This window comes from Triticum aestivum, chromosome 7B (genome assembly GCF_018294505.1).
Source record: "Triticum aestivum cultivar Chinese Spring chromosome 7B, IWGSC CS RefSeq v2.1, whole genome shotgun sequence".
Lineage (NCBI taxonomy): Eukaryota > Viridiplantae > Streptophyta > Magnoliopsida > Poales > Poaceae > Triticum > Triticum aestivum.
The window spans coordinates 374,496,774-374,568,862 of NC_057813.1; the positions used below are offsets into that span (position 1 = coordinate 374,496,774).

The following is a 72,089-nucleotide window of genomic DNA, read 5'->3' on the forward strand; positions in this document are numbered from 1 at the left end:
ACCTATGATCAGGTGTCTTCACTTGACTCCTAAGTCAATATACTCTAACATAGGTGACTTTGTCGCCGACCAATTCTAGATGAAGTTCTCTAGTGTCTTTCCTTGTTCTCGCATTTGTCTCATGCATATTTGTTCTCTTTTCAAAAAAATCTTCATCTAGATTTCTTCTCTTTTATTTCTATTCTGCATTTCTCTGCGTCAAATTCTTTGCAAATTCTTCAGTTAATTCCTTGCAAATACTTGTAAGATCTTATTCGCGTAGAGAGCTGAGGTGACTAGTGACATTTTCTCTGTGATGAACTCGGACAAACCGAGTTGCCTCTTTCGGTCGAACTGAAACTTTTCGGTGCCACCGAAGGAATCAACTCGATGTAGCCGATTTCAATGCTGAGAAAACACTTTGTCACTTGCATCCTGCACTTTTGTTCTAGCTCCACTCGATGATTCTTATCCTCTACAATATGCTGCTTCGCTCTATGACTCAAGGACCAACCCTATTTGCATCACATCCAGAAGAATCCTTCTTGGACATTGATGACAAAGGGGGAGAGAGAGATCACATCAAAGCTTAATCACTTCTATAGGGGGAGAGAGATATTTTTTTCAAAGAAAGCCCCAGATGCTTGGTATTCAAAGAGGAGAGAATTTACATGTCTTTAGAGGGGAAAGACATATTCATGTTGTTTCTATGTTTACGTTGCTCTGATTTTCTATTCCCTATCTTCTCCCAATATCCCATATAAGATTCAGGGGGAGCAAGACATCTAAGGGAAGGAAATATTAGATTTTATTGCATATCTTTACCTTTGGGGACATGTCTACACTCGAATAGAGTACCTAGTACTCACTCTACATGTTATCCCAAATCTTGGTACTCTTGTGGTTTACTGCCCTTGCTCTGTTTCGTAGATGTTTCTGTGTTGTCTAACCTTGTTTACTCAGGTTCATCTCTTCCAAAGCTAGCTCAATACCACAAGGTAAGTATATGCATCACATTCATGTACATGAGGATCTCTTGTTGATGTACATATTGTTTGCAAAAAGGACTCATGAGCATGAAGGTACTTTCTCATATTCACACCATTTACTCTGATGCATATAGCCAAGATACATGTAACACGTTGCTTGCTCTATCATGATTATGCACTCACATGATCTTATGTTCCATAGTTGCATGATTGCATACATGTAGGGGGAGCCTATGCATGTTACACGTCCTTCCAAAGCTTTACTTGCTTTTCTCTATATCTTTATCTAAAGCTTTGATGTATGTTGTCATCAATTACCAAAAAGGGGGAGATTAAGAGCACAAGTGCTCCCTGGGTGATTTTGGTAATTAATGTCAACATATCTCTTGTTGGGCTAATACTTTTATCTAGTGTATTTCAGATAAGTCCAACAGTGGAGTGGCATGGACAAGAGGATGTGGAACCCCTTCAAGATGCTAAGGACAAAGGATTGGCTCAAGCTCAAAGCTCAGGACTCTACATTTTCTATTTCAGTGATCCAAGATCACATTGAGTCTATAGGAAAGCCAATACTATTAAAAGGGGATGAGGTGTTGTTTAATGGCTTGCTTGCTCAAAGTGCTTAGTGATATGCTCCAAGGCCCTCAACCACTTTCTCATATCTACATATGTCCCAAACCAAAAGTCAAACTCGGCCCCACCAATTTGATCCATCCGGCACCATCGAGTTCATTTGACATAGCCACTGCCAGAAACCCTAGTCACTTTGGTCTAACCGATGGGATCTCGGTCTCACCGAGATGGGCTTGCAAACTCCCTGTTGTCTATTGCAATATTTTCGGTCTCACCAAAAATATGTAATCGGTCACACCGAGTTTGCCTGACTGACTCTCTGTTTTGCTTATTACCAAATCGGTCCCACCGAGTTGTTTAATTGATCAAACCGAGATGAGGTTTTACCCTAACCCTTGCACATCGGTTCCACCGAGTTGATCATATCGGTCCCACGAAATGCCTAATGGTCACATTACGAACTAAATCGGTTCGACTGAGTTTTCTGATTCGGTACCACCGAGTTTGGTGAATTGTGTGTAACGGTTAGATTTTGTGTGGAGGCTATATATACCCCTCCACCCACTCCTCATTAGGAGGAAAGTCGTCAGAACGTGCCTACACTTCCAACATTCATTTTCTGAGAGAGAACCACCTACTCATGTGTTGAGGCCAAGATATTCCAATCCAACCATATGAATCTTGATCTCTAGCCTTCCCCAAGTTGCTTTCCACTCAAATCATCTTTCCACCAAATCCAATCCTATGAGAGAAAGTTGAGTGTTGGGGAGACTATCATTTGAAGCACAAGAGCAAGGAGTTAATCATCAACACACCATCTATTACCTTTTGGAGAGTGGTGTCTCCTAGATTGGTTAGCTGTCACTTAGGAGCCTCCGACAAGATTGTGGAGTTGAACCAAGGAGTTTGTAAGGGCAAGGAGATCGCCTACTTCGTGAGATCTACCCTAGTGAGGCAAGTCCTTCGTGGGCGATGGCCATGGTGGAATAGACAAGGTTGCTTCTTCGTGGACCCTTCGTGGGTAGAGCCCTCCATGGACTCTCGCAACCGTTACCCTTCGTGGGTTGAAGTCTCCATCAACGTGGATGTACGATAGCACCACCTATCGAAACCACGCCAAAAACATCCATGTCTCCAATTGCGTTTGCATACTCCAATCCCATCCCTTTACTTCCTTGCAAGTTGCATGCTTTACTTTCCGCTGCCCATATACTCTCTGCATGCTTGCTTGATATGTATTGTGAATGGTTAAAGTTGTGCTTAAACTCCATCTAAACTTTGAAAACTTAAAAACTGCCAACTTTGTGTGTTGAGGGTCTATTCACCCCCCCCCTCTAGACACCTCTTCTCGATCCTTTCACACACATTTCTGACCACGGACCTGTTTGCCGCATATCACACACATATTGCTTAGTTGAACCATTTCCATTGTGTTGCGCAATAAAGGCTGCAAAGAGGGATCTACAACAGCAAGGTCTATCAAGGTCTTTGTTTTGTAATTTTATACATTTCTTGTTTTTTGAACACATGTTGATTGGCTTGAAGAAGGTCTATCTCGTTACTTTTTGATAATTGTTTATACGCGGCAACTAGTATGCATTTTTTAAAGTTTTTTGTATGAACAGAATCACACACGAACTTACTATAGTAACCGTCTGTGTTATAATTTCTCATCGCACACAGTTCACCCGAGTGGGTTGTTTGCTGCGTATCACACACATCTGGTTTACACGAATCGTTTGTGTTCTTTTGGCTGATCGCAAATGCCGCATATCACACACATCTTGTTAAGATGAACTGTTTCCATTCTCTTGCCTAATCAAAAATAGTTTGTCCGAGTGAACCGTATGCTTTATATCACACACACCTTCATCTGGCTGACCGTTTCTGTTGCATTCCCTAATAGCACACCATTCATGAGAGCGAACTGTATGCCGGATATCACACACACATTGATATGGCTTCCCATTTCTGTTGTTCTTCCTCGTCGCAAACAGTTATGTTGGATCAACCGTATGCCCAGCATCGCACACGCAAGTAAAATCTGAACTGTGTTTGATGTGTCCACCATCGCAAATGGTTTACACATTTTTGATGGGTTTTTTACACCACCATTTGCGATTATTGCATCGCACACAGTTTTCTCGAAGGGTCTCTGATCGTAGTGTCGCCTTAGTAGCATCTTGCAGTAGTGTTGGTTGCAAGCGTACGGTCTTCACAATCTGACAACGCTTCATCGAGAGCTAATCATCATAGGAGAATTAGAGGGAGGAGAATAGAACCACACCGAGCTTCTAATTTTAAGTATTAGAGGAACCAGGTCTAGTTCTAATTAGATTAATTAGGATCAACTAGAACTAGAACTAGATGAACTAGAGGAGGCTCCAAAACTTGTGTCCCAATTGTGGCCAAAACCTCTAGTATATATAGGTTGAAGGGGCAAAGGAGGGGCGCCACAAGGAGGGAAGGAATCCTCTCTCCTTGTCCGTCCAAGAGGAGGGGGATTCCCCCTCCCTCCTATCCATGGAGAGGGAGGCGCCACCCCTATTGTGCCCTTGTGGCCCAATTCTCTTTCCACTACTTGGCCTTTTAAGGCTCATTGATATTAAATTAAATATAAAAGCCTCCTAACAATTACTAGAGGATTTTATTATCAATTTAACATCACTGCAAACATTTTCCACCTATATATTATTTACTGGTAATACCCGGTATTGCCAATAAACTCTAAAACCGTTCTGGTGACCCCGAAACGCTTCCATTCCTCTCGGAACTATTCCGAATATTAATGAAACAATTACACAAATAAATCCTTGATACTCTCGTCCTACGAACACTTAGCAGATCGTGATTACCTTAAGCTTGTGACCCTCTAGGTTTAGTAAATCATAGACATGAACGAAACTCCTTCGTTCAATGACCGATAGCGAACCGTGGACGCCCATATCGAACCTTATGATTACATGAATGACATTCAAGTGAACCTTTGGTCATCATGTGATGTTCCCTTTGCTTCATGATGTTTACAAAACCAAAGATGAGATATGTCGGTATCCTCTTGAGTCATGCACATGCTCACTATATCGGTCTCCTCGTTACCGGTTCTGTTCTTCTTTCTTGTTGACGTGTCCAGGAACCCTGTGACATCGTCACATGTGTCTAATCAAACGATGATGGATGCCTTCACACGGAGAGGGCCCTAAGAATATCTCTCCACCGTCGAAGGAGCAAATTCCACTCTCGAGCTATCTAGTCCCTTGTCGAACTATTCGATGAACCTGTAAGTTGTCGTTATGATCACCTAGTTAGAGATGACATTTGAGAAACCCCAAAGTTCATCATACGGTAAGAATTGACTATGATACTCTCATGGTCTAAGGAAATAAATCACACGTTAACACTCTATTTTATAAAAATTGACTTTTGACAATATTATATCAAAGTATAACAAACAAGTTTGGGTCGATTCATTATGATCGTTCTTCTAACATCATACTCTCAATGATGTTTTGAGACTATCATTACACTTCGTAATATCTCAGGAACCAAAAAGCATGTTCACAAACAACACTTGAGCTAGTCTTAGAGGTGAGACTAGAAATCTTATTTTACCGTTTATCATTCCACACGTGCATATGAGTTTTCCACTGAATCGCATATTCCAGGATCATGGCAGTTATAGCATAGAATATAAACTCTTAATTATGAACATAGAAGACAATGTTATTGCCTCTAGGGCATATTTTCAACAAGGTTATGTACTAGTAGCTATGTGTTTGATCCGTCTCTCCCATGTTCTTGATGGATTCCGATCTTGATTGTATCATGAGCTTGATTAATAAAGTTGGATCCTATGATGTTCATCTCCCTCTATTTTTTATGGTGAATTAAGTCTTGCTCTTTGAAGTTTCTTTATGTTGGATTGAATATTTTGGATTTGAGATCACATGATGCATGTCTAGTAGTTAACTTGCAGGTACCCGTGGTGATAGTGGGGTAATCTAGGCATAAAGGTTGAATGAAACTACCCATGACACTTTGGGGTGGTTCAATAGATTGATAGGAAAGACAACTTTGAGGTGGTTTTTTACCTACGCAATTTCATCATACTTTCTCTGTTATAATAGAAACTTTGTAGTGATTCTTTGCTGCACTTTGCAGGATTATCATGATGTTCAATTATGTTAATAATGTTGAGAGATTGCACTAGTGAAAGTATGAACCCTATACCTTGTTGCTATTTTTATTTATTCGGATTATAGAAATATATATCTACCATCCATATTACACATATATCACCCTCTATTCACAAAACTAGTGCACCTATACAATTGAAAATTGTATTGGGTGTGTTGGGGACACAAGATATTTCTTGTGTTTGATTGCAGGGTTGCTTGAGAGAGAACCATCTTCATCCTACACCTCTGAAAGCACAAGTGCTCCCTAGGTGATTTTGGTAATTAATGTCAACATGTCTTTTGTTGGACAAATGGTTTTATTTAGTATATTTCAGACAAGTTCAACAGTGGAGTGGCAAGGAAAAGTGGATGTGGAACCCCGTCCAAATGAGAAGGACAAAGATTGGCAAAATCTCAAGACTCTTCATTTCTATTTAAGTGATCCAAGATCACATTGAGTCCATAGGAAAGCCAATACTACTAAAAGGGGATGAGGCATTTCTTAATGGTCTACTTGCTCAAAGTGCTTAGTGATATTGCTCCAAAACCCTCAACCACTTTCTCCATCCAAATATGTCCAAACCCTAATTCCAAACTCGGCCCCACTGATACTTTCTACCCGGAGCCACCCAGTTCATTTGACATAGCCACTGCCAGAAACCCTAACGATTTGGTCACACCGATACAGATCTTGGTCCAACAGAGATGGCCTTGCTAGCGCTTTGTGATCTATTGCATTCACTTCGGTCTCACCAAGTTGATGCAATCGGTCTTACCAAGTTGGCTTGACGGATTCTCTGTTGCTTATTGCCTCACTTTAGTCTCACCAAGTTGATGCAATCGGCGCCACCGAGATGAAGTTTGCCCTAAGTCCTAGCAGGTGGTTCTTTCTCAAAAAATGAATGGTGGAAGTATAGGCACGTTCTGATGGATCTCCTCATTGAGGAAGAAGGGGTGGAGGGGTATATATAGACTCCACACAAAATCCAACCGTTACACACTTTTGACTCATCTTGGTGGCATTGATTAGTAAACTCGATGGCACCAATCTGTTCAAAAATATGAATGTTCGGAATCTCAGTGCGACCGACTGGAACAACTCGGTGGGACCAATGTGACTCATGTGTTGAGATCAAGAGATTCCATTCCAACCATTTGAACCTTGATGTCTAGCCTTCCCCGAGTTGCTTTCCACTCAAGTCCCTCTTCCACCATAGCCAAATCTGTGATAGAGAGTTGAGTGTTGGGGAGACTATCATTTGAAGCACAAGAGCAAGGAGTTCATCATCAACACACTGTCTATTACCTTTTGGAGAGTGGTGTCTCCTAGATTGGTTAGGTGTCTCTTGGGAGCCTTCGTCGTGATGTGGATTTGAACCAAGAAGTTTGTAAGGGCAAGGAGATCGCCTACTTCATGAAGATCTACCCGAGTGAGGCAAGTCCTTCGTGGACGATGACCATGGTGGGATAGACAAGGTTGCATCTTCACGGACCCTTCGTGGGTGCAGCCTTCTGTGGACTCGTGTAGCCGTTACCTTTCGTAGGTTGAAGTCTCCATCTACGTGGACATATAATAGCACCACCTATCAGAACCACGCCAAAAATTCTCCGCGTCTCCATTGCGTTTGCACACTCCAATCCCATCCCTTTGCATTATTGAAACTTGCATGCTTTACTCTTTCCGCTGCCTATACTCTTGTCATGATTGCTTGAGATGTATTGGATGCCCTTTAATATGTGCTAAACTCCACCTTAACTTGAAGAAATTTAAAACTGCCATTTTACTTGTTAAGGGTCCAATCACCCCCCCCCCTCTAGACCCATCTAGGTCATCCACTTGAGGGAAATTTGTTGATGCCCTACAAAACTCTGCGCTTGGAGGCCCAACAAGGTCTACAAGAATAAAGTTGCATAGTAGACACCAAGGACGCATGGCTAGCCAATCAATGGCACCAAAACCCTAGCCTGGAGCAACCCGAGGTAAGGGAAGGGGGCATGTGTCCACATCGTAATTGGCAATCCAAGCATGCTAGCTCCGATAAACATGATGTTCAATCTTCATGGAAGAAAGATCGATCAAGCGGCAGATCCAAATCGCCGTTGGACACAATACTTTACGAACCTTGTGCAATCTACTCCACTTCCCTGGATAAACCAGAACCCACAAGCTCAGAAGTTGTTGGATCATAAGGTAGGTAGCGAAAGGAGGAATAGAGTTCCTGGACAACCCTAGCAATTTGATAAGCCAAGGTGCAGCGACCAACCATAATCAAGGGCACCACCTGCCCTCAGCCAGGAACGTCCTCATGATTTATGTGATCCACTCCTCATGGAATCAACAAAAAAGAGCACTTCGAGAGATCTGTCATATCATGTTGACTGTACGACGACATTGGCCAACAGATGGTTGGGCATTCTGATCACCTTTGGTCATCAAGACCAACTGATAGGAGTCCACAACCGAGGAGTCGCGGCTCTCGTCCTCGGCCCTATAATTGATGACTATTGATTGCCCAAAGTTCTAATGGACGGAGGCAGTTGCCTCAACCTCGTCTACGAGGATACTTTGCAAAAAATGCAGTTTGACAGATCCTGTATCCAGCCGAGCAAGACCACCTTTAAAGGTATTGTCCTAGGAAAAGAGCACGGTGCATTTGGTAAGTCACATTGTACGTGGTGTTCGGGACACCCGACAATTACCGGGCCGAGGAGTTAAATCTTCACATAGTCCCATTTCGGAGTGGCTACCACGCGTTGCTCGGGCGATCTGCGTTCACTAAGTTTCACGCCATGCCTCATTAGGCATACATGAAGCTAAAAATATTTGGACCCAACAGCATGATTACATTAAATAGCAACCCAGACTGATTACTCAAAGCCAAGGACAAGACCACAACTTTGGCTCTAGAAGTAGAATTTGAGGCCTTAACTGTCGAGGAATTATCCGAGCAATGAGAAACCGTCGACAAGGATGATGTTGTCCTCAACAAATGATCAAAATCAACGTCATTTAAACCAGCCGATGAAATTGTCAAATTTCGAGTTCACCTCAAGGATCCCTCTAAAACGGCCTCATCGGAACTCACCTGGATGCTCCGCTGGACAAAGCATTGTGTGGTTTTCTTCACGAGAATCGGGACATCTTTGCCTGACACCCTTCTGATATGCCAGGCATCCCAAGAAACCTTGCAGGGCACAGCCCAAATATCATTGAGAGTTTCAAACCAGTTAAGTCGGCACTTCGAAGGTTCTCTGAACCAAAGAGGCAATCAATGGGAAAGGAACTGGCCAAATTACTAGAGGCCGGATTCATCCGAGAAATAAAGTATTCAGACTGGTTAGCAAACCTTGTCATGGTACCTAAGAAGGACAAATCCCGGCGCATGTGCGTCAACAAGGCTTGCCCAAAGGACCCCTTCCCATTGCCATGAATCGACTAGATCATCGACACTACAGCTGGGCATGACCTCTTGTGCTTTCTCGATGCATACTCGGGCTATCATCAAATAAAGATGAAGGAATCCTACCAGGAGGCCACCGCATTTATAACTCCCTATGGTCCGTTCTTCTTTAACACAATGCTCTTCGGGCTCAAGAATGTTGGCTCAACCTACCAGCGGATTATACAAACATGCCTATAGCCATAGATTAGCAAGACAGACGAAGCCTATGTGGACGACGTGGTTGTTAAAACCAGTCAGTCAAGCACACTCATCGATGATCTACGGGAAACGTTCAAAAACCTCCGAGCATACAACATCAAGCTCAATCCGTAAAAATGCGCCTTCCGCGTTCCGCCCGGGAAGTTGCTCAACTTCATTGTCTCCCATCAAGGAATCGAGGCGAACCTGGATAAGATCAAGGCACTAGCGCGACCGAAAACACCCACTGAGCTCAAGGATATCCAGAAGCTGGTAGGATGTGTCACCTCCCTGAGCCGGTTCATTTCACACCTCAGTGAAAAGGCACTCCCCCTTTACCGGTTGCTTAGACAGATCTGGAGCTTCAAGACTGTCGAGGCCAGCGCGGCTCTGGAAGAAAACTAAACACTAGTAGCCACCAATCCGGCCTAGCAGCCCCCTACCCTGGTGAACCAATGTTGTTGTACACCTCAGCAACCAGCCAAGTGGTCAGCGTAGTTCCGGTCGTTAACCGAGACATGGATGGCCAGAAGCTAAAGGTGCAAAGACCGGTTTACTATGTTTCCGAGGTGCTTAGCCCATGTAAAACGAGGTATCCACATTACCAGAAAATAGCATATGCAGTCTTTATGGCTTCTCGGAAACTTAGGCACTACTTTCAGGAGTGCTCAATAATCGTAGCCTCGGAAGTACTGTTGAATGACATCATCAATAATCATGATGCCACCAGCAGGATCGCAAAATGGGTCGTCGAGCTCCTCCCTTTCAAAATCCTGTATCGACCAAGTTGGGCTATTAAATCCCACGTGTTGGTCGATTTCGTTGCCGAATGGACGGAACCCAAGCTCCATAGAGAGCAAGGAGGGAAAACAATTTGGTTGTTGATAAGAAGGGAAAGGAGGGATAATCGTTTTACTCCAATTCCTCAAGGATTTTCTCTTACTGTCAAATTTAGAGGAGATAAGTCCAACACTATCCGCAAAATGGCATAGGATGTTCCATGCATGTTGAACAAACTCCATGAAACTAGGGTGAAACTCCAAAAGATTTTAAAGCGACAGATCTGGGTTTTGGAATTATCATGTTGATAGAGACCGTGATGGGCAATGCTCGGAGATGTAGCGGGAAAGGGTTTTTGGAATGGTATTAAGGAAAGAGGGGGTCCGGTACTCCCCCCTCAAAAAAAAGAGGGGGTTCCGTGGGCCGAAGAAAAAACCCGGTCCAATTGCTCTGAAGGGGCTCTTGTTGCGCTTTGAGTTGAATGTAGGCCCATTTTTTTGCCAGAATCTGGGGATTCTCCCAGAATCCGACCCCTACCCAACTTCTTCCAGAATCTTTGAGCCTCATTTGTTTTACAATCCTATCTAGTTATGGTCTAATTTAATAGGATTGTAAAACAAATGGGGTTCAAAGATTCTGGGAGAAGCTAGGTAGGGGTCGGATTCTGTCAAAAGAACTGGGCCGTAGACCCGGGCCAAGATGGGCATTTAAATTAGGCCCAAGGCACCAACCACATTGTTGAAGATGTTCATTCATGTAAGTTTCCTCAAGCATGTTCATGTTTACTCCGTTCTGTAAAAGCTGAAATCACCCATGCGGACCCCAGCCGGTCAAAGAATTCCGAGCGATGATCGCCATTACAAGTGTTAACAAGATGCCAACTTTGAGCAGAGAAGCGCGAGGTAAGATGAATGTGAAAGGCGAAGGGAGGAGAGTTCATGACAGCACCACCACGAAGCAGGCGCCATGCCAGAGTTACCAATCCAAGGCTGGAAGCAGAAATGGTCAAAACGCTTGTTGGCTTGTGGGCAAAGCTTTGCAAGTACACATGATGTTAAAAGGCTACAGGCGTGACCGTTGTTTCTATGTTCCTTTGAAAATTTACAAAACAAACTTGGCCATTTTCTGACATGATCATGTGAGCGTGCCAAAACAAAGCTCCCCTGTAAGCAACTTCGACCAGCAGTTTCTGAACTACTCCATCCAATCCAAAAAAAAAGTGTTGTGGCTTTAGTTCAGCTTTAGCTCAAATTTTAAACTAAAGCCACGACACTTTTTTTGGATCGGATCGAGTAATATATTAGCTAAAACATTATACGTATATTACTACAAAGGAAAATGGTTCTGTGCTCCTAATAGTTAATTTACTAACTCGTACTACTATTTTCTTTTGTTCGAGCATACGGTATAATAGTATATGAACAAAGTATGTAACAAACATTTCAGCAAAGCAACGAATGGGATTTTCTTTGCGGAGCTTATGCCATTATCTGTCCACTCTATGGTAACTTTTTGTAAACTCATCCTCTATTTTCTTTCTACAAATGACGCTACGATCTACCGAACATCCAGATAAGAGTTGCTTCACCAGCCAATCCCACAAGGAAAAGACTACTGAACAACAAGCATACAACACAAACGAACGAAAGAATGGCTGCATTATTATTTAGGTACTAATAAAGGGCCGGAGACCATCGCCATCCATATCTATCTACCATTCAAGACGGCAAGGCCTTCTTCTTCAATGCCTCTATATCCACTGGCCACTGCATTGCATTCCTCTCTCCTCTTCTTCCTCAAACCGATGATGCCTTGGGGTGCAATGCTGCTCCGACGACGATCGTCGCATTGCAATTGGGGTGGATGAACCAAGTGTTGCTGCAATGCCTGTCGTTCACGTTTCTGAGAACTCCCCGAATATGTTGAGGCATCCGTCCCAGCGTCCTTGGTCCCTTGCTTCCCAGTACCCACCTTTGTAATGATATGTCCCGTCCTCAGCGTCCTGCTCAAACCATCGAGGCTTCCAACCATTGTCTTGAAGTTTAGTTGACTGTGATGAAAATAGATATAGTGAAACTGCATGGCAAGTGATTTATACTAGCCAGTACCAACTTTCTCAGACAGACAGCAAGCAAGGGAGGAAGAGATCATACCATTCTTTGCCGCCGTTCCAACCTCAACTTCTCTGCATTTGCCTTCTCATACTCACCGTTCTCTAAATGCCGCTGGTCTGGTCTTAGCCGTGAATCAGTAGGGGGGAGTTTCTCCTTTACCATGGTCAAAAAATTACGTTATTTAGGTCTTGACAGAATATTATGGATTATGGAGTATTTACGCATATAGATTACAACCACACCAATACCTGAAGCTCTGGGGTCAGCTCATTCAATGTGATCGCAAAAGAAGATAGATTGTAACGAGTTGGGTTGGGAGAAGGTTTGTTCTTTTCCCAAAGTAGGGAGGCACCTTGCAATTGATCGGCGCTCTTGACCTTGGAAGTATCTAAATTGCTATAGTACATACTTTCGTCCCATTTTCCTATTAAAAATGAAGCCTTCTTTCCATCATTGTCCTCCACGAAGCCTTGTACCTTAGGAAATTAAGGTGTATGCAAGGAATGAACAGAGATCCACCAGAAACAGTTACACATTCACAAATTCAAATAGGGGAAAACTGTTTACAATAGCATTCAGGCTAAACAGCATGGCTGTAAACGTAATGTGTAATACCACTACTTTAATATGTAAGCACCCCATTACAAGCCATTGGATCATCATGAGAATGAAATAGTTTCATCGTATCTACACACATTTGGTCAATTAATAATTCTAGCAAAATTGATTCTAGGGTTCAGGGCAGGGGTCTGTAACCTTGCATTGAAAGTTTGGACGAGATATTTACACGACCTATTCCTTAAATAAAGTGATACAGGAACGTGCTTTGCTCATTAAATCCATGAAAACTACGCATTAACTATCCATGTGTCTGCATCCTAGTCCAAGTAAATATGCTACACTAGGCCACTTACGGTATGACTAACACAGATTGGTCAGAAACTCAGGAGGTACTGTGCTCAGAGGAATACAAGGTGCTATTCACATCTCTCACGATAAAATATAAGATGACCTGTAAAAAAAAGGAGGCAAAGAAAAACATACTAGGTGAGGATTGCGGTCAAGCAGCGATGGCTCTTTGAACTTGAGTTTACATGAATACTGCCGATTCCCCTTAATGTGCATAATTCCATGATGGTTGCAGTACAGCTTCCCAAGGATGAGGTTATTAATAGTTGTTGTCACCTGAAAACGCATCACCATGTGACAGGCAGAATTCAGTTTTGAATATAGTTCCAATCCGTGAGTGTCCCGTCTTATCATGCCACCCACCTTACTCCACTTGAAGATCTCACCGTCATCAAATTCCACTGTCAAAACGCCAACAGGATCAACTTGAATTGACTGCCCCCAGAACTTGGATTTTACATTGCTGTCGCCCCAGAATTTCCAGCCCTTGCCTTCAGAGTGGCAGGCAATCAGCATTGGATGATGACTAACCTATCCATGCAAATGATGAACAGCAACATGCTGCAATTAAAAGCCTCACAAGCACAGTTTCAGACTATTAAGATACCAATGTTCAGTTCCCAAGTTAACAAAAGAGGCATGGTGTATTAAACAGAAGAAATTGCATGATTTTGGACACAAATATATCCAACAGCTTTTGACTAAACAGACTAAGTAAAACAGAGTTTTTTGCACGAGTAGAAGAAAGAATACTAACTGACCTTCTCGGCAAAAAAGCGGATCCTTCTATCAGGAAAATCAGCTTCATAAGTCTCTCCTAACAATGGATTGAATGGTTTGCAAGGTCTCGCGACAGATGAAGCATAGCCAGAGATCGCAAAAGCAGCTACTTTCAGGATTCTCATGAGGCTATTCCCCTAAATTTCAAATGCAATAGATACATGAGTAAAATTTGTAATAACACTTCACAACCTCAGCACATGGAAATTTCAAACAGAAGAAAACTACCAGATAAAAAATACAATATGTATAAAGACAAATATCCACTGATCTGTGTTACTAGATAAACTGCCCCATTCATAATAAATTTGTGGCAGAACTCAATCAACGTTAACACTATTCCGTAATCGATGTTAACTCCCATGTGGCCACAAACAAGAAAAACAACTGGTGACTACTGTTACTGCTCCGAAAACACTAATCATAAAACAGTTGAATATCCTAGAAATTCAAGACCATAAACGTATAAGTGATCTTACCACTTTTCCATATTCATAGGCTTGATCCAGAAGGTAGGAATATTCGAAATCTTCAAAGCACTTTTGGAGGGATGAAAGTGGCTCGTTGAAGTAAACTGGAAGGCATACTCGTGTCAAATCCTTGCCAACACTATCTTTAATAATGGACCAAAGGCTGATTCCTTTCTCTTTCTCAGTAGGTTCTGGTAGTTTACTCCGTCGTTTGATTTCAGGTAGCATGTTGTTAGAATCTTGAATTTGGATATCCACAACTTCTTGGCCACCTGGATTATCTATGTTAGTAGCACTGTGTACACCACAATCTGTGGAAGCTGACATTGTTGAAGATCTGCTGTTTGATTCTGTGAAGTAGTCTGCAGCATCAAAGAATGTAGAGCCCTCTTCACAAGTCAATTCACCACCATCTTGCTTCTCAAATTCATCAGATTCTGTCGTGCTGTATTCTGGGCAAAAAACAAATCACTGGATCATTAGAAAAGCTAATGCAAGAGCATGGGATAACTCAGGCATGCTGATTATAGGCCATAGTGTAGTAAACTTGCAACAGCCTCCGGAAAAATAAAACTTGCATCAGTTTCCACTAAAAATAACTTGCAACAGTTTCTTTACTTTCTTTAGGAAATAAGGCAGCACATATAAATAATTCAGACAACTAAATGAGAAAGGTTAAAAAGCATCCAGCAGAGACAGTTGAAAGAAGGGCGCAAGCACCACATAAGTAGATGCATGCAGCTAACACAGTGCAGTAATTTGATCAGTATGTGTAAGAAATCATACCACTAAAATTTCCATGACGGGAACTAGAAAATTCATTTTTTGTCAACGCCCCCTGTATTATATTTCCATCTTTACCTTCCTGCACAAATAGGCGTGTAATACACTATGTAAAATTCCTGCAGGAAAAAAGAGCAGAGTAACCTTTCAAGGAGAGTAACCTTTGCAAAGTTAAGTAAAAGGTTCCATACGAGATTTACTGATAAGCAAAAACATATGACCAATAAGCATATGATGTAGCTCCACTATTTAGGTTCAGGCATTAGCAGTTCCTGCTACCTATCAATTCCATACAAGCATTTTGTCTTAGAATTTTGCATGGCCTCAAAAGAAACATACGCAGCCATTCTTACCTCAAAATGGTGTCTGCTGGATCCGAACAAGCTTAGATGATCGTCATAGCGTAGCTTCAGTTGCTTTCTGTAGCTTGAAAACTCCGAAAGCATAATCTGTTCGCAGTCCTGTATAAGACTCTCGTTTAAACCATCCTGGTGCATCCGATTTCGAAGCCTTGCAGTGGAAACTGAAATATCACTCTGCACAAAAGTTATTCTTCCACTGAGTGACCTGAGCGAATAAACACTCCTCGCCAAGATCAAGGCCTCGATCCAAGCAACACGGTCATCTTTTGAATCTGTCTTCAAATGAAGTGTCTTTGTGGGAGAAAATATGTAGAATCTCCTGTCGTCGGACTTGCTCTCCCGAAATGCGGACACCTAGAGACATGAGAACAAATTAGCACCACTATGTTACTCACAGGGAAACGTTGCACATGGAAATGAAGAGAACCTCCTGATATGAGACGCTACTTGTCAAGGCCAAAAATGGAGCATATAGAAAGCCTGGAATCTATCGAACTAATAGATGAGCGCTTCGATGTTTATTCCGTTAACAACCAAGAGGCAGACAAAGTAGAGGACAAAAAGCAGACACAAGAAAATGATTTGGTATTCCAAGAGAAATCATGTGATTCGGTTCCCTCCCTCTACCTTCAGCTTCAATTAAAGGGTAAAGGAAGGCAAGCAAAGGAGCATCTAACAGTCAACAAGAAAATATTTGGGGATGAGGAGAGGGGGTGAGGGGGATCGAGAAAATAGGAGAACCAAACGACCTATGCAGCTCTTGAAGGTCCACGAGGTCCCCCTAATTCAATCCAAGTTGCACACAGGTCCCCCGTTTTAGTCCCTCTACCTCTCTATGTGACCACTTAATTTTAACTGTACATCCTTGAATTCCTGGGACCCATGTCCAATTGTATTGAAAAGACCCGGTGCTAGCTAGTACTTCTACTACTGCGGGTGCAGCAGCAGCAGCAGCAGCTAGTAAAAGGGGCTCGTGGAAAAGCAACCTCAGGACCAGTACAAGCCAATAATGCAAAATTCAAAATTGCAACAAGAAATTCCCTGAGCATATCCTCTAACCACCTCTTCCCTCCGATTGTTCGACTTGATGATACTATTAAAGATTAACCATGTCACCATTGGACCACTTCTACCATGAAAGTAATAAGACAGAGACTAGCGGCTAAACTTCGTTGTCTTTGCAGCGGTAGCAACTAGCAAATGACATCATTATCAGAAGCTGCAACACACAAACCTTAGAAATTTGACCAAATCTGTGGAAAGTACAAGGCCTCCATGTCCAGAGATGTGCCTGTGGCTGCGTGATAGAGAAAGCTAGCTATGGTCTCTTTTTGGGGGAGATTACACTTGAGGGGGAGAAAAATAGCAATGCCTTTTTGTTCATTTGTGGTGAAGCTAGATAGAGCTAAATTTGGACAAGAATTTGCGGGTGGTACTGGACCACGGAAATGGTGATTGGTTAATATAAAATCCAACCTGTTGATAATAAGCAATTGGTATAAAACTTAAAATGTCCATCCAAATCACGAACAAACCACAAATCGGTTAGAAACCTGCGTCGAAACACAAAGACTTTTCAAGCATTTTGATTGATTCCCTGATCACCTCTATTAAGCACCGACGAGAAAAAAAAACATCGGAAATTTCAAAGAGACAGGACATGAGATGAATAGTTTGGTACGACGATGCACCGCCGGCAAAATGACAAGGAATATCACGTCACTTCGATCCAGCGCTATGACGCGCTCTCCCACCAACCATTTCATCATAAACAAGGCGAAAGCGCGTTCACCGATGCAAGAACTGGGAAGGGATTAACTAATAAACCTCGGGGAATCTGAGCATTTGATCCAGGGACGCAATGCAATGTGCCAAACGAAGCACTGGATCGAGGGGTAAGCACAAGAAAATTCAGAAGAAGAAGAAATCGCACGGAGTAAGAGACGGGGTTGAAACGATCGATCAGAAATGCGGAGGCGAAATCTGGAGAGGAAATGGAAACAGAACTGCCCCCAGCCCCACCATGAGGCGGGTGCACACGGACGCCACAAGGCGACGAGGAGAGGAGAGGAGAGAAGGCAACCACCGACCTTGAGGCAGACGACTCCGACGGGCTTCTCCGGGCGGCGCCCCCCGGCGATCCTCGCGGACGCGCCGCCGATCAGCCTGACCTCCCCGTCGTCAGCGATCCGTCCCGCCGCCTCCCCGCCCCCCGCGTCGGCCCGAATCTTGGAGTAGGAGAGCACCCCGTCGCGGAGCGAGAACCAGCGCTCCCGCCACCCGCGGCCGTAGTTGGTCCACTTGTGCAGCACGCCGGCCACCGCTACCGACCCCGGCCCCGGCGTAGCGGTGGCCGCGGCGGGCTCCGGTGCCGGCGTGGGCGACGCTTCGGGCTGCGGCGGCGCGGAGGAGAGGCAGCAGAGCGCGTGGTGGTGGTGGTGGTGGTGGTGGCTGCTGCTGTGCGTCATCGTCGTCGGCTCGACGACGGCGAGGGGAGAGAGGGGGGGACGGGACGCGACGCGACGCTTAATTTAGGAGCGGTTGGATGCTATTTATGTGTGGGTCACTCTGTCTCGGTGGGTGCTCTGCTCCCTCTTCATCTTGCTCTTCCTTAATTACTTATTGAAATACTTATAAGATCGATTTAGATCACTAATATATAGTGATCTAATCGATCTTATGTTTCTTTATAGAGGAAATACTTATTACTGATGTATCTTTTTCATTAGAACTATATATTCCCTGAAGGGGCTTTTTGATCAAAGAATCCTTCCTAGGTTTTGTCGTTTGATTCATAGGATTCAAATTATAGATCAAAATTCAATAAAATCATTTGTGCTAGATTTCATGAAAAATCTAACATGCCCTACAATCTCTTAAAAAATTGTTTATTTTTTTCCGAAAAAAATTTGTTTATTTCATGTGATGCAATCAAACAAACTTAAATCCCATGGGAGTCATTCTTATATTTTTTAGTCCTTCGTCTTTTACAATTTGGTGACTCAAAAAGGCCTGAACACTAATAATTACATGGATTATAGCCCCCGCTACGAGGTGCCTAAGTAAAACGTGTCACCCTACAGCGTCATACAATGATACAAAACACTTCGAGCTAAGGAATGCCTCTTCATGTTTGTAGTTCTATATTAATTTCAAAAGGAGAAGAACGATCCATAAAGCATGGCCATGTCATGCCCCTTCTCTTCTCTAGTTCTCTTGCACGTAGGATTTTTCAGGACACGCGAAGAGCGAGAGGATATATTTCGTCCCATACAAAAAGAACTCACCAGGATTAAGAGAAGCAAGATGCGGCAATACACCAATAGTAATACATATAGGAAGAAGCAACTTTGCGAAAACAAAAATAGTACCGCCAAGTCACAACCATGCCAAAATGTACTTTCTTCACCTCTCGCTTCTTGTTGTTGGAAGTAAATAAGTTTTTTTTAAGCTTCTTCAACTCACTTATTGTTAAAATTCCAGCCAAATGAATTATCTAATGTCTCACTGCCATAAACAGGAAGTATTACTTAGTTAAGCCTACATGGGGTTATATTCTTATATGAAATAATAACATCTGTCAAGTTGGTTGTCATATGTACACCTAACAAAAAGGGTTAGGAACTGATTTAAGATACGTTTCTTCTTCAAAAGCCATGGGATCAAACCTGCACACTATTATGATTTTTTTTAAATGAGACACACATAGGAGGGAGAGAGAGAGAGAGAGAGTAGGGTGGGAAGCAAGGACATATATCCCGCTTATTGCACTACATGCAAGGGGGCATGCACAGGATGTCATAGGGATCAGGAGTGCTTCACGTGCTATGACTAGATTTAGCGGGCCTCAATGCACACTCGCTTTAGGCTGGTCATAGTTCGAGTAACATAGGTAGTAACATAGATGCCACATAAGCAAAAATATTGATGTGGCAAGTAATTAATGAGGAGAGAGGCACCTAATATGTATTATGTTTTTTAAGCATACCTATTTTAGATTTATCATCAAATAAAGTTTCTAACCATATAATTTTTATGTCACATTATACATGTTTATATTAGTCAAATTGAAGACCCAAAAACCTATGCCCGACTTATAAACCCAACTGTAGAAAGTAGTTAAAATGTACCACTAGGACTATAACATGTATTTAGTTAGTCAAGTCGATGATCAAAAACTACTCGCACGCCCTATACACCCGGACGAAGGAAGTACAGTAGTAACCATGGTGATGAGTGTACCATGCTAGCCTCGGCAAACTCGAGAGCTCACGCGTTTCCACGATGAACACTAATAAGTTGTTTAGAAAGGATAGTACTTAAAGATGCCTAATACGTCAATAAAAACATAAATGTGCCTAGTAGTTATAGAAACATGCATAAATGCAAATCAAATGTTCATGTTCGCTCAAAGCCCGAGCAAACTCGGAGCTTTCCATCTTACACACTTTCGCAGTGAACACTAAAATTGTAAAGCACCATTGTCTAACAGTTCTACAAAATACATAAATGCAGACCAAATGTCCATGTTCTATATATTAACCTTTTTTTGTGGGGTGGGGGGGGGGCAATCTCAATACGAAAAGTTCTTTTTTATGCTTTGGCATCCAATCTTTGCAGTGAAGACTAACCAATCCCTTGTAACTCTGACCTTGAAATGCATAAATTTTCTAAGATGCAGTTTGAAATGAAAGGAGAAGAATTATTATGAAACATCGCCATTTTACAGAAGGTACCATGAATGTCGAAGCAACAAAACGTACCAATCACTTTCCAAACGGTGGTTTGCTTAGAAGAAAAACTTTCCACAGATTTTAATTTGGTCAAGGTGTGGCGCGTGTGCATGTCTGTGTATGCCTTGCTTTGCCGGCATGTGTGACCAACAAGCTAATCAGTCATTGATAGGATGGAACGAAGAGCGTGTCAGTGTGAATATGTGTATCCTGAGAGCATGGTTAATACTATAGTCAGTTGCCGGCTATATATTTTTGCCATATCATATATAGTCAATATTATAGCAAACATGTATAGTAGTTAACTGCAAATAGATATCATTTCATTAATATATGGTATATCTTAAACTCTCATAAAGTTTCTTGAAGCACGTGTTGCAGCTGTCTGTTAATTTACGATTCGTTTCTCTTCTCTCTCCCACAACTCATCGAAAATATACTACTCCAACTCATAAAAAATATACTACTCCCTTCTATAGCCCGCTTATACCACTTTATTATAATATGGATCAAAGAGAGTATTTAAATTCTTATAAAACGTTTATATATCTTATTATACTTGCTCTAATAAGTTAAGGAATAGATACCGGGCACACTCAAAATAGTCAGGTACCTTTACATGGTTGTATTTTCAACACTGAATTACGAAAGCCACATGATGAAAGCTATTGTAATAAGGCCAAGAGGGCAGCAGTAATCTAGGAGCATCATCGACTTCGTCAGGGCGGACGAACATGAAAAGATTTCTTTGTAATTCCAGACAAGACTGAAAAGCGAGTTTCATATAATATTCAGTTCATGATACTACATATCATTCTATAATCCCGTTAGTCAAACACTATTTTAAAGTTTGACAAAATCTGTATAAGAATGTATCAAGATGTACAATACCAGATAGACAATATAAATAACATTGTGAAATGCTCCTAAAATATACCTTTTTACGCCGAGTAAAGAAAAAACTCAGAGAGAGAGAGAGAGGAGGTGATGTGATGAAGTTTTAATAGTAACTGCTCTGGGATCTGGTCACGGTATGAGATGAGTTAATTAATTAGAGGACGGTAGGGAGATTAATTAAGTACTAGCATGGATCCGGTGAAGACGGAATTAAGTAGGCTTGGCCCATGTGTCATGAACAGGACAAGCTCCAACTCCAAAAAGTTCAAAAAAAAAAATTTACAGCATACTGGATCCTCCTAGTATGGAGTTGTTGATCGAGTTGAGAGATACCCATACCCGTTTGTTTGCAGTACATGTAATCTATATCTATATCTATACCTACTATTAAAGGGAGTAGATATTCTTGGTTTAGTTTCGCTTTGTTTCGTTCCGTTTAGGTGATTTTTTTTCTTTTTCGTTTCGTCCTGCCTCGAAGATTTTTATTATCCGAGGTGGTACTATTTTTTGACGCTGCGCAAGCTCGCTCACGTTCGCTTGGCTGGGCCAGTGTATGCGACCGAAGCCCATCCAGGCAAAAAACAAATACGGGCGTCTATCAATTTATGGGCTTTGCCTAAAAAAGAAAATCAATTTATGGGCTGCGAGTGGGCTCCTGAAAATCAAGTAAAAAATGAATGGGCTTCGTAATATCATTTGAAATATAGTTTACACAGTGGAGACTCGAACACAACACCTCTCAATTCAAAAGAACCTGCAGTAACCAATTCGAGGGTTTATATTGAATCACCCCAATATATGTTCTCTGATTGCTTGCAAGAGACTAAAAAGAATTGACCCTTAGATTGTGTGGTTGCCATGCAAAAAAAAAGAGAAATATTCCGGGGCATTAATTGCCGGCGAGGAGTCCCCTTGATTAAAGGGAGGGATCATGATGGGGCTGGATTTGTGTGTCTTTTAAGGATGCGTTTGGTTGAAGGTGTCGTATGAATGGGTTGGGACCGTTCAATTTTTTTGGGATTGAACCATTCAATTCATGTGTTTGGCTGAATATAAGTGGTGAGCTAATTATTTAGGTCGGGACCACCAGTCATGCTCACATAGTCATGCATGCAAAGGGTGTCCATTTGATTCGACCGATTTGGTTGGGTGGAACGGTTCAGCATCTTCATGGCATATTCTCTTTTTTTGGCTCGAACCATTCATGTGCTTTATAACCAAACATGTCTATTTTCTGAACGATCCCAACCCATTCATGACCGCCCTTGCAACCAAACGCACCCTAAAGGATGCGGGATTTGTGGGCTGCTAATGCACCCATAATTAACGGTTAACAGTTGCACAATTAAGGAAGGATTGCTGCAAGCCGACCCGTGTTATTAGGAAGAAAAGGAAAGAATTTAAAAGAAGAAATATGAAGTAGGAATTATTTCAGGCAGTGTGAAGGTCAAGTTAACAATTATTGATTTGTAGCCAAACATTTTGTGATTTTTTAATAAATTATATCCAATATTATGCATACTCATTTGATCTAAGGTTAATTTTGAATAACTTAAATATTCTTTTTTTGTCACGAATGAACCGATGAGCCAGCGGTACAACCGGTAAGTCGCTCATTCGTTTTTAAAACTATGATTAGATGGCCATGACGGGAGAGCACACCATAGTTCGCTGCCGGAAACATACCCAAGTTCATGCTAGAGGTGAAGAAGGAGGACGGTGTCGACAGTGAAGTGTATGCAGTTTGTGTTGACTCAAGTAATTGATGTCCTTCTGACTTAACTTAATTTGCTGAGTAGGAAATGCATCAGCTGATTTGTTAAGACATTTGTGTTGAAGCACATGAAGATGTATGTGACGCACAAGGAACTACAAGCCGGTGTAGGAAGATGTTTGTGAAATTGGCATGGTAGAGTGTGATGATCAAGCTCGCCGTCTTGGGATTGATGGCGTTTGTTGTAATAGGTGGGCAAGTGACCACCATCATGATGACATGGGAGAAATGGCAACCAAGATGACTCGTGAGGTCTGTGCGTGAGTTTGTTTCTCCCGTTGCAACGCACGGATATTTGTGCTAGTCTACATCTACGCTAGGGGACCATATTTTAAACACGGAACTTTCCACAGTTCACGGTAATTTCAGTACTAGTTTTACCTTTTTGAGTTGGTCAGTCGTATGTATACCGATGAGGAGTACTAGTCAGTAGTACGTCCAGCATGCGTTGGAAGCAAGGATTATGTATTTGGATATGATGTTCTCTCCGCCCGCGTGCAGGAACATGTTCCCTGCTACTGTATTTGGATATGATGTACATCACTCGATTACAAGTACTAGAGACTCGAAACTCACGCTTTTTGGGTGAGCACACATAAATACTACTCCCTCTGTTTTATAATGTACTCCCTCCGTTCCTAAATATTTATCTTTTTAAAGATTTAAATAGACTACCACATACAGATGTATATAGATATATTTTACAGTGTACATTCACTCATTTTGCTCCATATGTAGTCACTTGTTGAAAACTCTAGAAAGACAAATATTTAAAAACGGAGGGAGTAAGTTGTTTTTTTGACACTACACTAAAGTCAAAAAACGTCTTACATCATGGGATGGAGAGAGTAGTATGTGCCCGTGTACACTTTGCTTTACTCTTTCCGTTTCTTTTTAACTTTCAGTGATATAATTTTTACATTATACATCCATATACTATTAATCTTGTCAATAGTATAAGGTAGCCTCGAAAACACATTAGGCTTATATATCTGAATGGAAGGAGTATAAATTTTGTCTTAAGTCAAACTTCATCGTGTTTAATTTATCCATCTATGTGGACTTACCCCTTCGCTCTCGTATGCAAGGCACCCAAGCTCTAGGGTTTCTCTTGCCTCCCGTCGGTGTCGCCGCCTGTCTACCTCATCTCATGTGGTCTTACGACCATGGAGGTGGCGGGAGGGCTTCGTTTTTAGACGATTTTTGAATTTTTTTAGGGTTTATGCCCTACTCAGAGAGGCAAGGCGGTGGCAGCTCTTTCAAGATAGAATAAGGTTCTCCCCGTCTAGCCCACGTCCCGGGGGATCTGGTCGCTTCATCCTAGATGGGATTCTTTGCTTGCACGAGATCGTTCATGACCTCAATGTTCGTAAGTCTAAGGCGGTAATTTTAAAACTGGACTTTGAAAAAGCATATGACTCGGTTAGTTAGCCTTTCTTGAGGAAGGTCCTTTTGGCCAAAAGTTTCGATGGGGCTTATGTTCATAGGATCATGCAGTTGGTCTAGGGGGGGCCGCGGTTTCTGTTAATGGTCAGGTCAGTAACTTCTTCGCCAATGGCAGGGGCCTACGGCAAGGTGACCCCGCATCTCCGATCTTGTTTAATTTTGTTCCGGATGCGCTGCCTCGTATTCTCTGCAGAGCTGCTTCTCACGGACACATCTCTCCTGTTATTTCCCACCTCATTCTGAAGGGGTCATGCACCTTCAGCATGCGGATGATACCATCATTATGATAGAATTAAATGATTCTTGCATCGCTCACCATAAGTTCATCCTTCTTTGTTTCGAAGCCTTGTCGGGCCTCAAAATTAACTTCTTTAAGAGTGAGGTCATGGTCACTGGTGTTGACGACACAGAGGCCTTAAGGGTGGCCCACCTTCTCAATTGTAACTTGGGATCCTTCCCTTTCAAATATTTGGGTCTCCCGATTTCCCAGGACATGTTATATGCCAAAGAATTTGCCTGTGCTGTCAGTAAGGTTGGTAACAGGGTACTCCCTTGGAGGGGCAGATATAATACGAGTGCCGGGAAAGTGGCTCTGATTAACACTTGCTTGTCTTCCTTACCAATATTCATCATGGGTTTCTACTTACTTTCTGCTGGTACGCACGCTGGTTTCGATAATCATTAGGGTGCTTTCTTTTAGAATGCGGCAGATAATAGACGCAAGTACAGACTAGTCAGGTGGAACTAATGTGTAGACCCAAAACCCTCGGGGGTTGGGCATCATCAACACTGCTATTATGAATAAATGCCTCTTGATCAAGTGGTGGTGGAAAATTATGACCACGGGAGCTGATACTTTGTGGTTCTCTATCCTTAAAGCGAAGTACTTCCCTCTCTCCAGCCCCATGTTCGACTCTCCTCGTAGAGGCTCGCAGTTTTGGAAAGATATTATCAAGGTTCGACCTTTTTTCAGGCTCACGTTAAGTTTATAGCGGGGAACGGGACCTGCGTCTGCTTTTGGCTCTACTGGTGGTGTGGAGACTCACCTCTCTCCGTGATCTTCCCTATGCTTTTTTCCTACTGCCCTAACCCGAATATCTCCGCCGCGGAGCTCTCGGCTAATAATTGGGACTTAGCCTTCCGGCTCTCACTGTCTCCTGCAGAGTTAGAAGATTGGCAACGGCTTACTGCCTTCTTCCCCTTGCTCTCGGAGACTGCGGACGCGGTGGTCTGGCCTCATACTTCTCCTGGTCGCTTCTCGGTCAAGTCTTTATATTCCAAGATTATTTGTGGCTCCCCACTAACAGATTTACCCCAGTTTGGAGGGCTCGTATTCCCCCTAAAGTGAAGATCTTTCTCTGGCAAGCTTTCTAAGGCCGTCTTCCCACGTCAGACTAAATTCGTAAGCGGAATGGCCCGGGCTCGGAGTTCTGCGCTCTTTATGGCACCCTGGAGGACACGAATCATATATTTTTTCATTGTGTTTTGGCCAAGTTGGTTTGGAGCTGTGTCAGGTCGTGACTACAGGTGTGCTGGGACCCAACTTCTTTCTCCGAGCTTTGGGCCCTTGCTAATTCTTTGGCTGGTGTCACTAAGAGAGTTTTCTAGGTAGGAGTTGGGGCGATCTATTTGACCTTGTGGATTACGAGAAACAAGTTTACTATCGAGCATGTTTTTCCTGCTAAACCTGCTGATTGCTTATTTAAATCTTGTATGTTCCTGCAGCAGTGGATATCATTGACTAAGCCGGACGACCGAGATGCTCTCGACCTTTTGCTATCTAAAATTTGGGCCTCGACGTCTTCTCTATCTAGGCAGGAGCATGCTACGTAGTGGCATTCACGTCCCTTTTGGCTAGTTGTTGGCTAGGTCGTTTATCTTTCTCCGGCCTGTGTCGTGCTGGTGGCCTTGGTGCCATGTATCTCGTACTCTAATATCTGGCTCTGTCCTTGATTGGGGATATGGTCGTGTTTGATGTTTGTGGTTCAGTTGGTTGGTTTGGAACACTGCCTGGTGGCTTTAATTATAAAGTCGGGCTCATGCCTTTTCTCTAAAAAGGATCAATATGGTTGACTAGAGGGGGGGTTGAATAGGCAACTACCAATTTTTAGCTTTCCTTAACAAATTAGGTTAAGCAACAAATAGGTTGTCTAGATATGCAACTAGGTGAGCAACCTATATGATGCTAGCAGTAACAATCACACAAGCAAGCAAGATAAGCAACACAAGTAAAGCTTGCACAAAGGAAAGGTAAAAGATAACCACAAGTGGAGCTGGTGGAGACAAGGATGTGTTACCGAAGTTCCTTCCCTTTGAGGGGAAGTACGTCTCCATTGGAACAGTGTGGAGGCACAATGCTCCTCAAGCTAGGGCCACGGTATTCACCTCACATTCTCACACAATGCGAGATGCCGTGATTCCACTAGTGGTGCACTTGAAGGCGGCAATCGAACCTTTACAAACAAGGTTGGGGAAATCTCCATAACCAAATTGGAGGCTCCTAACACCACCATGAAGCTTCACCACAATGGAATGTGGCTCCGAGGTGACCTCAACCATCTAGGGTGTTCAAACACCCAAGAGTAACAAGATTCAAAAGGGATTAGTGGGGGAATCAAATTTCTCTTGGTGGAAGTGTAGATCGGGACCTTCTCAACCAATCCCTAGAAAATCAACAAGTTTGGTTGGCTAGGGAGAGAGATCGGGCGAAAATAAGCTTTGGAGCAACAATGGAGTTTGGGGAGGAAGAGGAAGGTCTTCTTGGGGAAGAAGGCCCCCTTTATATAGTGGGGACCAAATCCAACTGTTACCTAGTTTCCAGCCCGCGCCGAGCGGTGCTACAACTGATGAGGGCGGTACTGTCGCCCAGGCGGTAGTGCACAAGGTGCAGTGCAAAGGTGCAAGACCTCGAGCCGGTAGTGCCGCCAGAGCGCTACTACCGCTCGCCCCAGCGGTACTACCGCTAGGGTTAAATCACTTGGCGCTAAGATAGCCGAGTAGGACAGGTGGGGGAGAGGCAGTACTGCCAAGCGGTACTATCGCTGGAGCCAGCGGTACTGTCACCCACCACTGCCGCTGTACTACCGTTGAGGAAACAGGGGAAGGCTCGGAGAGCAGAGCCATGAGTGGCAGTGGTAGTGGTGGTAGGTGCGATACTACCACGTACAAGCGGTGCTACCGCTCCTAATGCCGCTGCTACTGCCGCTTGCCAAACTGGGTCAAAGTGGGGTCTGCGGTAGTATGCCAGTGGGACTACCGCTAGACTACCACTAAACCCGACACAAAAAATCATGACCCGAGTCGAGGCGGTAGTACAAGCGGCACTGGGAGCGGTACTACCACTGGCAGATTTCCAAAGCACTCCAAAGCAACGAAGGGTGAAACTCCAAAGAAGCGGAAAGATACGGAGGGTGCAAATGGAGATGTGTACGTGTATATTCCATCCAAACGTTTTCGAAGCAGACCCCCTCTTGATAGTACGGTATTTCCTACGACTCAAGTCCACCAAAAATGAAACAAAGGAAAATAAACTGTCTTCACTTTAAAACTTTGAGGGACAGCAATAGTCTAGTGTCATATGATGGAATATCTTAAATGGTCAATGCACACGGTCAGTCCGCTAAAGTATTGTCATCAATTACCAAACCACTGAGGGAGAAATATGCCCTAACAATCTCGCCCTTTTCTGTTTGATTGATGACAACATGGGATTTGCACAAGAATACGATATGAAGATATGCAAACCCAACATCTACCAAATATAGACGCCCCCTAGATGTGTGCACTAATTAAGTATGCTTTTGGAATGCAAAGCGCACACACTAGGATCAACACTCCCCCTATATTTTATAGACCGGCAACACTTGCACAAGAAGATAAGACACACTCGTGACTCGGAAAGTCCCTAAACTCTCTGCCCCTTTGGCATCTAGACAGCAAAAGGGCAGAGAGCGCTACAACGGTCACAAGAGATAGCAGCGTAGGAGATCCTCATCATCACAACTCCCCGTGCTCGTTGAAGTCCTCATCTGCAACCACTGTAGTAGCCTGATCAACCTCTGAATCTGACCACCTGCAGTGTTGGGAAGTCCAAGTCTCCTTGAGGGAGTCCTGGACTAGGGGGTGTCCGGATAGCCGAACTATCATCATCGTCCAGACTCCAAGACTATGAAGATACAAGATTGAAGACTTTGTCCCGTGTCCGGATGGGACTTTCCTTGGCGTGGAAGGCAAGCTTGGCAATACAGATATGTAGATCTCCTACCATTGTAACTGACTCTGTGTAACCCTAGCCCTCTCCGGTGTCTATATAAACCGGAGGGTTTTAGTCCATAGGACGAACAACAATCATACCATAGGCTAGCTTCTAGGGTTTAGCCTCCTTGATCTCGTGGTAGATCCACTCTTGTACTACCCATATCATCAATATCAATCAAGCAGGAGTAGGGTTTTACCTCCATCGAGAGGGCCCGAACCTGGGTAAAAACATCGTGTCCCTTGTCTCCTGTTACCATCCGCCTAGACGCACAGTTCGGGACCCCCTACCCGAGATTCGCCGGTTTTGACACCGACATTGGTGCTTTCATTGAGAGTTCCTCTGTGTCGTCACCGATAGGCTTGATGGCTCCTTCGATCATCAACAACAATGCGGTCTAGGGTGAGACTTTCCTCCGCGGACAGATCTTCGTATTCGGCGACTTTTCACTGCGGGCCAATTCGCTTGGCCATCTGGAGCAGATTGAAAGCTATGCCCTGGCCATCAGGTCAGATTTGGAAGTCTGAACTTCACGGCTGACATCCGCGGAGACTTGATCTTCGATGGATTCGAGCCACAGCCGAGCGCGCCGCACTGTCACGATGGGCATGACTTAGTTGTGCTGCCGGACAGTGCCTTGGAGGCCACACACGAGTCCGCTCCGATCCTCAATTCAGAGCCGGCTGTGCAGATCGAGGACGGGTGGCTAGACACCGCCTCAGGGGCTGCTACATCTACGGCGATGGAGCCAAATACCGACCTTGTCCCTTGTGAGGCTCATGACTCCGAGGTGCCAGACTCCTCGCCGGACTCCGAACCTCCCGCGGCCCCTCCAATCGAATCCGATTGGGCGCCGATCATGGAGTTCACTGCTGCGAACATCTTTCAACACTCACCTTTTGGCGACATCCTGAATTCGCTAAAGTATATCTCGCTATCAGGAGAGCCCTGGCCGGATTGTGGTCAGGACGGTTGGGATGCGTACGACGAAGAAATTCAAACCCCACCCACCACCCACTTAGTAGCCATTGTCGATGATCTAACCGACATGCTAGACTTCGACTCCGAAGACATCGACGGTATGGACGACGATGCCGGAGACGACCAAGAACCAGCGCCTACTGGGCACTGGAAAGCCACCTCGTCATATGACATATACATGGTGGATATCCCAAAGAATGGGAACAGCGAAGGAACGGCGGAGGAAGACCCCTCCAAGAAACAGCCCAAGCGCCGGCGGTAGCGGCGCCGCTCTAAATCCCGCCACAGCAGGAATGGAGATTCCGGCACCGGAGATAACAATACCCCAGAGAGTGCCGAAGACAACCCCCTCCAGCAAGATTCAGCACAGGAGGACGGAGAAGCCAGCCCTCATGAGAGAGCGGCAGACGATGAGGTAGAGGATGATAATTACATGCCTCCCTCCGGAGACGAGGCAAGCCTCGACAACGACGAATTCGTCGTGCCTGAGGATCCCGTCAAACAAGAGCGTTTTAAACGCAGGCTTATGGCCACGGCAAACAGCCTCAAGAAAAAGCAGAAACAGCTTAAAGCTGATCAAGATCTGCTAGCCGACAGATGGACTGAAGTCCTTGCGGCCGAAGAGCATGAACTCGAACGCCCCTCCAAAAGCTACCCCAAACGCAAGTTGCTCCCCCGATTAGAGGAGGAGGCATATAAACCTGCATCACCAGCGCACAATACGGCTGACCGACCACCTCGTGGCCGCGACAGAGAGGCCTCTAGGCCCTCCACCAGAACCGTACCCCGGCACCGCTCGAAAAGTACGAAGCCACGGGGGAATGCGCCGGACTTGCGAGACATATTGGAGGATAAGGCAAGACAATCAAGATTGATCTACGGATCGCGTGGGCGCCCCATGATGCGCGATGACGACCGTCGCGCCGGATACAGCAACTCCGGCCGGGCCGAACACAGTAGACAAAGCTCGCTTGAGCTACGTCGTGATATAGCCCAATATAGAGGCGCCGCACACCCACTATGCTTCACAGATGAAGTAATGGATCATCAAATCCCCGAAGGATTTAAACCCGTGAATATTGAATCCTATGATGGCACAACAGACCCCGTGGTTTGGATCAAAGACTATCTCCTTCATATCCACATGGCCCGCGGCGATGATCTTCACGCCATCAAATACCCCCCACTCAAGCTTAAAGGACCAGCTCGGCATTGGCTTAACAGCTTGCCAGCAGAATCAATTGGGTGTTGGGAGGACCTGGAAGCCGTATTCCTTGACAACTTCCAGGGCACATATGTGCGACCACCAGACGCCGATGACCTAAGCCACATAATTCAGCAGCCAGACGAATCGGCCAGACAATTCTGGACACGGTTCTTAACAAAGAAAAATCAAATCGTTGACTGTCCGGATGCAGAGGCCCTCGCAGCCTTCAAACATAACATCCGCGACGAGTGGCTTACCCGGCACCTAGGACAGGAAAAGCTGAAATCCATGGCAGCCCTCACATCACTCATGACCCGCTTCTGCGCAGGAGAGGACAGCTGGCTAGCCTGCAGTAACAACCTCAGCAAAAATTCTGGCAGTCCGGATAACAAGGACCGCAATGGCAGGTCGCGTAAAAACGCCGCATTAACGTTGATAACACTGAGGATACGGCAGTCAACGCCGGATTCAAAGGCTCCAAATCCGGTCAGCGGAAAAAGCCATTCAAAAGAACTACTCCGGGTCCGTCCAACTTGGACTGAATACTCGACCGCTCGTGCCAGATACACGGCACCCCCGAAAAGCCAGCTAATCACACCAACAGGGATTGTTGGGTATTCAAGCAGGCAGGCAAGTTAATTGCCGAAAACAATGACAAGGGGCTGCATAGCGATGACGAGGAAGAGACCCGACCGCTGAACAATAGAGGACAGAAAGGTTTCCCCCCACAAGTGCGGACGGTAAACGTGATATACGCAACCCACATACCCAAGAGGGAGCGGAAGCGTGCACTCAGGGACGTATATGCGATGGAGCCAGTCGCCCCGAAGTTCAACCCATGGTCCTCCTGCCCGATCACTTTTGATCGAAGGGACCACCCCACCAGTATCCGCCATGGCGGATTCGCCGCATTGGTTTTAGACCCAATTGTCGATGGATTTCACCTCACCAGAGTCCTGATGGACGGCGGCAGCAGTCTGAACCTGCTTTATCAGGATACAGTGTGCAAGATGGGCATAGACCCCTCAAGGATTAAACCCACAAAGACGACCTTCAAAGGCGTCATACCAGGTGTAGAGGCCAATTGTACAGGCTCAGTCACACTTGAAGTGGTCTTCGGATCCCCGGATAACTTCCGAAGCGAGGAGTTAATCTTCGACATAGTCCCGTTCCGCAGCGGCTATCATGCTCTGCTCGGACGGACCGCGTTTGCAAAGTTCAACACGGTGCTGCATTACGCATACCTCAAGCTCACGATGCCAGGCCCTCGAGGAGTCATCACGGTCAATGGAAACACTGAGCGCTCCCTCCGAACGGAGGAACACACAGCGGATCTTGCGGCAGAAGTACAGAGCAGCCTCTTAAGGCAATTTTCGAGTCCGGCCATTAAACGACCGGACACGGCCAAACGCGCCCGGGGTAACCTACAACAAGACCACCTGGCACGTTTCGAGCACGCGTAGCAATGCGGCCCCAACCCCAGCCCTTGCAAAATTGCAAGACTGGTCCTTCGCGTACATCACTACGCTCTGGAGATACCATGGGCATAGGGGGAGGGGCACGACCACGACAGGCCCAGAGCGTGGTTTAACCACACCAGGGGCTCCCAAGTGTGTCATTCTTTTTTCCTTTTTATTTTTTTTCTACAGGACTCCGTTCACCAGAGGCCCTGTCCGGCAGTAGACCTGCCGAACTCACGATGCAACAGCCAGGGAAGGAGAAAGGCTACGACGAATACTTAGGTGGTCTCCATTATGAGCATTATACCTATTTTATACACCATTCCGCAGCCTACCCCTGGAGGGGGACATGCTAATAGTTTCACCCCTTGCTTATCACACTATTTGTATCGTTCTGCATTCAAGGCAGCACTTTTAGAATAAACAATACATCGCTTTTTGCTTATAATTGCATTTCCTTCTTATACATATGTTCATTTATGACATGTTGCATCCGTATACTTTGGTATGGCTAAATACACTAGGGGCTTAAGTTCCCCACATTATGGTGTGATAAGTCCGAACACTTTCACAAGTGCGGCACCCCGAACTTATAGCATTATATGCACCGGCTCCGAATCATGTCTTGGGTCAATAGTTGGGTTTGCCCGGCTCCCATGTTTTGGTACCTTACGTTCCGTTGTATCGGCTAAGGTAGCACTGGGAAAACCACTGCGATTGCGCCCCAGTTGAGCTGGGCGAGCGCCTCAGTGGAGAAAGCTAAAACTGACCATCATGATAAGGCGAGAGCTGGTCGCTGTTCGAGAGGTTTTTTCGAGTCCCTAAGACTTATGCCGCTTAGAGCGAGGAACCGGCTTTGTCCGGCCCAGACGTGGATAGAGCCCCGAACTCGGTCTTCCGAACACTAGGGGCTTAGCCGAAATTTAAAATTATAGAATTCTATGGCTAAGTGAGAGTGTTCAAGCATTATAAGTCCGGTTGCCTCGTTCGTTGTGTTGAGCGCCTCCCTAGATGGACCCAAAAATGGGAACAAGAGCGCTCAAGTTTATCCCGAACACCCCAGCACTCGTGGCATGGGGGCTGAAGCCGACGACTTGCCATCTCTCAGATTTCATAAACGGACACACAGAAGGTAATATTTTAAATCAACAAGCGTTGCTTAGCGCATATGAACAAAGTTTTCAGCGCACATGATAACAAAATGCGAGTCTACTCAAATATTACATCTTTGGAGCACTCACCCGCAATCATGCGGGCACCCTTCAGGACACTCTTATAATACTTTTCGGGCGTGCAATACTCCTTGCCCGTCGGTGGCGCGTCCATCACAAGCTTCTCAGCGTCCATCCTGCCCCAGTGCACCTTTGCACGGGCAATGGCCCGACGGGCACCTTCAATGTAGGCGGAGTGCTTGACGACTTCAACCCAGGGACACGCATCCACCAGCCGCCGCACCAGGCCGAAGTAGCTCCCAGGCATGGCCTCCTTGGGGCACAGCCGAACTATGAGGCCCTTCATGGCCTGTTCGGCCACCTTGTGGAGCTCGACCAGCTGCTTCAGCTGGTCGCTAAGGGGCACCGGATGTCCGGCCTCAGCATACTGAGACCAGAAGACCTTCTCCGTCGAGCTCCCCTCCTCGGCCCGGTAGAATGCGGCAGCATCGGACACGCTGCGGGGCAGATCTGCGAACGCTCCCGGAGAGCTCCGAATACAGGTAAGTAATAGGTAATTCACATTCACATGCTTGCTTTGCATGAAAAATGCCTTACCCGCCGCTATCTTCTTCAACGCCTCAATTTCCTGGAGGGCCTTGTGGGCTTCGGCCTTAGCGGCTTTGGCACTCTCAAGAGCCGATGCAAGCTCGGACTCTCGAGTCTTTGAGTCGCGCTCCAAACTCTCATGTTTTTCCATGAGAGCCTGGAGCTCTTGCTGCACCTCCGCCACCTGCGCCTCCTGCTTCTCTCGCTCGGCTAGTTCCACGGCCGCATTGCGTTCAGCCGCGGACACCGCCTCCTTCAGGGTCGCCAGCTCGTTCGTGGCCCCTGTAGTACCCACGTTATCTTTGTTGTTTTCTCTTGCAACCAAATCCTTTTCTGTAAGGTACAACTTTAATAAGGTGTTACTCACCTTCCTTGTCCTCGAGCTGCTTCTTGGCAAGGCCGAGCTCGCTCTCGGACTGCTCGAGGCTTTTCTTCAAAGCATTGACCTCCGCAGTCAGTGCGGCAGAGGTCAGCAGCCCAGCCTGCAAACCCATATTGACATATTTTTTAGACTCTTGCGTATATCTTTTTAGATCCTCAGTCCTACTTTTCTTTCCGAACACCGAACCGAGCATCAGGGTCTACTGTCTATGCAGTATTATTACACAGCTTAAAATTCTTACCTCAAAGCCTGTTAGAAGGCTGCTGCAGGCTTCGGTCAGCCCGCTCTTGGCGAGCTGAACCTTCTGAATCACCGCACTCATGATAGTGCGGTGTTCTTCTTCGATGGAAGCGCCGTTGAGCGCCTCCAGCAAGTTATCCAGCGCCTCCGGTTGGACGGACGCCGCCGGCATCACAGTCTTGCCCTTCTTACGAGGGGGCCGCTTGCTGGACTCCGGAACCACTACAGGTTCCGGTGCGGAGTCCGGTGCAAAGTCCGGGAGGTTGCCCTGCGGCACCTCCGGGGCCTCCTCCTCCTGGCGGGTCCCTTCCTGGGATCCCACCTCGACGTCGTCAGCGTCACGAGGGGTGGAGGCGGTCGGAAGAGAATCCATATCCGACGTGCCCAAGGACCCGCTCGACGAAGCGGGAAGATCGTCCTTGGACGGACTACAGGTTGTATGCGGCACTAGAAAGACACCGCGTGGCAAAAAGAAAAATTATAAATCATCCAGGAGTCCGGATACTTACGATCTTGCCAGGGGCTTGGCCCTTGAGGGCCACTCCTCGTCACCGTCGCCGATGCTGGCGGAGCAGTCCGAGGGAAGGGTCCTTCCCTTCTTGGACTCTTCGGCCTCCCTCGTTGGGGAGGCCTTCCTCTTCTTCTCTCCCCCCGCTGGGGGAGAGGCCTCTTTCTTCTCCTCCTCATCCTCGTGGGATGAGTCCGCCTCGGAGCCATCGAACGATGAGTCCGATACCACTTGACGCCGGGAACTCCTTCGGGTTCCCGTGGCCTTCTTCTTGGCCTTCTTCTCTGGCACCACGTAAAGTGCCGGGACCAGCAGCTCCGTTAAACGGGTGTCCGCTGGGTCTTCTGGAAGGGGAGATGGACAGTTAACATGTCCGGACGTCTTCTGCCAGTCCTATTAAAGGTATTGGGAGCTTAGATCCCGCATAGAGTCAAACTATGAAAAGCAAGTGTCCCATAAAGGATAACATAGCTTACCTCGCCAGCCGGATGCTGCGTGCTGAATCCGCAATCTTCGGTAGAGGATGCGGGAGCTTCGGCGCCCTTGAACAGCACCCTCCAGGCAGCTTCGTACGTAGTGTCGAAGAGCCCGCTCAAAGTCCGGTGCTGTGCCGGATCAAACTCCCACAAATTGAAGTCCCGTTGCTGGCAGGGGAGAATCCGGTGGACGAACATGACCTGGATCACGTTTACAAGCTTGAGCTTCTTGTTCACCAGGGTCTAGAGACAGGACTGGAGTCTGGTCAGCTCTTCCGAACTACCCCATAGCAAGCCCTTCTCTTTCCAGGAGGTGAGCTGCATGGGGATGCCAGATCTGAATTCGGGGGCCGCTGCCCATTTAGGGTCACGCGGCTCGGTGATGTAGAACCACCCCGATTGCCACCTTTTAACGGATTCCACGAAGGCACCCTCGAGCCAAGTGACGTTGGGCATTTTGCCCACCATGGCGCCTCCGCACTCCACTTGGCTGCCCTTCACAACCTTTGGCTTGACATTGAAGGTCTTTAGCCACAAGCCGAAGTGGGGCTGGATGCAGAGGAAGGCCTCACACACGACAATGAACGCCGAGATATTGAGGATGAAATTCGGGGCCAGATCGTGGAAATCCAGTCCGTAGTAGAACATGAGCCCCCGGACAAAGGGGTGGAGTGGGAAGCCCAGTCCGCGGAGGAAGTGGGGAAGGAATATGACCCTCTCATGGGGCCTGGGGGTGGGGATGAGCTGCCCCTCGTCGGGGAGCCGATGCGCGATGTCGCTGGACAGATATCCAGCGCTGCGCAGCTTCTCAATTTGCCCCTGCGTAACGGAGGAGGCCATCCACTTGCCTCCCGCTCTGGACATGGCTGGAGAAGGTCGAGGTGAGATGTGCGGACTTGGGCGCTGGAGCTCGAGTGCGCGGAGATGGATAAGCAAAGGAGGAAGAAGGCGTAGGTAAAAGAGGTGGATCCTTATCCCCTTATATATGGGCGGACGAAAACTATGCGTCCCCACCGGCCTGGTAAAACTCGCTTATCTCCCAAGCGCCACAATCAATGGCGCGGTTGGGTTACCCACGTCCGTATTGATGGGAATCCCGGAATAAGGGGAACACAATCTCTGCTTCGACAAGACGTGCCAAGGAAATCGCTTCGCTAAACGCGCTGAGGTGGTATAATGAAAATGTTTCGAGTAAAGGCTTGGTAGTGGTGTGACGTCACGCCACAAAATACGTCAACAGATTGAACTTGTGTAAATATTATTCTCTCTATGGTGGTATGTGGAATTTATTTTACAGAGCCGGACACTATCCTGGTGTTCACAATCTTCTATGAATTATTCGGAGGAGGAACCCGCCTTGCAATGCCGAAGACAATATGCGCGCCGGACTCGTCGTCATTGAAGCTTGGTTCAGGGGCTACTGAGGGAGTCCTGGACTAGGGGGTGTCCAAATAGCCGAACAATCATCATCGGCTGGACTCCAAGACTATGAAGATACAAGATTGAAGACTTCGTCCCGTGTCCGGATGGGACTTTCCTTGGCATGGAAGGCAAGCTTGGCAATACGGATATGTAGATCTCCTACCATTGTAACCGACTCTGTGTAACCCTAGCCCTCTCCGTTGTCTATATAAATCGGAGGGTTTTAGTCCATAGGACGAACAACAATCATACCATAGGCTAGCTTCTAGGGTTTAGCCTCCTTGATCTCGTGGTAGATCCACTCTTGTACTACCCATATCATCAATATCAATCAAGCAGGAGTAGGGTTTTACCTCCATCGAGAGGGCCCGAACCTGGGTAAAAACATCGTGTCCCTTGTCTCCTGTTACCATCTACCTAGACGCACAGTTCTGGACCCCCTACCCGAGATCTGCCGGTTTTGACACCGACACTCCTCTTCAGTGATTCTCTTGGATAACCCACAAGTATAGGGGATCACAACAGTTTTTTAGGGTAGAGTATTCAACCCATATTTATAGATTCGACACAAGGGGAGCCAAAGAATATTTGGAAGTATTAGCAGTTGAGTTGTCAATCCAATGACACCTGGAGATTAAATATCTGCAGCACAGTGATCAGTAGCACAGTAATATGATAGTGATAGTAACGATAGCGGTGGTAACAGTAACAGTAGTAACAATTTGTAGTAGTTTAACAGTAGCAATAGCAATAACTTAGGAAGAACAATATGTGGAAAACTCATAGGCATTGGATCGGTGCACTTGTTGGATGATATTCATCTTATAACAGTCATAACCTAGGGTGATACAGAACTAGCTCCAGTTCATAAATATAACGTAGTCATGTATTCCATAATTAATCATATGTGCTTAGGGAAAAGAACTTGCATGGCATCTTTTGTCCTACCCTCCCGGGGCAGCGGGGTCCATAAGGAAACTAAGGGATATTAAGGCCTCCTTTTAATAGAGAACCGAAACAAAGCATTAACACATAGTGAATACATGAACTCCTCAAACTAGGGTCTGATAACCCTCAAGTGTAGGGAATCGTTTGTATCCTTCTTCGATAAGTAAGAGTGTCGAACCCGACGAGGAGCTACACATACTTATTGTTTGCTTTACCTAGAACAAGTATGAAACTATTTAGCGAGAATAAAACTACAAGTACTTGCGATAATAAAACTACGAATAAAATGTAAGGTAGTCAAAGTAGATAGCTTTTGTCAACAATAAAGTCATTTGTTCCTAGGCAATCAATAACAAGTACCGGTAATCATTCTTGTAATTCTATATGAGGGAGAGGCATGAGCTAACATACTTTCTCTACTTGGATCATATGCACTTATTATTGGAACTCTAGCAAGCATCTGCAACTACTAAAGATCATTAAGGTCATTAAGATCATCAAGTATCAAGTCCTCTTTATCCCATATGCAACAACCCACCTACTCGGGTTTAAGCTTCTATCACTCTCGCAACCCACCATAAGCGAATCATGAATGTATTGCAACACCCTAGAACGGGGACCCCTCACATTTGCCTGAGACGGAGGGCACCGTAGGACAACACCATAAATAAAATACACAATCATACCAACCAAGATCACGATTAACCCATAGGACAAAACGGATCTACTCAAACATCATAGGATAACCATAGATCATTGGGAAATAATATATGGAGTCGAGCACCGTGTTTAAGTAGAGATTACAGCGGGGAGAAGGGGTGTTACACTGCTGCATAGAGGGGGAGAAAGTTGGTGTTGACGGTAGCAAGATTGTTGATGTAGATCGTCGTCACGATCCTAGCCCCGATGACACTCCGGTGCCACCGGGAGAGAGGGGGAGAGAGCCCCCTCATTCTTATTCTTCCTTGGCCTCCCCCTAGATGGGAGGAGAGTTCCCCCTCTGGTCCATGGTCTCCATGGTGGCGGAGGGGCGGGAGCCCCTCCGAGATTGGATCTCCCTCTCCGTCCTCTTCTATTTCGCGTTCCCCAGATCTGGCCCTTCACGGTTTCTTACATTCCCAGAGATCCGTAACTCCGATTGCGCTGAAATTTTTACACGACTTTTTCCCATAAATTGTCTTTCTTGCACCAGAAGAAGGGCCTCAACCACCTTACGGGGAGGGCATAAGACACCAAGGCGCGCCTGGGGCACGGGGAGCGCCCTGGTGGGTTGTGGGCACTATGGGCCCCCGTTTGCATTGATTCCACCTCCCAAAAATCACATAACTTCCAAAATAATTCTCCGTAAATTTTTATCGCGTTTGGACTTCGTTTGATATGGATTTATTCTGTGAATCTTTTGCTACTCACGTTGATCTCCCTAAGGAGAAGTGGTTTAAATATAATCCTCCAACTGAAGTAAAAGTAGTTGTACCTATTACAGTTGAAGAAAAGACTATCACTTATAATTATCCTATTGTTCCTACTACTTATGTTGAGAAACCACCTTTCCCTGTTAGGATAAAGGATCATGCTAAAGCTTCAACTGTGGTTTATAAAAGTAATACTAGAACATATACACCTCCTGAGCAAATTAAAGTTGAACGTAGTATTGCTATGGTTAAAGATATCTTGGCTGACAATATTGATGGGCATGTTATTTACTTCTGTGAGGAAGCTGCTAATATTGCTAAACCCGATGCTAAGATACATAGACCTGTTGTAGGCATGCCTGTTATTTCTGTTAAAATAGGAGATCATTGTTATTATGGCTTATGTGATATGGGTGCTAGTGCTAGTGCAATACCTATTTCCTTATACCAAGAAATTATGCATGATATTGCACCCGCTGAGTTAGAAGATATTGATGTTACAATTATGCTTGCCAATATAGATACTATTTCACCAATTGGGGTTGTTAGAGATGTTGAAGTCTTGTGTGGGAAAGTTAAATACCCTGCTGATTTTCTTGTTCTTGGTTCCCCACAAGATAGCTTTTGTCCCATTATATTTGGTAGACCCTTCTTGAATACTGTTAATGCTAGGATTGATTGCAAAAAGGATGTTATTACAATTGGCTTAGGGGATATGTCTCATGAGTTTAATTTTGCTAAATTTCATAGACAACCCCATGATAAAGAATTGCCTAGTAAGGATGAAATTATTGGTCTTGCTTCTATTGCCGTACCTCCTACTGATCCGTTAGAACAATTTTTTGCTAGACCATGAAAATGATATGTTTATGAATGAAAGAAGGGAAATAGATGAAGTATTCCTTAAACAGGGTCCTATTCTGAAACACAACTTGCCTGTTGAGATCCTAGGGGATCCTCCTCCACCTAAGGGTGATCCCGTGTTCGAGCTTAAACCTTTACCCGATACTCTTAAATATGCTTATCTTGATGAAAAGAAAATATATCCTGTTATTATTAGTGCTAACGTTTCAGAGCAGGAAGAGGAAAGATTATTGAAAACTCTGAAGAAGCACCGTTCTGCTATTGGATATACTCTTGATGATCTTAAGGGCATTAGCCCCACTTTATGCCAACACAAAATTAAATTGGAGAAGACGCCAAACCAATTAGAGACCATCAACGATGGTTAAATCCTAAGATGAAAGAAGTGGTAAGAAAGGAGATACTAAAGCTCCTTGAGGCAGGTATAATTTATCCCGTTGCTGATAGTGAGTGGGTAAGTCCTGTCCATTGTGTCCCTAAGAAGGGAGGTATTACTGTTGTTCCTAATGATAAAGATGAATTGATCCCACAAAGAATTATTACAGGTTATAGGTGTTGGAAATATGCCCTAGAGGCAATAATAAAAGTATTATTATTATATTTCCTTGTTCATGATAATTGTCTTTTATTCATGCTATAATTGTATTATCCGGAAATCATAATACACGTGTGAATACATAGACCACAATACGTCCCTAGTAAGCCTCTAGTTGACTAGCTCGTTGGTCAACAGATAGTCATGGTTTCCTGACTATGGACATTAGATGTCGTTGACAACGGGATCACATCATTAGGAGAATGATGTGATGGACAAGACCCATTCCTAAGCATAGCACAAGATCGTGTAGTTCGTTTTGCTAGAGCTTTTCCAATGTCAAGTATCTCTTCCTTAGATCATGAGATCGTGTAACTCCCGGATACCGTAGGAGTGCTTTGGGTGTACCAAACATCACAACGTAACTGGGTGACTATAAAGGTGCACTACAGGTATCTCCGAAAGTATCTATTGGGTTGACACGGATCGAGACTGGAATTTGTCACTCCGTATGACGGAGAGGTATCACTGGGCCCACTCGGTAGTGCATCATCATAATGAGCTCAAAGTGACCAAGTGTCTGGTCATGGGATCATGCATTACGGTACGAGTAAAGTGACTTGCTGGTAACGAGACTGAACGAGGTATTGGGATAGCGACGATCGAGTCTCGGGCAAGTAACATACCGTCTGACAAAGGGAATAGTATACGGGGTTGCTTGAACCCTCGACATCGTGGTTCATCCGATGAGATCATCGAGGAGTATGTGGGAGACAACATGGGTATCCAGATCCCACTGTTGGTTATTGACTGGAGAGCCGTCTCGGTCATGTCTGCATGTCTCCCGAACCCGTAGGGTCTACACACTTAAGGTTCGGTGACGCTAGGGTTGTATGAATATGAGTATGCAGCAAACCAAATGTTGTTCGGAGTCCCGGATGAGATCCCACACGTCACGAGGAGTCCCAGAATGGTCCGTAGGTAAAGAAAACTATATAGGAAGTGCTGTTTCGGCCATCGGGAAAGTTTCGGGGTCACCCGGTATTGTACCGGGACCACCGGAAGGGTCCCGGGGGTCCACCGGGTGGGGCCACCAATCCTGGAGGGCCCCGTGGGCTGAAGTGGGAGGGGAACCAGCCCCTAGTGGGCTGGTGCACCCCCCCTTGCCCCCCCTGCGCCTAGGGTTGGAAACCCTAGGTGGGGGGGGGGAGGCGCACCACTTGCCTTGGGGGGCACTCCACCCCCCTTGGCCGCCGCCCCCCTTGGGAGATTGATCTCCCAGGGCCGGCGCCCCCCCTGGGGGCCTATATAAAGGAGGGCAGGGGGGAGGGCAGCCGGACCCAAGTCTTGGCGCCTCCCTCCCCCTGCTACACCTCGTCCTCCTCCCGTAGCAGCTTGGCGAAGCCCTGCCGGAGTTCTGCTGCATCCACCACCACGCCGTCGTGCTGCTGGATCATTATCAACCTCTCCTTCCCCCTTGTTGGATCAAGACGGAGGAGACGTCACGCTGACCATACGTGTGTTGAACGCGGAGGTGCCGTCCGTTCGGCGCTAGGATCTCCGGTGATAGGATCACGACGTGAACGACTACTTCAACCCCGTTCTTTTGAACGCTTCCGCTCGTGATCTACAAAGTGGTATGTAGATGCATCTCCCCTTTCACTCGTTGCTGATATGAACTCATAGATGGATCTTGGTGAAACCGTAGGAATTTTTTTATTTTCTACAACGTTCCCCAACAGTGGGATCATGAGCTAGGTCTATGCGTAGTTCTCTATTGCACGAGTAGAACACAATTTTGTTGTGGGCATAGATCTTGTCAACTTGCTTGCCGCTACTAGTCTTTTCTTGCTTCAGCGGTATTGTGGGATGAAGCGGCCCGGACCGACCTTACACGTACGCTTACGTGAGACAGGTTCCACCGACTGACATGCACTAGTTGCATAAGGTGGCTAGCGGGTGTCTGTCTGTCCTACTTTAGTTGGAGCGGATTAGATGAAAAGGGTCCTTATGAAGGGTAAATAGAAGTTGACAAAATCATGTTGTGGTTATTCGTAGGTAAGAAAACGTTCTTGCTAGAACCCAATTGCAGCCACATAAAAGATGCAACAACAATTAGATGACGTCTAACTTGTTTTTGCAGCAATTGTCATGTGATGTGATATGGCTAGAAGTTGTGATGAATGACGAATGATATATTGTGATGTATGAGATCATGTTCTTGTAATAGGAATCACGACTTGCATGTCAACGAGTATGACAACCGGCAGGAGCCATAGGAGTTGTCTTTATTTTTTGTATGACCTGCGTGTCATTGAAGAACGCCATGTAAATTACTTTACTTTATTGCTAAACGTGTTAGCCATAGAAGTAGAAGTAGTCGTTGGCGTGACAACTTCATGAAGACACAATGATGGAGATCATGATGATGGAGATCATGGTGTCATGCCGGTGACGAAGATGATCATGGAGCCCCGAAGATGGAGATCGAAGGAGCTATATGATATTGGCCATATCATGTCACTACTATATAATTGCATGTGATGTTTATTATGTTTTATGCATCTTGTTTACTTAGAACGGCGGTAGTAAATAAGATGATCCCTTATAATAATTTCAAGAAAGTGTTCCCCCCTAACTGTGCACCGTTGCTAAAGTTCGTCGTTTCGAAGCACCACGTGATGATCGGGTGTGATAGATCCTTACGTTCACATACAACGGGTGTAAGACAGATTTACACATGCAGAACACTTAGGGTTAACTTGATGAGCCTAGCATGTACATACATGGCCTAGGAACACAGAGACCGAAAGGTCGAACATGAGTCGTATGGAAGATACGATCAACATGGAGATGTTCACCGATGATGACTAGTCCGTCTCACGTGATGATCGGACACGGCCTAGTCGACTCGGATCGTGTAACACTTAGATGACTAGAGGGATGTCTAATCTGAGTGGGAATTCATTAAATAATTTGACTAGATGAACTTAATTATCATGAACTTAGTCTAAAACTTTTGCAAAATATGTCTTGTATATCAAATGGCCAACGCTCATGTCAACATGAACTTCAACGCGTTCCTAGAGAAAACCAAGCTGAAAGATGATGGCAACAACTATTCGGACTGGGTCCGGAACCTGAGGATCATCCTCATAGCAGCCAAGAAAGATTATGTCCTAGATGCACCGCTAGGTGAAGCACCCATCCCAGAAAACCAAGACGTTATGAACACTTGGCAATCACGTGCTGATGATTACTCCCTCGTTCAGTGCGGCATGCTTTACAGCTTAGAACCGGGGCTCCAAAAGCGTTTTGAGAAGCACAGAGCATATGAGATGTTCGAGGAGCTGAAAATGGTTTTCCAAGCTCATGCCCGGGTCGAGAGATATGAAGTCTCCGACAAGTTCTATAGTTGTAAGATGGAGGAAAACAGTTCTGTCAGTGAGCACATACTCAAAATGTCTGGGTTGCACAACTGCCTGTCTCAGTTGGAGGTCAACCTCCCGGAAGAGGCGGTCATTGACAGAATCCTTTAGTCGCTCCCACCGAGCTACAAGAGCTTTGTGTTGAACTACAATATGCAGGGGATGGTGAAGACCATTCCTGAAGTATTCTCAATGCTGAAGTCAGCACATGTTGAAATCAAGAAAGAACATCAAGTGTTGATGGTCAATAAGACCACTAAGTTCAAGAAGGGCAAGGGTAAGAAGAACTTCAAGAAGGACGGCAAAGATGTTGCCGTGCCCGGTAAGCCAGTTGCCGGGAAGAAGTCAAAGAATGGACCCAAGCCTGAGACTGAGTGCTTTTATTGCAAGGGGAAGGGTCACTGGAAGCGGAACTTCCCCATATACTTAGCGGACAAGAAGGCCGGCAACACTAAAGGTATATTTGATATACATGTAATTGATGTGTACCTTACCAGTACTCGTAGTAACTCCTGGGTATTTGATACCGGTGCCGTTGCTCACATTTGTAACTCACAGTAGGAGCTGCGGAATAAGCGGAGACTGGCGAAGGACGAGGTGACGATGCGCGTCGGGAATGGTTCCAAGGTCGATGTGATCACCGTCGGCACGCTACCTCTACATTTACCCACATGATTAGTTATGAACCTCAGTAATTGTTATTTAGTGCCAAGTTTGAGCATGAACATTGTATCTGGATCTCGTTTGATACGAGATGGCTACTCATTTAAATCCGAGAATAATGGTTGTTCTATTTATATGAGAGATATGTTTTATGGTCATGCCCCGATGGTCAATGGTTTATTATTAATGAATCTCGAACGTAATGTTACACATATTCATAGCGTGAATACCAAAAGATGTAAAGTTGATAACAATAGTCCCACATACTTGTGGCACTGCCGCCTTGGTCACATTGGTGTCAAGCGCATGAAGAAGCTCCATGCTGATGGACTCTTAGAGTCTCTCGATTATGAATCATTTGACACATGCGAACCATGCCTCATGGGCAAAATGACCAAGACTCCGTTCTCCGAAACAATGGAGCGAGCAACCAACTTGTTGGAAATCATACATACCGATGTGTGCGGTCCAATGAGCGTTGAGGCTCGCGGAGGATATCGTTATGTTCTCACTCTCACTGATGACTTGAGTAGATATGGGTATGTCTACTTGATGAAACACAAGTCTGAGAACCTTTGAAAAGTTCAAGGAATTTCAGAATGAAGTAGAGAATCAACGTGACCGAAAGATAAAATTCTTACGATCGGATCGTGGAGGAGAATATTTAAGTCACGAATTTGGTACACACTTAAGAAAATGTGGAATCGTTTCACAACTCACGCCGCCTGGAACACCTCAGCGTAACGGTGTGTCCGAACGTCGTAATTGCACTCTATTGTATATGGTGCGATCTATGATGTCTCTTACCGATTTACCGCTATCATTTTGGGGATACGCTCTAGAGACAGATACATTCACTTTAAATAGGGCACCGTCTAAATCCGTTGAGACGACACCGTATGAATTATGGTTTGGGAAGAAACCTAAGCTGTTGTTTCTAAAAGTTTGGGGATGCGATGCTTATGTCAAGAAACTTCAACCTGAAAAGCTCAAACCCAAGTCGGAAAAATGCGTCTTCATAGGATACCCTAAGGAAACCATTGGGTATACCTTCTACTTAAGATCCGAGGGCAGGATCTTTGTTGCCAAGAACGGATCCTTTCTGGAAAAAGAGTTTCTCTCGAAAGGAGTAAGTGGGAGGAAAGTAGAACTCGATGAAGTACTGCCTCTTGAACCGGAAAGTAGTGTAGCTCAGGAAAACGTTCCTGTGGTGCCTACACCAACTGGAGAGGAAATTAATGATGATGATCAAGGTACTTCTGATCAAGTTGCTACTGAACTTCGTAGGTCCACAAGGACACGTTCCACACCAGAGTGGTATGGCAACCCTGTCCTGGAAATCATGTTGTTAGACAACGGTGAACCTTCGAACTATGAAGAAGCGATGGCGGGCCCAGATTCCAACAAATGGCTTGAAGCCATGCAATCCGAGATAGAATCCATGTATGAAAACAAAGTATGGACTTTGACAGACTTGCCCGATGATCGGCGAGCAATAGAAAACAAATGGATCTTTAAGAAGAAGACGGACGCAGATGGTAATATTACCATCTATAAAGCTCGACTTGTCGCTAAGGGTTATAGACAAGTTCAAGGGGTTGACTACGATGAGACTTTCTCTCCCGTAGCAAAGCTGAAGTCCGTCCGAATCATGTTAGCAATTGCCGCATACTATGATTATGAGATATGGCAGATGGACGTCAAAACGGCATTCCTTAACGGGCATCTTAAGGAAGAACTATATATGATGCAGCCGGAAGGTTTTGTCGATCCTAAGAATGCTAACAAAGTGTGCAAGCTCCAGCGATCCATTTATGGGCTGGTGCAAGCATCTCGGAGTTGGAACATTCGCTTTGATGAGATGATCAAAGCGTTTGGGTTTATGCAGACTTATGGAGAAGCCTGCGTTTACAAGGAAGTGAGTGGGAGCTCTGTAGCATTTCTCATGTTATATGTAGATGACATACTTTTGATGGGAAATGATATAGAATTCTTGGACAGCATTAAGGCCTACTTGAATAAGTGTTTTTCAATGAAGGACCTTGGAGAAGCTGCTTACATATTAGGCATCAAGATCTATAGGGATAGATCGAGACGCCTCATAGGTCTTTCACAAAGCACATACCTTGATAAGATTTTGAAGAAGTTCAAAATGGATCAGTCCAAGAAAGGGTTCTTGCCTGTACTGCAAGGTGTGAGATTGAGCTCGGCTCAATGACCGACCACGGCAAAAGATAAAGAAGAGATGAGCGTCATCCCCTATGCCTCAGCCATAGGATCTATTATGTATGCCATGCTGTGTACCAGACCTGATGTAAACCTTGCCGTAAGTTTGGTAGGAAGGTACCAAAGTAATCCCGGCAAGGAACACTGGACAGCGGTCAAGAATATCCTGAAGTACCTGAAAAGGACAAAGGACATGTTTCTCGTCTATGGAGGTGACGAAGAGCTCGTCGTAAAGGGTTACGTCGACGCTAGCTTCGACACAGATCTGGATGACTCTAAGTCACAAACCGGATACATGTATATGTTGAATGGTGGAGCAGTAAGCTGGTGCAGCTGCAAGCAGAGCATCGTGGCGGGATCTACATGTGAAGCGGAGTACATGGCAGCCTCGGAGGCAGCGCATGAAGCAATTTGGGTAAAGGAGTTCATCACCGACCTAGGAGTCATACCCAATGTGTCGGGGCCAATTAAACTCTTATGTGACAACACTGGAGCTATTGCCCTTGCCAAGGAGCCCAGGTTTCACAAGAAGACCAGGCACATCAAGCGTCGCTTTAACTCCATCCGTGAAAATGTTCAAGATGGAGACATAGATATTTACAAAGTACATACGGATCTGAATGTCGCAGATCCGTTGACTAAACCTCTCTCGCGAGCAAAACATGATCAACACTAGAACTCTATGGGTGTTTGATTCATCACAATGTAACTAGATTATTGACTCTAGTGCAAGTGGGAGACTGTTGGAAATATGCCCTAGAGGCAATAATAAAAGTATTATTATTATATTTCCTTGTTCATGATAATTGTCTTTTATTCATGCTATAATTGTATTATCCGGAAATCGTAATACACGTGTGAATACATAGACCACAATACGTCCCTAGTAAGCCTCTAGTTGACTAGCTCGTTGGTCAACAGATAGTCATGGTTTCCTGACTATGGACATTAGATGTCGTTGACAACGGGATCACATCATTAGGAGAATGATGTGATGGACAAGACCCATTCCTAAGCATAGCACAAGATCGTGTAGTTCGTTTTGCTAGAGCTTTTCCAATGTCAAGTATCTCTTCCTTAGACCATGAGATCGTGTAACTCCCGGATACCGTAGGAGTGCTTTGGGTGTACCAAACGTCACAATGTAACTGGGTGACTATAAAGGTGCACTACAGGTATCTCCAAAAGTGTCTGTTGGGTTGACACGGATCGAGACTGGGATTTGTCACTCCGTATGACGGAGAGGTATCACTGGGCCCACTCGGTAGTGCATCATCATAATGAGCTCAAAGTGACCAAGTGTCTGGTCACGGGATCATGCATTACGGTACGAGTAAAGTGACTTGCCGGTAACGAGACTGAACGAGGTATTGGGATACCGATGATCGAGTCTCGGGCAAGTAACATACCGTCTGACAAAGGGAATAGTATACGGGGTTGCTTGAACCCTCAACATCGTGGTTCATCCGATGAGATCATCGAGGAGTATGTGGGAGCCAACATGGGTATCCAGATCCCGCTGTTGGTTATTGACTGGAGAGCTGTCTCGGTCATGTCTGCATGTCTCCCGAACCCATAGGGTCTACACACTTAAGGTTTGGTGACGCTAGGGTTGTATGAATATGAGTATGCAGCAAACCGAATGTTGTTCGGAGTCCCGAATGAGATCCCGGACGTCACGAGGAGTTCCGGAATGGTCCGGAGGTAAAGAAAACTATATAGGAAGTGCTGTTTCGGCCATCGGGAAAGTTTCGGGGTCACCCGGTATTGTACCGGGACCACCGGAAGGGTCCCGGGGGTCCACCAGGTGGGGCCACCTATCCCGGAGGGCCCCGTGGGCTGAAGTGGGAGGGGAACCAGCCCCTAGTGGGATGGTGTGCCCCCCTTGGCCCCCCTGCGCCTAGGGTTGGAAACCCTAGGTGGGGAAGGGGGCGCACCACTTGCCTTGGGGGGCACTCCACCCCCCTTGGCCGCCGCCCCCCCTTGGGAGATTGATCTCCCAGGACCGGCGCCCCCCTGGGGGCCTATATAAAGGAGGGCATGGGGGAGGGCAGCCGGACCCAAGTCTTGGCACCTCCCTCCCCCCGCTACACCTCGTCCTCCTCCCGCAGCAGCTTGGCGAAGCCCTGCCGGAGTTCTGCTGCATCCACCACCACGCCGTCGTGCTGCTAGATCATCATCAACCTCTCCTTCCCCCTTGCTGGATCAAGACGGAGGAGACGTCACACTGACCGTACGTGTGTTGAACGCGGAGGTGCCGTCCGTTCGGCGCTAGGATCTCCGGTGATAGGATCACGACGTGAACGACTACTTCAACCCCGTTCTTTTAAACGCTTCTGCTCGCGATCTACAAAGTGGTATGTAGATGCATCTCCCCTTTCACTCGTTGCTTAGATGAACTCATAGATGGATCTTGGTGAAACCGTAGGAAAAATTTTATTTTCTACAATGTTCCCCAACAATAGGATGGTAATTGATTTCCGTAAATTAAATAAAGCTAGTAAGAAAGATCATTACCCTTTAACTTTTATTGATCAAATGCTAGAAAGACTATCCAAACATACACATTTCTGCTTTCCAGATGGTTATTCTGGTTTCTCTCAAATACCTGTGTCAGCGGACGATCAAGCAAAGACTACTTTTACTTGCCCTTTCATTACTTTTGCTTATAGACGTATGCCTTTTGGTTTATGTAATGCACCGGCTACCTTTGAAAGATGCATGATGGCCATATCCTCTGACTTTTGTGAAAAGATTTGTGAGATATTCATGGATGATTTCTCCGTTTATGGATCCTCTTTTGATGATTGCTTGAGCAACCTTGATCGAGTTTCGCAAAGATGCGAAGATACTAGTCTTGTTTTGAATTGGGAGAAGTGCCACTTTATGGTTAATGAAGGCATTGTCTTGGGGCATAAAATTTCTGAAAGAGGTATTGAAGTTGATAAAGCTAAAGTTGATGCTATTGAAAAGATGCCGTGTCCCAAGGACATTAAAGGTATAAGAAGTTTCCTTGGTCATGTCAGTTTTTATAGGAGGTTCATTAAGGACTTTTCCAAAATCTCTAGGCCTCTGACTAATCTATTACAAAAATATATTCCTTTTGTTTTCGATGATGATTGTGTAGAAGCATTTGAAATACTTAAGAAAGCTTTGATCACTGCACCTATTGTTTAGCAACCTGATTGGAATTTACCCTTTGAAATTATGTGTGATGCTAGTGATTATGCTGCAGGTGATGTTCCAGGGCAAAGAGTTGATAAGAAATTACTAGTAAAACTCTAGACACTACCCAGAGAAATTATGCTACCACTGAAAAAGAATTCTTAGCAGTTGTATTTGCATGTGATAAGTGCAGACCTTATATTGTTGATTCTAAAGTAACTATTCACACTGATCATGCTGCTATTAAATATATTATGGAAAAGAAAGATGCTAAACCTAGACTTATTAGATGGGTTCTCTTACTCCAAGAATTTGATTTGCATATTATTGATAGAAAGGGAGCTGAGAACCCCATTGCAGACAACTTGTCGAGGTTAGAGAATGTTCTTGATGACCCACTACCTATAGATGATAGCTTTCCTGATGAACAATTAGCTATGATAAATGCTTCTCGTACTACTCCATGGTAGGCTGATTATGCTAATTACATTGTTGCTAAATTTATACCACCTAGTTTCACATACCAGCAAAAGAAAAAGTTCTTTTATGATTTAAGACATTACTTCTGGGATGACCCACACCTTTATAAATAAGGAGTAGATGGTGTTATTAGACGTTATGTACCTGAGCATGAACAGGAATAGATCCTACGCAAGTGTCACTCCGAACCATATGGAGGACACCACGCTGGAGATAGAACTACATGTAAGGTATTGCAATCCGGTTTTTGTTGGCCTACTCTCTTCAAAGATGACCGTAAGTTTGTTTTGTCTTGTGATGGATGTCAAAGAATTGGTAATATTAGTAGATGTCAAGAAATGCCTATGAATTATTCTCTTGTTATTGAACCATTTGATGTTTGGGGCTTCGATTATATGGGACCTTTTCCTGCCTCTAATGGATATACACATATCTTAGTTACTGTTGATAACATTAGTAAGTGGGTAGAAGCTATTCCAACACTACAAAAAAATACACTTCCGTGATGATACGTGTTTGTCACAGTAGGTCGCGTTTTTTGTCATGCATGTACATCCATGACGATTTTATGACAGAATCAAGATAGTCATACCTGTGCTGTCGTAGAAGTGTTCCATGACATTACCAAAATTATCATCACGGAAGTGTCCACTTCCATGACGATAAATCGCGCGTCACAGAAGTGCTTTCGTCAAGGGTGACCGACACGTGGCATCCACCGTAATAGAACACCGTTAAGCTATTGAGTCCGGTTTTGGATCCAATAACCCGTTAATAGCCCCGACCAATGGGGATTTTCCACGTGTAAAATCATCATTGGCTGGAGGAAACACATGTCGGCTCACCGTTGGGACAGATGTCATCCACTCATTGGACCAAAGGCGCCTATGATACGGCGACACGTGGCATAGCCCAACAGAGGCCCATTCCTGTGAATAGACTGGCCCGTTTGACTTGGTAAAAAGGTGGTGGGCCGGCCCATGTAAAGACTGTTAACGACATGTTTGCATATAGCCCATTTAGAGCCCACTAACCCAGGGCCCATTACGACCTCTCCGAATTAGGCCCAATAGCGTCATCTGAGCCGTCCAATATAATTCCAGCCCGTTTTAACTTCCGGCCCATGTGTGGCCCATGACTTCTTTCGGCCCATATGAGGCCCTTTGTAACTCTTGGCCCATTAACGGCCCGTTGTGAAACTGGCCCGTAATGAACAGTGTATCACTTTATACCCATTAACGGCCCGTAATTCCATTGGGCCGTTTCCAGCCCAAGTTATCTTTCGGCCTTCTCAGGGCTCATTTGCAGCATTTGGTTACATACGGCCCGTTACTGTCATTTTCTGCTTGTGGGCCAAATTCAGGATGTCGTTACAGTCGGCCCATTTGTGGACCGTTAATACGTTGGGCCATTTTCATGTAAAAAAACCCGTTGGGCTGTTTTCATAGAGTTATCAAATACGGCCTATTAATGGCCCGTTATGGTCCATGAATAGTACGACCCATGATTGGCGAAATGATGACACACCCCGTAGAAGGCCCATGGATCCTACGGCCCATATGAGGCCCATGGATCATACGGCCCGTAGAAGGACCATGGATCATACGGCCCGTAGAAGGCCCATGGATCCTAAGGCCTGTATAGAAGGCCAATGGATCGTACGACTCGTATAGAAGGCCAATTGATCCTACGGCCCGAAGAAGGCCCATGGATCATATGGCCCGCGGGAGGCCCATGGTTACAACAGTCCGTGTGTTGCCATGATTATTTTGGCCTAGTTACCAAAAATAGGCTATTGTGGCCACTAGAAAAACACAGAAAAAGAACTGCAGTGACTACAAGCAAACAACTAAACAAGACAATAAGGAAATAAATAAGCAAGCAATTAACGCTAGCCTATTACCGCTATTACACATATTACATCCACTGGGCATCAAAGTTCGCCACCAGTGCAAATATAGGGAACAAAGCAGCATATTACATACACTGGCCGTCAAAATTGGCCACCAGTGCAAATAAACGCGGCAGCAAAACAAGAGCATAACTGAAACAACTTCATAAGAGCTCAAGAAACATTATCCTGGGTATCCACCATGCTGGCAATAAGCTTAGCAAGCTTATTAGCTTTGTCCTATTTGGCGCTAAAATCCTCCAATGCTTGCTGTTTCACCAAAAAGTATGCATCTAAATGCTCCAGGGACTTCCGCAGTCCTTTCGCTTCTTGTCACAACACAGCTGATCGATGTCTTTCAGCTTGTAGTTGAGACTCAAGAAACCAAACTGATTCAGACAATGTGTTTGAATAGCTTGTGCAAGCGGTAGTGGCCAGTAACTCAAACACTAAACCAAGACAGGACTTTGGGGTTGTCTCGCTGTCTTCAAGATAGTCTTCCTTAGCTGTTTTATTAGCTTTGTTGGAGACCAACAAGGATGTGTCACTATCCTGAACCTTATCTGCATTACTTCCTTTACCATTGCTTAATAAGGCACTCTTCCCCAATATTCTGTCAGCATTCTAAAAGAAGAAACAAGCAGACACATAACAAGTTTAGCATGTACTAGTGTATGAAACTCATTTCGGTGAACCAGTTCATTAGTAAGGTGGACAGGATTAAACTACCAAGTCTTCTTTTGCCAAGTACTAGTACATAATAAAAGCAACAAACAAACATATATCTATGTCCTATGGTCACTGCATTGTCTTGCCAAATCAAAATAGAGACACGGTTCAAATCATATCAGTTCAAGACAAAGCAGCAGTGAAAGATTACAAAGAATGGGAAACTACACGGCACAACAAGATTTCAGATGGGTACCACGGATCTACATGTACAACAACACTATTGGCTCTGTTGTGATGCTAGTAATGTGCATGATATGAAAGTCAACTGTATACACAATTGAAATTGAAATCAACAAAGCTATTGATAAGAGCAAACCTGTTAAAGAAACATGCGTGAACATACCTGCTGTGCCATTGGAGTTTCGATTGGATCCTTCAATTTAAAAATAAGTTTGTATGAGTAAATACAGTGATACAAGAGCAAAGCAATCATAGTTAAAAAAGGCGTGCCTAAGTGAGCGCTTAAGCGCGCCTAGGCTCTAGGCGTTGGAAAAACGCAATGCGCATAACTATGCTTAATCTGTGCATAACTGCGCATAAGCATGCGCTTTGGTCAGTAAAGCGCAAGGCGGTGGCAAAACGCACAATTAACGCCTAACGCTTTTTTGAACTATTATAGCAATGGAATCTTAAATTAGAATAGTTGTTCTTCAGGTTTAGGCACTTGTTCTACATGAACAGAGTATAGTAAGACACAAGAATATAATACTTAAAAATAGAAAATGAGCTCATAGACCTTACCACATTCTTGGTTCGGGACCAGTACAGAACAAGGCATCCCAGTCATCGTCCAGTAAATGTGTATCAGGAGAACGTAAGGGAATTTGATGAGTTCCTTTGCCGGTGAAGTACGTTTTCTTCAGGTAATTCTGATACCGTCACCAAGCATTCTTGAAGATAGCAGAGGTATTAGCACAGGTTACCTCATCCTGAGTTTCCAAATTGGTCCTTCTCTATAGAGTAAAATGGGAAAATTTGCTGTATTATAACCATCATGGAGGTAGGATGTATGGGACAAACCAAAGTAATTGCCATGAATAACATTACTTACACATAACTCCTGGAAAAACACCTGCAACTGGCATTTTCCTTCATCTTCAGTATAATATTTCCAAGATGGGAAGATACACACATATGATTTAACAACATCAAATGCGATAGATGCTAAACTACGACTAGCTGGTTGTGCTTCCTCCACAGGAATAGGCGTACTAACTGGTGGAGTTGGGGTTTGCCGTGATAGTACTGGCCGTTTGGGCATTGGAGCTGCCTTACTAAGTGCTCTTGTTTGGCAGCTCTATGGTGGAGATGGTGTTGTGTCAATAGGAACTGGGTTACTATCGGCTGGGGTTGGGGTTAGATTGGGTGAAGCTGGTTCTCTGTCCATCACAGTAGGGGTATAATCTGCGAGACTTTGGGTTATGTGTGGTAGGGCTGGTTCTTGTGCATGTACAACCAGGGTGCTATCTCCACCAAGAGGTAGCACTGTTTTATTTGAGACCATGTTTTTAGTCCGCTAGATACTGGCATCACCCGCTCCAATTCAAATGGCCGATAAACAGGAAACATAGTTGAATGTACAGACATTGCATGAGAGACAAATGCAATAGATAGTGTGGAAAAAAGAGGGCATGAAATAGTTGACATGTATATTGTTTAACTAAAACGGATAGCATGACATAGTTTCACATATATGATGTCTATCTAAACTGGATAGCATAACATAACATAATTCAAAGATATGATGAATAACTAAACAGGATCGCATGACATAATTCACCTACATGTTATCTAAGTATCAGGATCGCATCATTTAATTCACATATGTGATTTATATGCTAAACAGAGGGCATTCGATATGATGTCTGAACTAAGAACATGGTGTTGAATATTGTGTATATGATGTCTAAACTATGCAATGCAAGACACCATATGCATGATATGAGCAGTATAACCGTGCCAAGTTAGAGCATACACCTCGGTGGGGGAATAGGACTGGTCATCTGTCTCTGAATCTATCTCTTAGGAGCTATCGGGACCCAACAAGAGATTTGCTTCGACAGGTAGCACTGTCTGCTCTGAAGGCCTTGTTTTCACTCCAGATTTTTCTGTCTCCCACCCAAATGGCTGATTCACAGGAAGAGTAGTTTAATGTACAAACATGTCGACAAATGGAAATGTAATGAAGAAAAGGATGGGCAAGATATCATTCAAATATATGATGCCTGGTTAAATAGGATGGCATTGCACATTTCACATATATTATGGCTGGCTAAAAGACATGAGACTGCATAATTCCCATATATGATATAGAAACTAAACATGTGGCATTACAGAACATGTCTAAACTAAGTAGATGACATATATGATGTCAAAAGTAGGCACTACAAGGCAACATATGCATGATATGACTAACATCATCATGCCAAGGTAGAGCAAACACCTTGGGGGGTAAATAGGAGTGGTCAGCGGCGTCTGAATCCGCCTCAGAACAGATATCTTCCTCTGGATTACAATCTAGGGAGGGGTGGGGAGGGTTTGCCATTGAACCCACCATGGAGCGATGTCTGCATGACATTGTATTGCCGCGCAAAACTCGTATCTTTTTCTCTACATGTTTAGCATGACTGTGTACAATATCTAACAAGCATACGAAAAAATATGGTAAGATTATGTAAGGAGAGCATGCAGAAATTTAGAGTGATGGTAACAACTAGTGGATGGATCCAAAAATAATGATAGCAGGCTGATGATTGCTTTAATTTAATAAAAAGATAGATGATGATTGCTTTACTATTTGTTTCCCACCCAAGATGAACAACATAGGCACACCCTAGGTGAACCACATATTACACAGACATACTATTCATTGCTGCCTCGATATGTGCCCCACAACTAATTTAGAACTCAAGTTTGAACATTAATTTGGACCTAACTTGGAGTCCAAGAGGTGAATAGGACGATAAAGTAGCAGGTATTTTTAAGCAATGCATAACATAAGCAGAAACAAAAGAGTGCGATCTCTCTTGTGGACTCGTGTACTCCTCAGGCTCATCTGTGGAGTTGATGATGGTGATGCCATTGCGGTGGGTGCCGGCGTGTCACATCCCTAGCTCTGGTAATGTCTAGTGCTAGCATCTGGTGTTGCATCATGTTTACTTTTTACAGAAAGTGGAAATGAGGATGACAGAAACCCCGAGCACCCCCTTAAACCAACTAGGGTTTACTAAAATCATTTTTCGATGAACCCAAAATGCCCTTCTAAAATGTTCATCATCTTTGCCTTGGTCTAGAACCTCTGACAAAAATGGTGCACACTTTTCTAGGACAATAGAGGGTCACTGAATTAAATCATATAGTATTTGCATTTGCGTATTTAAATGATATAAAATATTTTAAATGCTGAAATAATCATAAACTAAATTTTTTGCTGTTGGTTATATTCCAAATAGTGGCATTGAGCAGTTTCATGATTTTTGGATCTGTCTAGATATTTTCTAATAAAGCCCAGAACAAATTAACAGAATAGAAAAAAAGAAAGAGAATAAATTTACCTGGCGCCACCAACCGGCCCAGCTGGCAGCCCAGCTTCGCGGCCTAGCCCATCAGGGGAACTCCCGTCTTCTTCCCCATGCCAGCGCAGGAAGCAGCTCGGTGGCGAGCGTCGGCACACGCCTGACCACCTCCTGCTTGCTAGCTCGCTGTTGGAGACAGCCCCGAGTACCACACACTCCCCCTTGACCCCCTAGACCCACTCTCGCTCTCCCAGTGCCTCTCTCCCTCCTCTGGCTCTCTCCCTCGCATCACCCGAGAGCCGCCGTCGCTACCGCTTACCGTTGCCGTGCCCAGAGCCACCCCCTCGCCCCTCTGACGTGCCCATGAGTTCCGCCTCTGTCGTCTATGCCTCCTCGACTAGCCAAGCAACCGGGGACGCGCCGTATTGCGGCCATCGACATCATCTTCAAGCTCCAGCGCCGGCGATCACTCTCGCCACTCTGTCGTCTCCAGAGCCTCTCCCGAGTTGACGAGTACTCCAGGCGACGCGCTGTGAGCTCATGATCTGTTTCCCCCTATTACTGCACCCGATAGCGCTCCCTAGCCGCGTATGTCGCCGAGCCCGAGAGCTCATCGCCGCCGGCCATGCCGCCGTCGTCATTGCAGCAGCTGAAGCTCGTGTCTTAGCGCGTAATCATGCTCAGTATGCTCCCAGGATCCTAACACACCCATCCGCTGCTCCTGCCACATGCTGCATCGCCGAAACCATCACCGCCCGAACTCCGGCCACCGCGTAAGTCGCTGCCGCCGTTGATTTGGGCCACCGGAGCTGCTGCTTCCTGCACCACTGGACGCGGAGCACTCCAAGCACTCCGTAGAGCCTAGTCACGCACCAAACCGTCGATGGGCGGGGATTTCCAAAGCTCGTTGCCGTGTTCTGTGGTCACCGGCGACTTATCGCTGGCGTATTTGACGTGGCGTCGTCATTAGCTGCTAATGGCCGTGCTAATCACCCCCTTGAGCCACTGCCATGTGGGCCCATGTGCCTATTTAGGTTAGCCTAACCTCCATGTTAGTTTAGCACTAATCACGTGGACTCCACGTGTCAGCTCTGACTTTTGCCTAGTCAGCATTGACCAGGCCCACCCGTGAGTGACCCTAACCAGTCCTAGGTCACTGACCCGTGGGCCCACTAGTCAGGTTTGACCCGGGGCAGCCCTATTAACCTGCTGAGGTTAACATGACCTAATGCTGACGCAATATTACATTTTCTGGATTTATTATTATTCAGGAAATTCCAAAAAATGCCCTAAACTTCTAAAATTCATAGAAAATTATCTGTAACTCCGAATGAAATAAGTTATATATCAAAAGTGATAAAAAAAATCCAAAGAATATGTTTATGGCATTATCATGCATGTTTGAACAACTTAAAGCTGCTGTATACAAAAATTTGAATTAATGGCATTTGAAAAGTCATATATGGAGTTGAATTTGAATCCTAGATTCAGCCAACTCCATTTAACCTGCGGCTGGAACCTGAATAGGCGATAAACCTGGACTAGAGACTTGAGTGTTTAGGTAGGACGTGGCCGACACCCTCGTTGGGCTTCCGCCTTAAGGTTGCCGAGTACATGTCGTCTAAATGACGGTAAGTGGTGACAGCATGTGTGAAGAAGTACACCCCTACAGGGTTAACATCATCTATTCGAATAGCCGCGTCCGCGGTAAAGGACCTCTGGGTTGCCTATACAGTTGATAGACAAGAGAAAGTGGATACTCTAAAATACGCAAGATAAGCGTGAGTGCTATGGATGGCGTTCTCGTAGGGAGATGGGAGCGGATCCATAGTGGTGTATTGATATGGTGAATATGTGGACTCGTGTGCGCCACCTCAAAAGAGTTACTTGCAGTCATAGTTCAGGATAGCCACCGAGTCAAAGCTGGCTTGCTGCAGTTAAACCCCACCATCCCCTTTGTTGATAATGTTGCATATGTAGTTAGTTCTGATGTAAGTCTTGCTGGGTACATTTGTACTCACGTTTGCCTAGTTTATGTTTTTGCAGAGAGGCTTCAGTCTCACTAGTAGTTCCGCGTGGACTTCGACGTTTAGCTTATTACCTAAGCTATGATCTTGTGCCCTCGGCATGATCTGGTAGATAGTCAGGCTTCTCAGTCTTTTTCATTTGTAGATGTCTGTACTCAGACATGTTAAGCTTCCGCTTGTGCTTTGACTTGTATGCTCTGAATGTTGGGTCATGAGACCCACGTTTGTAATATCTCGCTCCTCGGAGCCTATGGAATAAAATACTTGAGTTGTAGGGTCATGTTGTGATCCCATGTTGTATTTTCACACATCGAGCATATTGTGTGTATGTTATTGAAATGCTTGGTATGTGTGGGATCTGATTATCTAGTTGTTTATCCTTGGTAGCCTCTCTTACCGGGAAATGTCTCCTAGTGCTTCCACTAAGCCCCGGTAGCTTGCTACTACTCCGGAACACTTAGGCTGGCCGGCATGTGTCCTTCTTTGTTCCTGTGTCTGTCCCTTAGGGGAAATGTCACACGGTGTCTACCGGAGTCCTGTTAGCCTGCTACAGCCCGGTTTATCGGAGTCCTGCTAGCCCAGTTGCTACAGCCCAGATTCACTCACTGATGACCGACACGTTTGTTGCTGGGTCATGTATGCCTGTCCCCGTAAGTTAGTGCCACTTTGGGTTCATGACTAGCCATGTCAGCCCGGGCTCCTTGTCATATGGATGCTAGTGACGCTATCATATATGTGTGCCAAAAGGCGCAAACGGTCCTGGGCCGGGTAAGGCGACACCCATGGGAATACCGTGCGTGAGGCCGCAAAGTGATATGAGGTGTTACATGTTAGATTGGTGTAGCATTGGGTCGGGGTCCTGACAGCTTTGGTATCAGAGCCTGACTGCCTGTAGGATTACCAAGCCAAACTGGTCGAAGTTGAGTCTAGAAATGCTTTAGTTATATGTAGGGAATTGATTGTGGGATGGGAACGTAAGGCTCTTTTTACTCCTTTACCTTATGCCCCTCTGATCTGAGTCATCCTATATTTCCTACGGGGTTAAGAAACTAGGCTTCTCTTCTTTCTATCAGGATCACGTGTTACTAATTCGTAGACTCATAAGATTGGTGGATTCAAGACTAAGTTCAGTTCCTACTATCTTCGTGTATCCATAGTTGATCTCAGAACCTCGATATTATGATGATTGAGTAGTTATGCCACCATTTTGCAGGATGCCTCAAATCTTTTGAGCATTTACAACCGTTACACTATCGGAGTCATCCTAGGTTTCTAAGCAATCTGATGCACTTGCAAATCCTTTCCCTCTGGTCTTGATGTTCCTTTGGGCCAGGTTAATCACACTAATTGCTGAGTTGAGGTATTCTATTGCCTCGACATATATGTTGGAGTTATTATTATGACCCTAGGTGTCTTAGGGGATCATCTAGTAATCTAGCCATGATTTGTGTCCCAGTGTGACGATTCTGGATTTTATTCTCGAAAGCATCATGTGATGCCATTTAGATAGTAGGCATTCTATTCTTGGGTTTTGAACCCGAGACTCACTCTACCTACTTCATGTTGTTAGTGTTGCTCGTTCCTTTAGGTTATTAGTAACCTTTGCATCAGCCCTCGGGGTTCCTGGTATTCCCTTCTTCCAAATACTATGAACTACTTATGGCAGAAGTCCTCGTTGAACCGAAAGATCACAACCAAAGTGCTCTTGATGAGTTCTCGATTCTATGTTGTTACTCTACCAGTCCTACCTCTCTGCATGGGTTATCCGGGGTAAACCTGTTGAACTTGGTTTGACATATTGATCAATGCATCCACAACTCAGAAAATCATATGTTATTTTGGGTTGTCCTTCTTTAGTTGCTTTCTGGCTCTCATCTATCAATTGATAGTCAGGAGTGGTTTTGCATTCGTGTTCATCAATGCCTTTTACTCTTGTGGTCCGTCAAGCCATTCTATTCCAGAATGACTGGGAGAAACAAACTCTAGTACCTCATCCATATCCAGGATTGGGTCAAAGTAGTTGTATTCCACAGATCAAAATGCTAATCCAATTTTTGATTCTGTTCTACCCTAAAGTATTACCATCTTATGTCAAGAGTGTCATCGGCATTGCACACCATTCTATGAACTCTTGATACAGTGATACTTCTTGCCCTCATTATTCATTTCTCGACTCCCGTGTTGTTGCAACCGGAGCGCCGACAAGTGAATCGTGATGTGTGAAATCTATACTCATAGCAACTCTGTTGCTTGGTAGTTAAATGGACAATACCTCATTCTTAGCGTGTTGGTTATTGAATCATCACCCTAAGGTTGATCATGCCCCCTAGTCCTTAATTCCGGTGCACTCTTCGATCAATGAGTTAGGATTGTGTCAATCCCTTGCTCGTTTGATCATATCGTCTTGCCCTAAAAAGCAAGATTGTTCTCGAGCTTAGTAATATATCGGTGGTTCGTGATTTTCCGAATATCTTCTCGGAAGTGTTACCAGGTTGTCACCTAACCGCTATGTTGAGTTCGTGATCAAGTTGGTTTCTTGTAAACCACCCCTTCTCCAAGAATCTGTGTTGTGTACCCCTGAGCTAGTTGGTTAAGCTGAACAACAACTTGGAGAGTTGGAAGATAGAAGCTTGTCTGATTTAGTTCATTTTAAGGGATATCTTGTATGTGTGTTGAAGAAAGATGATATATCATCGATTGATCCTCGTGACCAGTTGTTGGACCTATTGTCTTGCCAAAACTTAGATTTGAGTGTGGGCTATCCTCAAATCAAATCAGAACCAATGATGTTCATAATGTTGTCTTGCTCGTGAATTTTCCTCGAGCATACACCATTATATCTTTTGGGTCTGACCAGTGCTATCACTTGTTCACATAATTATGGAATTCCTTCTTCATGGAAACCTGGATGAATTGTTGTTGAGCCCATCAGCAACATTTTTATATTCTCCATGATTCTGTTGAACATTAAGCTAGTGTTGGAAACTTTTGAAAGCATCTCCTCATGCTAGCTCATGAAGCATATGTTCAGATGTAAGAGGTGACCTCCTCCAGTTCATGTGCACTTGATGCAAGTTGCCGCCGTGAATTCAAGAAAGTCAATGTTGCTTCATCTGGAATCATCCCAAATCGGTCATGCATACGTGCGAAGTCTCTATGGTTTGGAGACTTGCAACCTTCATGCTATATGTGTCCCTAGCACACCAAGCCACTGATTGATTTGTTCAAGGAGAAGGAGTTCCTTCTTAAGAGCTAGACTTACGCAAGGACTTCGATATACCAGATGATGGTTCCCACCTGAACTTGATAGTGCTTTATTATAAGACTACTACGTGGTCATGCTTGTCTGGGACAATGTGTTCACATGTTTGTAGCAAAACCAGCTCATGTTTTAGAGCTTACTACCGTAGTCCACTTCTCAAGAATCTCGCAACATCATCTCGTCGATTTGTGTTGCAAACTTTCATTTTTATTTCTAGACTCGATGAGTCTGGAATATCCTGACACCAACCAGATCTGAATCTTAGGCAGATATGATGGTTGGATCATTTTTCAAGAACTATAATATTGGTCCCTCGATAACCGGTAAAGTGGATGGTCGTGGCCAACACACTCAGCCGGAAGACCTATTATTGTAGTATCTCGATTGAAGAAAGTTGGCCACCTCCCCATGAGGATTTCGTAGGAATTACCTTCGTAGTTAATCCATACGGATTCTTGTGCTCCCAAAGTCCGACCTTTTACTTGATTTTTAAGGTACCAAACCATTTTAATAAATGGGTTGCGCTAGCACATCAAGGAGAACATTAGAAGCGGAGTGCTAAATGTTTCTCGGTTGATCATCCAGATTTTGTTTCCTTGGCTTCGCTAAGGTTAAATTTGAGAAAGTGTTATCTCCTTTTGCATCTGCATCGTCCATCACCATTCATCATGGTAGTATGCTGTGTTGCCAGGATCCTTGAAATAGATATTAGTAAAACCTTGATGAATATGGAAATGCTCAAGTTCTTGAGAGCATGCGCAAGTGCTAGGTTTTATCATCGGCATTAATTGCATAGTGCTCTCAGTTTCCTCGATTATGCTATAACCCTTTCAAACAGTGGATTCACTCTCTACTAATGGGGTTCCTCCCCAGTTACCAGAATCATTCCCAGCATTTGCATTCGTTCGAAGCTTGCACCGCCAATGTGCCATTCTACCATGGGTTCCATCCATTTCCGGTGATAAGCAAATCACCCCTTGTGTGGTCTTCAACGAGGTAATCCACATCATCCATACTAGTCTGAGTATGCCATTCCTTCGAACTCCGCCAAACCATTGTTGTGATTTGCCTTAGGCTGATATAAAGAGTCTCAATGATCTCTATATCAAAGGTAATTCTATTTGCCACTTAAGGTAATAATTCTACGAATCACCCTCCTCCAAGATGTCTCGTTATGGTATCATGGCAACTCCACTCCTCGCTACGTTGACAACCGTTCACCACCTTCTTAAGTGTGAAATTGTTGTCTACCTGGTGAACCTCCGTCATCTGTTCCACTCCATTCCTCTAGATGTGTGCTTCGTGTCTCAGCTCGAGAGATGTTGCTATGTCTCATTCCATGAGTTGATCCTGAGTTGTTCGATCTTTGAGAAGATCGATCCTTCTAGAGTTTCCTTCTCCTCTCATTGTCATGTTGGCTGGAGTTCTCAGAGCAAGACGACAAGACAAAGATGATGATTGGATCAACGTTCATTTGAAGGATTGTGAAGATTGTGTTCGTTTGCGCTCCCCTTCCATCTTGCCCTATGCTTGAATCTTGGGACGAGATTCTTGTTTAGTGAGGGTGAGTTGTCACATCCCTAGCTCTGGTAATGTCTAGTGCTAGCATCTGGTGTTGCATCATGTTTACTTTTTACATAAAGTTAAAATGGGGATGACAGAAACCCCCAGCACCCCCTTAAACCAACTAGGGTTTACTAAAATCATTTTTCAATGAACCCAAAATGCCCTCCTAAAATGTTCACCATCTTGCCTTGGTCTAGAACCTCTGACAAAAATGGTGCACACTTTTCTAGGACAATAGAGGGTCAGTGAATTAAATCATATAGTATTTGCATTTGGGCATTTAAATGCTAAAAAATATTTTAAATGCTCAAATAATCATAAACTAAAATGTTTGTTGTTGGTTATATTCCAAACAGTGGCATTGAGCAGTTTCATGATTTTTGGATCTGTCTAGATATTTTTTAATAAAGCCCAGAACAAAATAACAAAATAGAAAAATAAAAGAGAGAGAGAGAAGAAACTTACCTAGCGCCACCAACCGGCCCAGTTGGCAGCCCAGCTTCGCGGCCCAGCCCACGAGGGGCACTCCCGTGTTCTTCCCCGTGCCAGCGCAGGAAGCAGCTCGGTGGCGAGCGCCAGCATACGCCTGGTCACCTCCTGCTTGCTAGCTCGCTGCTAGAGACAGCCCCGAGTGCCACACACTCCCCCTCGACCCCCTCAACCCTCTCTCGCTCTCCCAGTTCCTCTCTCCCTCCTCTGGCTCTTTCCCATGCATCACCCGAGAGCCGCCATCGTCGCCGCTCACCGTTGCTGCGCCCAGAGCCACCTTGACGTGCCCATGAGCTCCGCCTCCTCGATGAGCCAAGCAATCGGGGACACGCCGTATTGCCGCCATCGACATCATCTTCAAGCTCCAGCACCGGCGATCGCCATCGCCACTCCGTCGTCTCTAGAGCCTCCCCTGAGCTGACGAGTACTCCAGGTGACGCGTTGTGAGATCATGATCCGTTTCCCCCTATTACCGCACCCGATAGCGCTCCCGAGCCGCGTATGTCGCCGAGCCCGAGAGCTCATCGCCACCGGCCATGCCACCGCCGTCGTTGCAATAGCTAAAGCTCGTGTCTAAGTGCGTAATCATGCTCAGTATGCCCCCAGGATCCTAACACACCCATCCGCTGCTCCTGCCGCATGCTACATCGCCGTAACCATCACCGCCCGAACTCCGGCTGCCACGCAAGTTGCTGCCGTCGTTGATTTGCGCCACCGGAACTGCTGCTTCCTGCACCACTAGAGTTGGAGCACTCCAAGCGCTCCATAGAGCCTAGTCGCACACCAAACCGTCGCTGGGCGGCAATTTCCGAAGCTCGCCGCCGTGTTCTGTGGTCATCGACGACTTATCGCCGGCATATTTGATGTGGCATCGTCATTAGCTGCTAATGGCCGCACTAATCACCCCCTTGAGCCACTGCCATGTGGGCCCATGTGCCTATTTAGGTTAACCTAACCTTCCTGTTAGTTTAGCGCTAATCACGTGGACCCCACGTGTCAGCTCTGACTTTCGCCTAGTCAGCATTGATGAGGCCCACCCGTTAGTGACCCTAACCAGCCCTAGGTCACTGACCAGTGGGCCCACTAGTCAGGTTTGACCCGGGGCAACCCTGTTGACCTGCTGAGGTCAGCATGGCCTAATGATGACGCAGTATTACATTTTCTGGATTTATTATTATTCAGGAAAGTCCAGAAAATGCCCTAAACTTCTAAAATTCATAGAAAATTTTATGTAACTCCAAATGAAATAAGTTATATATGGAAAACGATCAGAAAAATCCAAAGAATCTGTTTTTGGCATTATCATGCATGTTTGAACAAAAAGTTATTGTATACAACAATTTGAATTAATGGCATTTGAAATGTCATATATGGAGTTTGAATTTGAATCTTAGATTCAAACCAACTCCATTTAACCTGCTGCTAGTTGCATTAGCTCAAACCACAGCATATTGCCATGTCATAATCATGCATCATATTATGCATTGCATTGATTGTGTTCTTCCTTGTTTGCCGGTGTTTGTCCCCTCTCGATAGACGTGGTTCCGACGATGAGTTCGATGAAACCGATGAAGAACTATACTATCTTCAGAAATGCCAGGCAAGCACAACCCCCTTGTTCATTCCGATACAATCCCACTCTCTCGCTCCTGCTCTCTTTTACTGCATTAGGACAACAACAATTCATTTGTTACTTGCCGCGGTAGTTGAACCCCTTTTCCTCTGCATGACCCTGTCATTGCCACAGTAAATAGATGAAACCCACTAGCATGAGTAGGAGTTGTTTGAGCCCTGATGTGCCTACTCATTCATGCTTGTTTGTCATGCCTGCTATGCTTAGAGTTGAGTCAGGTCATATTCATCGGGGATGAATTGGAGTAGTGATGAACATGTCCTACTGTGTGTGTGCTAAGTGTGTGAACACGATTTGGTAAAGGTAGCGGTGAGAGGCCATGTAGGAGTACATGGTGGGTTGTCTCATTGAAGCCGTCCTCAGGAACTAAGTTCTGGTATTGTGATCCATGAACAACTACTACCACTCATTGGGATCCTTAATTGACCCCCTCGGCTTCTTAATCACCTTTGTCCTCTGTCCACGAGTTGCAAGTAGTTTATGGTGTTTGTAGTATGCTGGAGGCCGTGGGCAGCGCTAACCCGAGGGGTGGTCTGTGATGTGGTAGGCACATGGCCGGGTATGCCGGGCGCCCGTTTGGTGTCGCAAAACCCTGTACACATCGTTCGGGGCCATATGTGGAATCCTCGGCCGGACTCCCTGCGGCTGGAACCTGAATAGGCGATAAACTTGGACTAGAGACTTGAGTGTTTAGGTAGGTCGTGGCCGACACCCTCGTTGGGCTTCCGCTTGAAGGTTGCCGAGTACATGTCGTGTAAACGATGATAAGTGGTGAGTGCGTGTGTGAAGAAGTACACCCCTGCAGGGTTAACATCATCTATTTGAATAGCCGCATCCGCGGTAAAGGACCTCTGGGTTACCTATACAGTTTATAGACAAGAGAAAGTGGATACTCTAAAATACGCAAGATAAGCGTGAGTGCTATGGATGGCGTTCTTGTAGGAAGAAGGGATCGGATCATAAGTGGTGTATTGATATGGTGAATATGTGGACTCGTGTGCGCCACCTCAAAAGAGTTACTTGCAGTCGTAGTTCAGGATAGCCACCGAGTCAAAGCTGGCTTGCTGCAGTTAAACCCCACCATCCCCTTTGTTGATAATGTTGCATATGTAGTTAGTTCTGATGTAAGTCTTGTTGGGTACATTTGTACTCATGTTTGCCTATTTTATGTTTTTGTAGACAGACTTCAGTCTCACTAGTAGTTTCGCGTGGACTTCGACGTTTAGCTTATTACCTCAGCTACGATCTTGTGCCCTCGGCAGGATCTGGTCGATAGTCAGGCTTCTCAGCCTTTTTCATTTGTAGATGTCTGTACTCAGACATGTTAAGCTTCCGCTTGTGCTTTGACTTGTATGCTCTGAATGTTGGGCCATGAGACCCACGTTTGTAATATATTGCTCCTCGGAGCCTATTGAATAAAATACTTGAGTTGTAGGGTCATGTTGTGATGCCATGTTGTATTTGCATATATCGAACATATTGTGTGTATGTTATTGAAATGCTTGGTATGTGTGGGATCTGACTATCTAGTTGTTTATCCTTGGAAGCCTCTCTTACCGGGAAATGTCTCCTAGTGCTCCCACTGAGCCCCGATAGCTTGCTACTACTCCGGAACACTTAGGCTGGCCGGCATGTGTCCTTCTTCATTCCTGTGTCTGTCCCTTCGGGGAAATGTCACGTGGTGTCTACCGGAGTCCTGTTAGCTGATATGTCTCCAACATATCTATAATTTTTGATTGTTCCATGATATTATATTACCCCTTTTGGATGTTTATGGGCTTTATTTTACACATTTATATCATTTTTGGGACTAACCTACTAACTGGAGGCCCAACCCGTATTGCTGTTTTTTTGCCTATTTCAGTATTTCGAAGAAAAGGAATATCAAACGGAGTCCAAACGGAATGAAACCTTTGGGAGCGTGATTTTTGGAACGAATGTGATCCAGAGGACTTGGAGTGCAAGTCAAGAAGCAGCCGAGGCGACCACGAGAGGGTAGGGCGCCCCCCTATCTCGTGGGCCCCTTGAGCGGCCACCGACGTACTTCTTCCTCCTATATAAGCCTATGTACCCCGAAAACATCCAGGGAGCCAACGAAACACAATTTCCACCGCCGTAACCTTATGTATCTGCGAGATCTCATCTTGGAGCCTTCGCCGACGCTTTGCCGGAAGGGGAATCGACCACGGAGGGCTTCAACATCAACACCATAGCCCCTCCGATGAGTTGTGAGTAGTTTACCACAGAGCTACGGGTCCATAATTATTAGCTAGATGGCTTCTTCTCTCTTTTTGGATCTCAATACAATGTTCTCCCCCTCTCTTGTGGAGATCTATTCGATGTAAACTCTTTTTGCGGTGTGTTTATCAAGATCCGATGAATTGTGGGTTTATGATCAAGTTTATCTATGAGAAATATTTGAATCTCCTCTGAATTCTTTTATGTATGATTGAGTTATCTTTGCAAGTCTCTTTGAATTATCAGTTTGGTTTGGCCTACTAGATTGATCTTTCTTGCCATGGGAGAAGTGCTTAGCTTTGGGTTCAATCTTGCGGTGTCCTTACCCAGTGACAGAAAGGGTTGCAAGGCACGTATTGTATTGTTGCCATCGAGGATAAAAAGATGGGGTTTATATCATATTGCATGAGTTTATCCCTCTACATCATGTCATCTTGTTTAAGGCGTTACTTTGTTCTTATGAACTTAATACTCTAGATGCAGGTAGGAGTCGGTCGATGTGTGGAGTAATAGTAGTAGATGCAGGCAGGAGCCTGTCTACTTGTTGCGGACGTGATGCCTATATACATGATCAGGCCTATATAATCTCATAATTATTCGCTTTTCTATCAATTGCTCGACAGTAATTTGTTCACCCACCGTAATACTTATGCTATCTTGAGAGAAGCCTCTAGTGAAACCTATGGCCCCCGGGTCTATCTATTATCATATTTGCTTCCAATCTACTTTTATTTGCATCTTTACTTTTTGCATCTATATTATAAAATACCTAAAATATATTTATCTTATCATACTATCTCTATCAGATCTCACTTTTGCAAGTGGCCGTGAAGGGATTGACAACCCCTTTATTGCGTTGGTTGTGAGTTCTTTGTTTGTTTGTGTAGGTGCGTGGGACTTTTGAGGAGCCTCCTACTGGATTGATACCTTGGTTCTCGAAAACTGAGGAAAATACTTATGCTACTATTGCTGCATCACCCTTTCCTCTTCAAGGAAAACCAACACAAGCTCAAGACATAGCAAGAAGGATTTCTGGCGCCGTTGCCGGGGAGGTCTTCGCTCAAGTCAAGACATACCAAGTACCCATCACAAACTCATCTCCCTCGCATTTACATTATTTGCCATTTGCCTCACGTTTTCCTCTCCCCCACTTCACCCTTGCCGTTTTATTCGCCCTCTCTTTCCCAATCTCCTCCGCTCTCTTTGGCTTGCCTTTTTCTGTTTGCTTGTGTGCTTGTTTGCCCTTATGGCTTTGCCTAAGAGTTCCGACCACCTTCTTACAAGGATGGAAGAGATTGAATCGAATATTAGAAGCTTTATGAATTTGCAATTTGAGCATAATAATTTCTTCAGAAAAGAGCTTAAGGAACAAAAAGGTTTTTTGGGGTTTATGAACAAAGAGCTTGATGATATGAATAAAGAATTTTATGGTGTGAACTCTCAAATTGCCCGGCTTGAAAATGCTATAGCCAAAATTTCTGATAAGCAAGCCACCTTAGTCAATAAGATGGCCGCCAAACCAGAAAAGTTAGATGAAAATAATGATGAAGATCTTAAAGTTATTGATGCGTCTCCTATTAGATCTTTGTTTTGCAATATGAATCTTGATAATTATGGGACTGATGATGAGTCAACTTTACCTAGAAGGCTTCCCAAGAATTCAGAGTTTTTAGATCTTGATGCTAAATTTGGTAAAAGTGGGATTGGAGAGGTCACGACTTTAAATAGTATTGAACCAACTATCTCAGATTTCAAGGAATTTGATTATGATAATTGTTCTTTAGAAGGTTGTATTTCCTTGTTGCAATCCGTTGTTAATTCTCCTCATGCTTATAGTCAAATAAAGCTTTTACCAAACATATCGTTGATGCCTTGATGCAATCTTATGATGAAAAACTTAATTTGAAAGTTTCTATACCTAGAAAACTTAATGATGATTGGGAACCTACTATAAAGATTAGAATTAAAGATCATGAGTGTTTTGCTTTGTGTGATTTGGGTGCTAGTGTTTCCACGATTTCGAAAACTTTATGTGATATTCTAGGTTTCCATGATCTTGATGATTGCTCTTTAAATTTGCACCTTGTGGATTCCACCATTAAAAAGCCAGTGGGAAGGTCAATGATGTTCTCATTGTTGCAAATAGAAATTTGGTGCCCGTGGATTTTATCGTTCTTGATATAGATTGCAATCTTTCTTGCCCTATTATTCTTGGTAGACCTTTCCTTAGAACGATTGGCGCGATTATTGATATGAAGGAAGGGAATATTAGATTCTAATTTCCATTAAAGAAAGGCATGGAGCACTTTCCAAGAAAGAAACTCAAATTACCTTATGAATCTATCATGCGAGCTACTTATGAATTTAGTGCCAAAGATGGCACTACTGAGACCTGTCTTCGCTTTTATGCCTAGCTAGGGGCGTTAAACGATAGCGCTAGTTGGGAGGCAACCCAATTTTATTTGTGTTTTTTGTTTTTGTTCCTGTTTAGTAATAAATATTGCATCTACCTTCTGTTTAGATGTGTTTTTATCTTTTAATTAGTGTTTGTGCCAAGTAGAACCTATAGGATAACCTATGATGATAGTTGATTTGATTCTGCTGAAAAAACAGAAACTTTGCGCGCACGAATTTAGTTTTGTTAAATCACAGAAACGTGATTTTGCATTGATTCTTTTTGTTGCTGATCAATATACAAAATTTCCAGGACTTATTTTGGTAGGATTTTTAGAGCTCCAGAAGTTTGCTTTAGTTACAGATTGCTACAGACTGTTCTGTTTTTGAAAGATTCTGTTTTTCGTGTGTTGTTTGCTTATTTTGATGCATCTATGGCTAGTAAAATAGTTTATAAACTATAGAGAAGTTGGAATATAGTATGTTTAACACCAAAATAAATAAATAATGAGTTCATTACAGTACCTTATGTGGTAGTTTTGTTTTCTTTCACTAACGGAGCTTATAAGATTTCCTGTTGAGTTTTGTGTTGTGAAGTTTTCAAGTTTTGGGTAAAGCTTTTAAGTACTATGGAATAAGGAGTGGCAAGAGCCTAAGCTTGGGTATTCCCATGGCACCCCAATATATTCAAGGATATCCAAAAGCCTAAGCTTGGGGATGCCCCGGGAAGGCATCCTCTCTTTCGTCTTCGTTCATTGGTAACTTTACTTGGAGCTATATTTTTATTCACCACATGATATGTGTTTTGCTTGGAGCGTTGTGTATTATATTAGTCTTTGCTTTTTATTTTACCACAATCATCCTTGCTGTACACACCTTTTTGTAGAAGCCTACTTGATTATAATTTGCTAGAATACTCTATGTGCTTCACTTATATCCTTTGAGCTTGATAGTTTTTGCTCTAGTGCTTCACTTATATCTTTTAAAGCACGGTGGTGACTTATTTTTGTAGAAATTGCTAGTCTCTCATGCTTCACTTATATTTTTTTGAGAGTATTTTAGAACAGCATGGTATTTGCTATGGTTATAAAATTGGTCCTAGAATGGTAGGCATCCAAGTTGGGTATAATAAAAACTATCATAGGAAGTGAATTGGATGCTATGATCAATTTGATACTTGATAATTGTTTTGAGATATGGAGGTAGTGATATTAAAGTCATGCTAGTTGGGTGATTATGAATTTAAATAATGCTTGTGTTGAAGTTAGCAAGTCCCATAGCATGCACGTATGGTTAAAGTTGTGTAACAAATTTGAAACATGAAGTGTACCTGGCTTGTGCATCCTTATGAGTGGCGGTCGGGGACGAGCGATGGTCTTTTCCTACCAATCTATCCCCCTAGGAGCATGCGCGTAGTACTTGATTTTTGATGAATTCTAAGTTTTTGCAATAAGTATATGAGTTCTTTTGACTAATGTTGAGTCCATGGATTATACGCACTTTTACCTTTCCGCCATTGCTA

General features: G+C 44.7%; 1 protein-coding gene across 1 annotated transcript; it reads right to left on the minus strand.

Moving 5' to 3' along the window:
• Window positions 1–11,571: 11,571 nt before the first annotated feature.
• On the minus strand, window positions 11,572–18,090 carry LOC123156815 (oxysterol-binding protein-related protein 2A). Its single transcript, XM_044574999.1, has 10 exons — window positions 17,649–18,090; window positions 15,550–15,912; window positions 15,200–15,278; window positions 14,423–14,865; window positions 13,925–14,080; window positions 13,527–13,694; window positions 13,299–13,439; window positions 12,503–12,730; window positions 12,294–12,407; window positions 11,572–12,190 (listed from the first exon to the last, which is right to left on the minus strand). The coding sequence occupies exons 1-10, from the start codon at window positions 18,024–18,026 to the stop codon at window positions 12,035–12,037; spliced, it is 2,226 nt and encodes a 741-aa protein (XP_044430934.1). The 5' UTR covers window positions 18,027–18,090; the 3' UTR covers window positions 11,572–12,034.
• Between the last annotated feature and the right edge of the window lie 53,999 nt (window positions 18,091–72,089).

Excerpts from the sequence above, each read along its gene's own strand:
- LOC123156815 (XM_044574999.1), bottom strand. The coding sequence starts at position 18,026 with ATGACGCACAGCAGCAGCCACCACCACCACCACCACCACCACGCGCTC. Across the intron at positions 13,695-13,924 it reads TCCGCTTTTTTGCCGAGAAG|GTTAGTCATCATCCAATGCT; the intron begins GTCAGTTAGTAT and ends TTGCATGGATAG. Across the intron at positions 12,731-13,298 it reads TTGACCGCAATCCTCACCTA|GTACAAGGCTTCGTGGAGGA; the intron begins GTATGTTTTTCT and ends TAATTTCCTAAG.